The 51,772-nt window shown below is 59.4% G+C and overlaps 2 protein-coding genes across 2 annotated transcripts; both read right to left on the minus strand.

The window, feature by feature from the left end:
• Nucleotides 1-4,168: 4,168 nt before the first annotated feature.
• LOC125628453 (immunoglobulin superfamily member 1) lies at nucleotides 4,169-21,464 on the minus strand. Its single transcript, XM_075122315.1, has 17 exons — nucleotides 21,309-21,464; nucleotides 20,651-20,686; nucleotides 19,356-19,646; nucleotides 17,805-18,095; nucleotides 17,259-17,369; nucleotides 16,656-16,683; nucleotides 16,276-16,325; nucleotides 15,717-15,754; nucleotides 15,350-15,495; nucleotides 13,929-13,993; nucleotides 12,309-12,344; nucleotides 11,785-12,069; nucleotides 6,881-7,162; nucleotides 6,413-6,499; nucleotides 6,130-6,244; nucleotides 5,269-5,611; nucleotides 4,169-4,198 (listed from the first exon to the last, which is right to left on the minus strand). Exons 1-17 carry the CDS (start codon nucleotides 21,337-21,339, stop codon nucleotides 4,169-4,171), a joined length of 2,265 nt encoding a protein of 754 aa, XP_074978416.1. The 5' UTR covers nucleotides 21,340-21,464.
• A 1,503-nt stretch (nucleotides 21,465-22,967) lies between these two features.
• On the minus strand, nucleotides 22,968-51,502 carry LOC142069837 (immunoglobulin superfamily member 1-like). Its single transcript, XM_075122316.1, has 7 exons — nucleotides 51,400-51,502; nucleotides 49,759-49,878; nucleotides 41,544-41,579; nucleotides 40,466-40,756; nucleotides 39,433-39,717; nucleotides 23,797-23,834; nucleotides 22,968-23,123 (listed from the first exon to the last, which is right to left on the minus strand). The coding sequence occupies exons 1-7, from the start codon at nucleotides 51,500-51,502 to the stop codon at nucleotides 22,968-22,970; spliced, it is 1,029 nt and encodes a 342-aa protein (XP_074978417.1).
• Between the last annotated feature and the right edge of the window lie 270 nt (nucleotides 51,503-51,772).

Consider the following 51,772-nt stretch of genomic DNA (forward strand, 5'->3'; position numbering starts at 1 on the left):
CTGGCCCCAGGAGACTCCACACAGACATATAGGTTGGCGTCAGGAGTGGGAGCCTGTCCACCTCCCCACCCATCTGGCTGACGGAGTCTGTGGCCTTGGGACCCAGCAAGGGAGCTAGACACCGGGGCTTTTCCGCAGGGTCCCCCTGGTTCAAATCTCCAGCCGGCTCAAAGGCAGTGAGGTGGCATCCACATCCCCCCCCCCCCTTAACCAGGGGCAGCAATTTCGTCTCAAGGTTCCCTGCGGAACTGGCCCCCCGGGGTCTATCCCCACTCACCCCTGGGAGGTCCCCTAGGCCTCTCCGCTCCCCCACCGCCAGTTCATGCTGCTGCTGCTTCTGCAGCTCTTTCTCGGACACTCGCTGTCTCTCACAGTCCTCTTGCTCTCTCGGACTCAGCTCCAATCCCGTCCATCTCCGATCCCCCGATGGGGAACCCGATCGTGAAGACCCTCGTCTGGTTGGGGACAGGAGTCTTGGGGGTGCCTGGCTCCCACTCCAGCTGCTCCCAGATCCTGCTATAGCCCCATTTGGGGTCAGAAATCTGTCCCTTAGAGCGGTCATCCTCCTCCAGCTGCACGATTAACTGTGCCTTGGTGAACTTTCCAATGCTCAACCCTCTCTTTCTGCACAGGGTTACAATGTCCTTCTTAAGGAGACAGTGACAGGCCGTCACTCTGCTCTTCCCAACTTGTTGTGGACTCACAGGCCTGTGTGCTCTCAGCTCCCCACGGTCTCCAGGGAGAACCCCTCGTGTGCCAGCCCTTCTCGAGGTCACCACCTCTTTGCCAGGGTCGAGCTGCAGACTCCTCCGCCTCTGGGACTGCTCGCTGCAATCCCCCAGGGGACCCTGTTACTGCAAAAGTCCTTCTCTCTCCCAGGGCCAAGCTGCAGGCTCCTCCGCCCCTGAGACTGCTCACCGCAGTTCCCAGGGGGACCCCATTACTGCACAGTCCTTCACGGTGGTCACACACTCCCAGGGGTTAACCACCCCCCGAAACCGCTCCTCTCTGAGCCTTCAGCACGCCTGGTCCTCATCAATCCCCCTTCGTTTTACTGCTCCCCAGTCACTTACTGCAGGAAGCGCCATCCATGGGGAGCAGTACATCCCACCCCTGACACCAGTTGTCACGGAGTCCCTGGGCGATGCTCTGGAACTGCTCCCCACGCAGCCAGGCAGGACTCTGGGGCAGTCGCCTTTCTGTGAGCAGCCTGTCTTCAGGACACACAGCTCACCCGGCTTCCACCTTCCTGGGTCTGACCTCGGAGCATTCAGCATCCTCTGCCTCCCCGTGCGCTTCCCCCAGCGAGTCCGCCCAGGCGGGGTCCTGGGGAAGCCAGAAGGTCCTGCCCCCCAACTCCGCAGTCAGACGTGACTCTCAGCCAGCCAGTAAAACAGAGGTTTATTAGACGACAGGAACATGGTCTAACACAGAGCTTGTAGGTGCAGAGAACAGGACCCCTCAGCTGGGTCCACTTTGGGGGGCAGTGAGCCAGACAACCCCGTCTGCCCTTCACTCCATATCCCAGGCAGCCCCAATCTGAAACTCCCTCCAGCCCCTCTCCCTCTGGGCTTTGTCCCTTTCCTGGGCCAGGAGGTCACCGGATTCCTTTGTTCTCCAACCCTTTAGCTCTCACCTTGCAGGGGGAAGGGCCCAGGCCATCAGTTGCCAGGAAACAGGGTGTCGGCCATTCTCTGTGTCCAGACCCCTGCACACACCTGCCCTCTAGGGCTCTGCAATGATCATACACCCTTATCCCACCCCCTAGATACTTAAGAACTGCCTAGGGGAAACTGAGGCACCCCACACTATTCAGAGGAAACATTAAGAACAGTCCTGCTTCATCACACACACACCCCAGTTCAGCTGGCATTTCATTGGCTGCGTGCACGGTCACAGGGCAAGCGGCGGGAGGGGGTGGGAGCGTGCACCAGGCCCGAGCAAAACCTTGTGCACAAGAGAGAATGTGTGCAAAAGCCGGGGGGAGGAGGCTGCGCAGAGTGTCCCTCCCAGCTCTGCCAGTGCCCCTCACTCCCGACCCGCAGACCCCTGCCAGCCCAGCTCTGACCCCGTCACCAGCCCTGTCGGTGCCCCTCACTCCCTACCCGCAGCCCTCTGTTAGCCCAGCCCTGGGCTCCCCTGTTGAGTGTGCGGACGTGCGAGTGGGCGCACGTGGGTGCCTAGCTCTGCAGGGCCCTGGCCCGACATCCGGGTGCCGAGGCCGGGGAAGGGGGGAGAAGCAGCCAAGCAGCTGTGGGTTGGCTGGGTGCAGGGTGGGACACTGCCCGTCTAATCCGAGGCCCCTCATGTGTGTTTCCGTGACACAGACACGCCCGGGGCCCAGGGCTCAGCTCCGGGGCTCTGCTCCGAGCTGCACTTTCAAACCGCCCGCAGGATTTGCATGAGGTGTTGCAGAATGAATCACTTTCCTCTGCCAGGCTGAGCCCTGGACACCCCAGAACAGGGGCAGGGAGGGAGAGCTCCCCGAAATACATGCACCCCGAGCCAGCCAGTCCCTGCCCTGGGGCTGGGTGGGAGCCGGCGCCCCCTATCGGGGACAGGCCCCGCGCCCCATTCCCTGCCCCCCTGAGCCAGCCAGTCCCTGCCCTGGGGCCGGGTGGGAGCCGGTGCCCTAGAGGGGACAGGCCCCGTGCCCCATTCCCTGCCCCTCTGAGCCAGCCAGTCCCTGCCCTGGGGCCGGGTGGGAGCCGGCGCCCCCTATCGGGGACAGGCCCCGCGCCCCATTCCCTGCCCCCCTGAGCCAGCCAGTCCCTGCCCTGGGGCTGGGTGGGAGCCGGCGCCCCCTATCGGGGACAGGCCCCGCGCCCCATTCCCTGCCCCCCTGAGCCAGCCAGTCCCTGCCCTGGGGCCGGGTGGGAGCTGGTGCCCTAGAGGGGACAGGCCCCGTGCCCCATTCCCTGCCCCTCTGAGCCAGCCAGTCCCTGCCCTGGGGCCGGGTGGGAGCCGGCGCCCCCTATCGGGGACAGGCCCCGCGCCCCATTCCCCGCCCCCCTGAGCCCGCCAGTCCCTGCCCTGGGGCCGGGTGGGAGCCGGCGCCCTAGAGGGGACAGGCCCCGTGCCCCATTCCCTGCCCCTCTGAGCCAGCCAGTCCCTGCCCTGGGGCCGGGTGGGAGCCGGCGCCCCCTATCGGGGACAGGCCCCGCGCCCCATTCCCCGCCCCCCTGAGCCCGCCAGTCCCTGCCCTGGGGCAGGGTGGGAGCCGGCGCCCTAGAGGGGACAGACCCCGTGCCCCATTCCCTGCCCCCCTGAGGCCAGTCCCTGCCCTGGGGCCGGATGGGAGCCAGAAAGGCCCCGGATCCCATTCCCCAGAGGCTCCTTCAGCCCCCAGGGTGGGGGTCGGTGATAGTTCCTCCCACGCACTCTGGGGTGGGGGCGGGGGAAGGAGTTGTGGGGAGCAGAGACAGGGCTGCAGAGGGGCAGGTTGCAAGTCCCGCAGCAGGAAGGGGGGCGCTGCACCCAGGTCTGGGGTGGCGCACCCAGCTGGCTGCAAGGGGCTGAGGCTGAGCAGTGCACAAGCCGGCTGCCAGCTACAGGCAAGGCCCTGGGACATGTTCAGACTTGAACTGATCATGACCCTGACATCCCACAGGCCTGGCCCCACCCACCTGCTCCAGAGCTGGGGATGGAACCCAGGAGTCCTGGCTCCCAGCCCCCCCCTGCCCTCTACCCGCTAGACCCCACTCCCCTCCCAGAGCCGGGGACAGAACCCCGGCGTCCTGGACCCCACCCCAACCCCACTGTAACCACTAGACCCCACTCCCCCCAGAGCCGGGGATAGAACCCAGGCGTCCTGGACCCCACCCCACCCCCGCTGTAACCACTAGACCCCACTCCCCCCAGAGCCGGGGATAGAATCCCGGCGTCCTGGACCCCACCCCACCCCCGCTCTAACCACTAGACCCCACTCCCCCCAGAGCCAGGGATAGAACCCAGGTGTCCTGGCTCCCTGGGACTCCACCCAGCATCCTCTTTGATGGAGACCCCACATCCACTGGGGGCTGCACCTTCCTCCCACCCCCGCAGGTCTGGCAGGGCTGGTGCTTACCCCTGGTCACGCCTGAGCAACCCAGAACCACCAGCCACAACAGCGTCGTGGGCCCCATGGTCCCCCAGCGCGGTGGGGCCCGGTGGCGGATTTCGGGGGGGCTCAGGGGGTTTTCTGCTCTGCTTGCAAGAGCTGGGAATCAATGCGAGGGGTGACCTCTCGCAGCTAAGCACAGATTAGACTTACTTCCCCGTCCCGTGATGATTTACATCACATACGCAGGCTGGAAATTGCATCACTTTCCCCCCCGCCCCCGGGGCGGGGGGCCAAGTCCAGGCCTGCCTAGAGGAGCAGGCGGGGCCCGGCTCGGCTCCCGGCACTTACAAAACATAAACCACGGTTCAGGAAAAGGGGAAACTGAGGCACAGGGGCGAGCTATTTATCCACTCCAAGAGCTGGGAATAGAACCCAGAAGTCCTGACTTGCCCCTCCCCCAACCACTAGCCCCACTCCTCTTCCAGAGCTGGGGAGAGAACCCAGGAGTCCGGCAGAAGTGCTCCCTCGTCCGTCAGTTCTGTTTATTAGTGAGGCTGAAGAGGTGAGAGACAGAGTCCAGGGACGGCGCAGGATCGTTGCTGGTCGGCCAAGCAGGGGGTTTAACGGAGGCTGCTCGGTATTAACGTCCCCTCCTGTCGAGAGACCCCGGGGCAGCCGCTCTGGGCTGGAGGGAAGTACTGGAGCTAGGTGGGCCCGTGGGTCTGACTTGTGGGGCAGGGGTGGGGGTGGGGAGTGGGGCGGGGATACCAGGCTGGATGGGCCCATGGATCTGATCTGGGGGGGCGGGGATACGGGTGTGGATGGGCCCATGGATCTGATCTAGAGGGGCAGGGATGGGGGTGGGGAGTTGGGCAGGGATACTGGTGTGGATGGGCTCATGGATCTGATCGGGGGGGCGGGGACGGGGGTGGGGAGTGGGGTGGGGATACCGGTGTGGATGGGCCCGTGGATCTGATCTGGGGGGGTGGGGACGGGGGTGGGGAGTGGGGCGGGGATACCAGTGTGGATGCACCCATGGATCTGATCTGGGGGGGCGGGGATGGGGGTGGGGAGTGGGGCGGGGATACCAGTGTGGATGAGCCCATGGATCTGATCTGGGGGGGCGGGGACGGGGGTGGGGAGTGGGGCGGGGATACTGGTGTGGATGGGCCCATGGATCTGATCTGAGGGGGCAGGGGCGGGGGTGGGGAGTGGGGTGGGGATACCAGTGTGGATGGGCCCATGGATCTGATCTGAGGGGGCAGGGGCGGGGGTGGGGGTGGGGAGTGGGGTGGGGATACCAGTGTGGATGGGCCCATGGATCTGATCTGAGGGGGCAGGGGCGGGGGTGGGGGTGGGGAGTGGGGTGTGGATACCAGGCTGGATGGGCCCGTGGGTCCGATAGCCCCCACCCGTCCCCCCTGGTGTGTGTGTCCTGCTGTCCCTGTCCCCAGTGACCGGGCAGGAATTTGGGGGGGCTGCAGGTCCAACACAAGCGTCTCCGTCTGTCCCTTGGGCTGCCGGCTCTGCTCCCTGCTGGGCCGTGGGGGGGTCAGCGGGTGGGGGGTCCTGGGGACGAAGCCCAGAAGTCTCCTCAGCAACAGGGGTCTTTAGCCACCACCCCCATCACCCCAACCCCCCAGGGCCCTGCCTGCCCCCACCCCCCTCCGTCGACTCCCCCAGGTTGCCCACCAGACACCCCCCCATTCCAGCCCCTCCCCTCCGGGTGGGGGTGTGTGGGAGGCCTGGCCCCATGGCCTGGGGTGCCCCGCAGGACACCGGGGTTCAATCCCAGTCTCTTGCTCTCCGGAGCCTGGCACTGGGTCTCTGGAGCCCGCCCAGGTCTGGCTCCTGGTTCCCTCGGGTGGGAGCCACGCGCCGGCTGGGCCCGATCCTGGTTTGACCCCGGTACCAGCCTCCCCAGGGGAGATGGCCCTATCCAGGGCTCAAGGGCGACCCCCTCTGGTCAAAGGTCTTCAAGGCACCGTCTGGAGGATCAGTGGGGTCACCTCCCCCACCCCCAGGGACACAGCAGTGAGGTGAGGGGAGCCTCCCATGTGCAAGGTCACCTCGTCTCGAGTCCTCACCTCTTCCAGCTGTACGCGGCTTCGGCCAGAATCAGCACCAGGGCCAGCAGGACCCCGACGGCCAGGGACAGACGGACAATGGCAAACGGGGTATAATCCTGACTTGGGGGGGCCCCTAGAGGGAGGACAGGGGCAGGAGGTGAATGCACCATGCTGGGCAGGGGGGGCTGTGTCCCCCCACCTCCCTATGGGAGAGATGAGCCGTCCCCCCCCAATAACGTCTCTCCTCCCACCCAAATCTATAGAGAGCCAGTTTGATCTGCCAGCCCAGAGACCCCCGTACCTGGCCGCGTGCTACCCGGGCGGGTGGGAGCCGGCGCCACTCCAGGCTGAGTCAGGTCGGATCCCCCTGTGGGGCCAGAACCAGCATCTGTCAGGGGTGAGGCGGGTTAGGGGGAGAAACAGCAAACCCCCCCCCCCCCGCCCGTCACTGTCATTCTCAGTGCGGGAGAGTCCGGGGGAGGGATTTTAGTGCCTGGCAATGGTGCCAGCTGGGCATCCCCTGGTGTGGATGCCTTGTGCATCCCCAGAGCTGGGGCGTCCCCCTACGGCTCTGCAGCTCTCCCGGGGGCAGGGATCCCCCCACCCTCCGCCCCGAACCTCCAGCAGCTGGGAACCCCCCAGTGACGCTGCTGGGACGCCGGGCTCAGGGCAGGGCCTGGCTCTGAGCGTCCCCTCGGTGCAGAGCCCCCCCTTCCCCCCGAGGGTCGGGCTGGGGGTGGGAACGGAGATGCCGAACCGGGCCCCTCACCTGCTACCACCAGCTCCACGGGGTCGCTGTGGGGGGAGCTGACGGGCGGCTCCCCCAGGCTCTCGTAGCTGCAGGTGTAGGTGCCCCCGTCCTCCCGCCGGACGTTGGGGATGTGGAATTCGGCTCTCAAGCCGGCCGGCTCCGTGTGCCACCGTGCGACCCCCGCCCGGTACATCTTGAACCGCATGCCCAGCCGGGGCCCGTGGCAGGAGATGGAGACGTCCGTCCCCGGCGCGATCTCCCCGCTGGGGCTGAGGGAGATGGAGGGTTTGGAGAAGTGCACTGGGTTCAGGGAACGAGAGAGAATCGGCATCAGACCCCACGTTTGCGGGGACCCTATAGCCTCGTCCCAGCCCACCTGACCTGCCATCGTCGGGGCGACGTCCTTGCAGAGCCCTAGAGGGCAGGTGTGTGCAAGGGGCTGGACACAGAGAAGGGCCGACACCCTGTTTCCTGGCAACTGATGGCCTGGGCCCTTCCCCCCTGCCAGGTGAGAGCTAAAGGGTTGGAGAACAAAGGAATCAGGTGCCCTCCTGGCCCGGGAAAGGGACAAAGCCCAGAGGATGGGGGGCTGGAGGGGGAGGCAGTTTGGGGCTGGCTGGGACATGGAGTGAAGGGCAGACGGGGTTGTCTGATTCACTGCCCCCCAAAATGGACCCAGCTGAGGGGTCCTGTTCTCTGCACCTACAAGCTCTGTGTTAGACCATGTTCCTGTCGTCTAATAAACCTTCTGTGTTACTGGCTGGCTGAGAGTCACGTCTGACTGCGGAGTCGGGGGGGCAGGACCCTCTGGCCCCCCCAGGACCCCACCTGGGCGGACTCGCTGGGGGAAGCGCCCGGAGGGGCAGGCGAGGCTGGAGGCTCCGGGGTCAGCCCCAGGAAGGTGGAGCCGGGGGAGCTGTGTGTCCTGCAGACAGGCTGCTCCCGGAGAGGAGAGTTCCCCAGAGTCCAGCCTGGCTGTGTGGGGAGCAGATCCAGAGCATCGCCCGGGGACTCCGTGACAGCTCCGTCCCTAGCTATTCTGGGGCCCTATGCAGCCCCCCGGGGGGGGGGGGGTCTGGCAGGCCTCTGCGGGGCGGAGCTGGGGGGCTGCACTTCCAGCCGCCGGTGAGTGCAGGCCCGGACCTGCTGCGGAGCTCAGGAGAGTGGGGGTGGAGCAGGGGTGGGGGCGGGGCTGGGGCAGAGCAGGGGTGGAGCAGGGGCGGGGCTTTGGGGAAGGGGTGGGGTGGGGGCGGGGCTGGGGCAGAGCAGGGGTGGAGCAGGGGCGGGGCTTTGGGGAAGGGGTGGAGTGGGAGCAGGGCAGGGGCGGAGCAGGGGAAGGGGCAGGGGCGGGGCTTTGGGGCCGGGGGAGTGGGGGCAGGGCTGGGGCGGAGCAGGGGCAGGGAAGAGGCAGGGACTGAGCTTTGGGGGTGGGGCGGGGCAGGAAGAGGCGGGGTGGGCGGAGCAGGCTGGGGCTTTGGGGAAGGGGTGGAGTGGGGCGCTGCGGGGGGGAGCACAGCAGGGACGGGGGCCCTGGGGAAGAGGCGAGGCCGGGCCCGGAGCACCAGGCCCCTGCGCAAGGCACCAGGAAATGTGGTGCCCACATTTCCTGGGGCCCCGCAGCTGCGCGCTTTGCGTGTGGGCAGCGAGGGCCCCAGCGAGAGGCTTCCCCTCAGGCCGCCCACTTCCCTGGGTCTTGTCTCGCAGGCGGGACGCCCGAGGCGCAGACAACGTGGCGTTTATTGGGGTTACTTTCCAAGCCAGCTTATTCTGAAGCCCTTCACACCCGTCGGGCTGATCTCAATTCGCTGAGAGAGTCTGTTCCCCCGCGCCCCCTCCCCGGCTCCCACGCCGCAGAGCGTTTACCCCGCGCCCCCCTCCCCGGCTCCCACGCCGCAGAGCGTTTACCCCGCGCCCCCCTCCCCGGCTCCCACGCCGCAGAGCGTTTACCCCGCGCCCCCCTCCCCGGCTCCCACGCCGCAGAGCGTTTACCCCATGCCCCCCTTCCTGGCTCCCACGCCGCAGAACATTTCCCCCGCGCTCCCTCCCTGGCTCCCACGCCACAGAGCGTTTACCCCGCACCCCCTCCCTGGCTCCCACGCCGCAGAGCCTTTACTCCGCGCCCCCTCCCCGGCTCCCACGCCGCAGAGCGTTTACCCCGCGCCCCCTCCCCGGCTCCCACGCCGCAGAGCGTTTACCCCGTGCCCCCTCCCTGGCTCCCATGCCGCAGAGCGTTTACCCCGCGCTCCCTCCCTGGCTCCCACACCGCAGAGCGTTTACCCCGCGCCCCCTCCCCGGCTCCCACGCCGCAGAGCGTTTACCCCGTGCCCCCTCCCTGGCTCCCATGCCGCAGAGCGTTTACCCCGCGCTCCCTCCCTGGCTCCCACGCCGCAGAGCGTTTACCCCGCGCCCCCCTCCCCGGCTCCCACGCCGCAGAGCGTTTACCCCATGCCCCCCTTCCTGGCTCCCACGCCGCAGAACGTTTACCCCGCGCTCCCTCCCCGGCTCCCACACCGCAGAGAGTTTCCCCCGCGCCCCCCTCGCCAGCTCCCACGCCGCAGAGCGTTTACCCCGTGCCCCCCTTCCTGGCTCCCACGCCGCAGAGCGTTTACCCCGCGCCCCCTCCCTGGCTCCCACGCCGCAGAGCGTTTACCCCGCGCTCCCTCCCTGGCTCCCACGCCGCAGAGCGTTTACCCCGCGCTCCCTCCCTGGCTCCCACGCCGCAGAGCGTTTACGCCGTGCCCCCTCCCCGGCTCCCACGCCGCAGAGCGTTTACCCCGTGCCCCCTCCCTGGCTCCCACGCCGCAGAGCGTTTACCCCGCGCTCCCTCCCTGGCTCCCACGCCGCAGAGCGTTTACCCCGCGCCCCCTCCCCGGCTCCTACGCCGCAGAGCGTTTACGCCGTGCCCCCTCCCCGGCTCCCACGCCGCAGAGCGTTTACCCCGTGCCCCCTCCCTGGCTCCCACGCCGCAGAGCGTTTACCCCGCGCCCCCTCCCCGGCTCCCACGCCGCAGAGCGTTTACGCCGTGCCCCCTCCCCGGCGCCCACGCCGCAGAGCGTTTACCCCGCGCTCCCTCCCTGGCTCCCACGCCGCGGAGCGTTTACCCCGCGCCCCCTCCCTGGCTCCCACGCCGCAGAGCGTTTACCCCGCTCTCCCTCCCTGGCTCCCACGCCGCAGAGCCTTTACTCCGCGCCCCCTTCCTGGCTCCCACGCCGCAGAGCCTTGCCGGTGTCCCTGCTCCCCCTTTCCTGTTCCCATCCCCGACCCCCATCAAACATGATTCCATGTTTGACCCCAGTTGATATCGTAATATTCTCAGCTGCACCTTAATTCACCTTGTACTGAAATTTAACTAACCAATCCTAACATTGTAACATAGTCCTCTAACCAATTAGATCCCACAGCCCTAATCAACTGACACCTATTAAAATTAATTACCTAGCAGACAGAAACCATTAGAGAACCAGACAGATGAACAATAGGAAAGTGTTTCAGAGGTTTTCTCTCCCCCTACCCCACTCTCCTGCTGGTAATAGCTCATCTTAAGTGCTCACTCTCCTTACAATGTGTATGGTAAACATCCATTTTTGCATGGTCTGTGTGTATATAAATCTCCTCACTGTATTTTTCACTTTATGCATCCGATGAAATGAGCTGTAGCTCACGAAAGCTCATGCTCAAATAAATTGGTTAGTCTCTAAGGTGCCACAAGTCCTCCTTTTCTAATAGGAAAGCCGGGGCCATGAAGATAAAACAGTACAGGAAAGAGGATTTCACAACCCCAGCCATTGAGAAGTGATTTCTGGCCAGACAGGATGCTGGCAAACTAACAGGTTTCAGAGCGGCAGCCGTGTTCGTCTGTATCCGCAGAAGGAACCGGAGGACTTGGGGCACCTCAGAGACTAACAAATTTATTAGAGCATAAGCTTTCATGGGCTACAATTGCATCCGATGAAGTGGGCTGTAGCTCACGAAAGCTTACGCTCCACTAAATTTGTTAGTCTCTAAGGTGCCCCAAGTCCTCCGGTTCTTTTAAAGTTTTCTTTAACCGTCTTTATCCGGTGGTGACGGGCACTATGAGGGCAGGCTCGTCTTCCTGACAGCCCAATGGCATCTTATTTCAGTGTGACGGGTTTGGGATGTGAGGAGGTGACCGCTCGCTTCCCGGCTTATGGCTGCCCCTGCTGCCTAGCCAGAGGCCTCAGCCCAAGATCCAGGCCTCAGGCAGTCCTAGTGAGAGACGATCCATACACAGGCAGACCGTGATTTTGATTCTTTGTTTTATATCTATACCTAGCTAACTGATCAAAAATACACCTAAATTCTGAAAGTATCGGCCTGAATATCTATATCCTAACACCCGTGTCCATTAATTTGGAATAAACTAGGGAAATAAAATAATTTTAAAAATTGTATGTTCGCACGCGATATATTTTGCAATGAAAGAAAGAAATACGTTTTACATGAACGGTTTCATACGTTTTTGAAATCCAACGTGTGTCTCCTTAATTAAAACCAGTTTGACAACATTCGGAAAGGAAATGAACGGTTTTTGAAAGACAGTTTTCGCAAGGCTTTCCTAAACTCTGAAACCGAATAAATAATTCGACTAAAAGCGGCGATAAAACCTTCTTGTTACAAACGAGCGCACGCTGTATTTGAAAATATCACGCCACAAGTGTAATATGGGAAGTGGGGTCAAATGGGTTAGAGCAGAGGGGGCTGGGAGCCAGGATTCCTGGTTCTCTCCCCAGCTCTGGAAGGGGAGTGGGGTCCAGTAGTTAAAGCAGGGGGGCTCGGCGCCCGGACTCCTGGGTTCTCTCCCCAGCTCTGGAAGGGGAGTGGGGTCTAGTGGTTAGAGCGGGGGGGGCACTGACCCAGGACTCCTGCGTTCTGGTACTAGGCTATAGCAGACACCCCCTCACCTGCTACCACCAGCTCCACGGGGTCGCTGCGGGGGGAGCTGACGGGCGGCTCCCCCAGGCTCTCGTAGCTGCAGGTGTAGGTGCCCCCGTCCTCCCGCCGGACGTTGGGGATGTGGAATTCGGCTGTCAAGCCGGCCGGCTCCATGTGCCACCGCGCGACCCCCGCCCGGTACATCTTGAACCGCATGCCCTGCCGGGGCCCGTGGCAGGAGATGGAGACGTCCGTCCCCGGCGCGATCTCCCCGCTGGGGCTGAGGGAGATGGAGGGCTTGGAGTAGGGGGATTCTGCAGAGGGATGGACACAGGCTGTGAGGCAGAGCGCCCCCTGGAGGGGACAGGTCCCATTCCCCACCCCCCTGAGCCAGTCAGCCCCGGCCCTGGGGCCCACTGCCTGACCATCATCCCCTAACCTCCAATCTACCCCTCCATCCTGTTGCCCCTTTCTTCTGAGACAGGGTGTCCCACCCCTCATCATATCTCCCAGACCCCTCCTTGGACAAAGCTAGTTTCTGCAGGCGACTCACGAGCAGCAGCAAATGGGAGGCGGGTCCAGATGACACCTGTAATGAGAAGTGGGTGTTTGATGCGGGGGACGGGAGACGCGGGGGGGACGACGATGAGATCACATCCTACCCACCCCCGTGTGACATCATCGGGGCCAGAGTCATGTGCCAGCCCATGGGAGTTCGCAGCCATTGCTGGCCAGAGTTTGCAGCCAGCCTGCATCAGAGGTGGGTCGCTACCATGGGTGTTAACTCTGAACCCTAATGATGATGCACCAAATGCTGCAGCTGGCAGCTATTTCCCTGGGGAAAGCAAGAGTTTTAACCCTTGCTCCACTGTGCACCTGCAGCCTGAGGGGGATGCAGAATCTGGGAATCTGGCCCCGGATGCCGGGGTCCGTGCACGAGCTAGGGCTCTCGCTGGGGAATTTGCACCCCACTAACTGAGGAATCAGGGGTCCGGCTGTTGACTGAGGGTTGCTGTGCCTAGCCCACAATCCACAGGGCTTTGGGTGTGGGCCGGAGAGGGGACGGGGGCCACCGTGGGAAGAGTTGCCCAGCTGGCGGGGGGGAGGCGGTGCTGGGAGGCAGATTCCAACCTGGGGGCATAGACTAGGTTGTTGCGGGGGAAGCGGGGGCAGGACACTGCTTGTGCAATGGGGAGCCACCGCCGGTCTCATGCTGCCAACTTCCCCAAGCACTGGGGGAAGGGACAGTCCAGCAGGCCCCCCCATGTCTGCCCTACCCAGGCACTGTCCTATGGGGGCAGCTAACACAAGGGGCTGGTGGTTGGGGCAGGGTGTGAAGGAGGACAGGGTCTGGTTGTGGGGGGCAGGGTGTGTGTTGGGGGCTGTGGGGGGAGGACTGGGGCTGGTTGTGGGGGGCAGGGTGTGTGTTGGGGGCTGTGGGGGGAGGACTGGGGCTGGTTGTGGGGGGCAGGGTGTGTGTTGGGGCTGTGGGGGGGGACGACTGGGGCTGATTGTGGGGGGCAGGGTGTGTGTTGGGAGCTGTGGGGGGAGGACCGGGGCTGGTTGGGGGGGGCAGGGTGTGTGTTGGGGGCTGTGGGGAGAGGACCGGGGCTGATTGGGGGGGCAGGGTGTGTGTTGGGGGCTGTGTGGGGGGAGGACAGGGGCTGGTTGTGGGGGGCAGGGTGTGTGTTGGGGGTTGTGGGAGGAGGACAGGCGCTGGTTGTGGGGGGCAGGGTGTGTGTTGGGGCTGTGTGGGGGGAGGACAGGGGCTGGTTGGGGGGGCAGGGTGTTTGTTGGGGCTGTGTGGGGGGAGGACAGGGGCTGGTTGTGGGGGGCAGGGTGTGTGTTGGGGGCTGTGGGGGGAGGACCGGGGCTGATTGTGGGGAGCAGGGTGTGTGTTGGGGCTGTGTGGGGGGAGGACAGGGACTGGTTGTGGGGGCAAGGTGTGTGTTGGGAGGCTGTGTGGGGGGGGAGGACCGGGGCTGGTTGTGGGGGGGCAGGCTGTGTGTGGGTTAGGGGACTCTCCCTGGCTCCCCACTCGCCATGGGGACCTACCAAGGACTCAGGGAGGCTGAGCCAGCCCTGTCCCACCGCCTTGGGGAGGGGAGAAGAGCCCCGAGGGGGGCGCAGGGAGGGGAGAAGAGCCCCGAGGGGGGCACAGGGACCCACTCACCCAGAGCGAGGAGCAGGGCAGGAGAGGGGCCCATGGTGCTGGGGCCCCAGAGGAGCAAGCGACACCTGGGGAGCGACGCACGGTGCAACTGACTCTGGGGAGGAAGTGCCCGGCTCAGTGTCTCAACAGGAAAAATTTTTCCTGGGGCCTCCCACCACCCACAGTCTGGGTTTCACAAGAGCCTCCGGGCGAAGACCGCATGGCAGGGACTGGCTGGCTCAAGGGGGTGGGGGAAGGGGGCACGGGGCGTTTCCCCTCTCGGGGGTGTCAGCTCTGATCTGGCCCCCGGGCAGGGATTAGCAGGATCAGGGGGGCTCTTTAAGCAGGAGTTAAGGGAAACTGAGGCAACTGGGAGACAGACGATTTCGGAGCGCCCAGGGGCAGGCGGTCATGGGTCAGACGCGTCGCTCCAGGCCGATCTGTGGGTCCAGAGGCTGAAGGGGCCAAGATCTCAGGAGTGGGGGGCATCTCATGCAGGGGCTAGAATCTCAGGGTAGGGGGAGCATCTCATGCAGGGGCCAGCATGGGGGAGCTGAGGGGACTTTATCCTCCGCACACGGTTGAATGGCAGCAAAGCCTCGTTCAGTGAAAAACAGCCCCCACCCCCCCGGGCCCCCTGCAGGGGGGATGCAGAACTGCTCTGCTCTGTGTCCTAGCAGCCGCACTGCTTCCCACAAGTGGTGATTCCCACGTCACCCAAGGGGCCCTTCCGGGGAAGTCGCAAGGGGGGGGGATTAGCTGTGGGGCTCTCCATGTGCCCACGTTATCTGGCCCGAGGAGTCCCGAGGAGGGGAACATCGGGGTCACAGGGTGATGCCCCCCAAATCTCTCGTACAGGCTTCCCCTTTCCCCCCACCCGGCTCACGGCGATGGATCCCCCAGCACAGTGGGGAAGGGACGACCCCATGGAGGGGATGTAAACAGCCGGCGCCCCTCTGCAGCTTTGTCCAGAGTCAGGCCGCGAACCACGGCGTCCTGGCCAATTGACGCCCTTCCCCAGAATGGCTGCAACCCAGCGCGGGGTGACGGGTCCAGGTATAACCAGCCCCCGCGCCCCCCCATCTCCCCCAGGTGTTACACACATTCCCGACACAGGGGGGCTGTGGGGTGCCCAGGTTGGGCTGGTTTGTGGTTCTGTCTTTATTACAAATCTGGAAATTAACAGGATGCAAAATACCATAAAATCTGTCTCAATGTGTCCCCTCCCCCTCCCAGTGCTGAGCCCCCCACACTTGCCCCCCACACGTGGGTCTGGGTGGGGCAGGGGGACAGCAGCTCAGTGGGATGGGGCCGCAGCAGGGGGAGGGCAGGGTCCCCCCTAAATCTTCCCTAGAAGCAGAGTTCTCGGGGCAGGTGCTGCAGGGGGGGTGAGTCTGTTGTCCCCTGGGGGCCGGCGCCCCATGGCTGCGGGGGGCTCTCACTGCAGGGCCCCCTGGCTCACGTTGATCGCGGCGTACATGCTGGGCTGGGCGGGCTCGGGGGCTGGGGCCAGAGCCCCCCGCTTGGCCTGCAGTGCCTGGCCGTCCAGCTCGGCGTAGGTGACTTCGTCAGCGCCGGGGTCGGGCTCCTGGGACACACAAAGCACAGGGTACACACACAAACAGACACACACACCCCCCATGGGGATCCCGTAAGCCCACCCCCCTTCCAGCAGCCCAACCCCCACCCCAAACCACCGAGTGTGCCAGGAAAGGTGTATGTGTGGGGGGGGGGCTGTGAGGGGGCTGCTGGGGCCCATGTGGGGCAAGGTTGGGGGTCAGGCCCCATGGGGGAACAGGGGACACTTACCAGGGTCTGCGGCTCTTTCCCCTTGTTGATAGAGGCGTCTGCAGAACAGAGACACCCGCTGAGCTGCACCCCCGGACGGCCCAGAGCAGGACCCCACACCCAGCTCCGACCCCCCCCACCCAGCCAGGGGGCTCAGAGACCGGCACAGCCACCCTCTCCCCCCAACCCACAGCATGGGCCATGGTCATTAGCCCCGAGTGACAGAGAGGAAAACTGAGTCACAAAAATGTCGAGGGGGTTACAGCGGGGGCTGGGAGTCAGAAGGCCTGGGTTCTCGCCCTGGCTCAGGAGGAGAGTGGGGTCTAGACTAGTGGTTAGAGCAGGGGGCTGGGAGCCAGGAGTGGACGGGGAACTAGAGCGGGAAGGGAGGGTGGCCCCAGGGAGATCCTGGGAGTCCAACACTCTCATCTGACACCGGCTACCTCTGGGACCCCCTCCTTAGTCCCGCCCAGCAGCAGCTGTAAATCAGACCCTGCCCCATACGGGTGGAGCCCCCACAAAACCCTCTCCTCCCCGGGGTCCTGCCCCACCCTGGTACCCCCTTGGGTGTGTTACTCACAGACGGGGCCTTGCTGAGCCGATGTCTTTAATGCCCCCATAGGGCTGGTGCTAAAAGAGAAAATCCCCTTGTAAACGTCATATCCCCCCACCCGCGGGGAGATTCCTCAACACATCCAGACAGCGCCCCCAGGCTGCCTCACACTGAACCCAATTCCCTGAGCCGCCCTTGCCCCAACCACCAGACCCCACCCCCCCCCCGCCCTAACCACTAGACTCCACTCCCCTCCCAGAGGCAGATACAGAACCCAGGATTTCTGGTCACCGCCCACTCCCGGCTCTAACCACTAGCCCCACTCCCCTCCCTGAGCCGAGGAGAGAACCCAGGAGTCCTGTGACCCAGGCAAGTGGATCTGGAGCGGGAGGGGCTGGAGTTCCTACCTGCTGGGTCTCGGTGCGGCTCCTTTTCCTGCCGAGGGACACAAACAAGAAACCTCCATGAGCCGATCGGGATCCCCCGGTCTCAGCGCCTGGCCACTCACCCCCCACAGGGCAGCAGGGATGGAGGGTCTGGGGGGGTCCCCTCTGCTGCTGGGGCTGAGCCTGGATCCCTGCTGGGCTGAGCCGGACCAGCAGGGGGCAGCGTAACACTGTAGCATGTGCCGGGGGGAGGGGCAGATTAACTCGCGGGGCGGGGGGGGGGGGGGGGGGGGGGAAGGGGGCCTTTCCTGTTCCCAATCCTCCCTTGTTAGTGACTCGTGATAACGAACCTGATCCAGGCCAGTCGGCTCCTCTGTCACCCGAGGTACCGGAGAGGCATGGTGCCGGCAGCTCGTTATACAGGGACCCCACGCCCGGCGCTGAGATGCGGCCACCTCTGGGGTGGGACAGCTGCGGTGTACAGAGGTTACACACGCAACAGCGCCCTCTGCTGCGCCCCCCTGCTCCTGGGCTTTCCCGGCACAGTCCCCCATCCAAGCCGTGACCCCATCCCGCCCTGCTTAGAGGCAGGCTTAACCCTTCCCTCGCTGGCGGGGCACTTACTGGCTCGGGTTTTTCTGAAGCAGACGAAGGCCACGAGGAGGAGGAGGAGGAGGAGGACAGCGGCTGCCGCGCTCACCCCGGGGATGATGTGCGAAGTCAGCAACGCTGGTCCTGCGGGAATAGAACCAGGGTCCGTCAGGGCTGGGGGAGGGGCTGAAATAGTGCCTCAGTGGTCGCCCCACCCCCACCCCGCAACTCAGCATCGATCGTCAGGGTCATTCTGGGTGCGGAGAGGGAGATTGTTTGTGGCTGGGGCCGGTGCCGGCTGGGCAGCCCCTGAGCCCCAACTCCTCTGTGCGTCCCCAGAGCAGGGGCAGCCCGGGGAACCATCCCCTGGCAAAAGCCCCCCTGATCTGCAGCTCCCCCTGGGAGCAGGGATCCCCCCTCCCTCAGCCTTGAACCTCCAGCAGCTGCTCCCCAGCCACATGTCCCCACCTCAGCCCAGGGCAGAGCCTGGCTCCGAGCGTGTCCCATCAGTGCGGAGTCCCCCCGAGGATCCGGCTGGGGGTGGGGCTGGGAGCGGGGACACTGAGCCGGGCCCCTCACCTGCTACCACCAGCTGCACGGGGTGGCTGGGCTGCGAGGAGACGAAGGGCTCTGACCGGGGCTGGTAGCTGCAGCCGTAGCTCCCTCCGTGCTGCCGGCCCACGGTGGGGATGTGGAACTCGGCCCCGTCCCCAGCAGGGTCCATGTGTCGCGGCGGGTTCAGGTCTCCAGCCTTGTGCAGGAAGAACCTCACGTCCCGGGGCTGCCCCCGACACCGGATGGTGACGTCTGCCCCTGGGGCGGTGACCCCAGTGGGGCTCAGAGAGATGGAGGGTCTGGGTAAGCTGGGATCTGCGCACAGGAGACAGGCTGTGAGAGTCAAGCCCACCCAGGGCGCCGGGTGCACACGCGAGCGGCTAGTCCTGCCCGGCCACGGCTCCATTGATATTTTCAGCTCCATCAGAGCTAGCCCGGCTGCCGCCCGCCGGCTCCCGCTGCAGGGCAGACACCCCACAACAGCCCACAGCTCTGGGGTGACCCCAGGTGACGGCTCCCTGCCTCCGGCCCGGCCACAATCAGGGCCACGCTCGTCTGGGCAGGGGACAGAACTTCCTCCGGGGCCGGACCCAGGCTGCAGGACGAGCTTCCCCAGCACCCAGGGACCCCCCAAACCTCCCCACCTCTGGCTCCAAGGCCAGGCGCCCTCCTCCGGCTGGCCTGCTCCCTTGTTGACCCGGGACAGCGCGGACATTGACCCCCTGAAACCGACCCTCCGCGGTGGGCACAGACCTGCCCCGGGGAGGGGACGAGAGAGAACGACCCGCCCGTGACAGCCGGGGCCCCGTCGCTTAACCCTCGACTGGCAGGCGCCCCAACACCGCAGTGACCAGGGCAGCGTCAGACCATGTGCAGGGTAGGAGGCTGCTCCCCCCTGGCTGGGAACCCCCCAGTGACTCCGTCTCCGCTCCCCGGCCGGGCGTCCCCTCTGCTGGGCCCAGGGCTCAGGGCAGAGCCTGGCTCTGAGTGGTTCATTGGCGTGGAGCCCCCCCGAGTATCCAGCTGGGTGTGGGGCTGACAGCGGGGACACTGAGCCGGGCCCCTCACCTGCTACCACCAGCTCCACGGGGTCGCTGGGCTCCACCCAGGTCTTCGGATCCGAGTCGGGGGGATAATAGCAGGTGTAGCTGCCTCCCTCTGCCTGGCTTACTTTGGGGATGGGAAATGTGACCCCTGCCCTCACCCCGGCCCCCTCCCCGCTGGGGCTCAGGGTGATGGAGAGTTTGGGGGAGCTGAGATCTGGAGTGGGAGGGAGACGGGGCGTGAGACAGACCCCGGCACGGCCACTGCACCCCATCCCCAGCATGGAGCGTCAGCGACGGGGCAGAGACAGGGTCAGGGTCTCCCCTGGGGTCCAGGCCACCAAGGCACCAGCCCAAGATCTCCTCCCTCCCTCCCTCCCTCCCCATCTTTGCGTGGCTGAGATCTCCTCCCCAACCCAACCTTCACTGGCTGGAAGTCCCATCTGCTGGGCACCAGGGCTCGCTGAGACCCCCCCCCGGGGTTTGGCTGGGGGTGGGGCTGGGAGCCGAGGTGCTGGGCTGGGCCCCTCACCGGTTACGATGATCTGCACAGGGTCGCTGGGCTCCGAGTAGGCAGCTGATCCCGTTGTGTGGCTATAACGACAGGTGTAGCTGCCCCCGTGTTCCCGTCTGGCGCTGGGGATGGGAAATTCAGCCTCAGAGCCAGCAGGGTCCGTGTAATTCACATATTTCTCCTTTCCAGCCTTGTAGAGGAGGATCCTCATGCCCAGGCGCTGATGCCGACACCGGATGGTGACGTTTCCCCCCACGGGGATCACCCCACCGGAGCTGACGGAGATGGACGGTTTGGGGTAGGACCCCTCTGGATTCACAAACAAACAGGCAGTGAGTGGGGGGACACAAACCGCGTCTGTCTGACACAGCAGGGGGGAAGGAGATTTCCAGTCTCGGATTCCTTCAGTTCTCCAGGGTCAATTCAGCCCTGCCCCCGCTGCAGTCAGGAGTGACTCCGGATTGACCCCGGGGGCTGAGATCAGAATCACCCTCCTGTTTCTCTAACTTTGTAGCCCAGCGGCAGCTCTGCTGGGGTTGGGCTGAACATGGATTATTCTTTAAAATATTCTAAAAACCACGTTTCCTCCAATTGTCCGGCAATGTGCTGTACACCGGGGGAGAGGAGGGGGGGGTGCTGGGATCATGGGACACATTTGGGTCCTTTGAGCAAGAGGCTCCCAGAACAGGCCCCCCAAAAAAGCATGTGTTTGCAAAATCCCCCGGTTGTTCTAACATTTTCCGGCCCATCCCTGGGGCCCAAACTCCGGCTCTGCTCCGGCCCAAACCTCTCTCAGCCGCTGGGGATTTAGCTCTGCTCCGCCCGGTGCTGGGGGCCAATTTGGGGACGGGATATTTCCAACGGGATGTTCCGAACGCCGGGTCGGGCTGAGCCTGACCCACGAGCAAAGCAGTGACAGGTGCGTGTGCAGCAAGCCAAGGGTGAGACACAACGGTGCCTTGCTCCAGTCCCTCTGCGTGTCCCCTTCTTACAGCCCTGCTCCGAGTGACCCGTTCCCCAGGGCTACGGCCAGCTCCCTGGGCACAGTTCGGGGGCGCTGTGGGGTGGCTGGTGCCTTCACTCTGTATTTTCCTGGGGGGCAGAGCTTTGAGTGCAGGCAAATTCTCCCTGTGTGGTGCCCATCCCTGTTAATGAGAGGGGCGAGGTCTCAGTCCCCACCTCTGGGTGTGGGAGGGAGCACAGGTCAGACAGGATCATCCCTTTGGCGGATCTGCGCCCCTCAACCCCCATCCACGTCCCTCATCATTAATGTGGAAATTCCCCCAGCTGCCCCATTCCCCAAAGATACTCACCTCCCGACACCCCACGCTGGCCGACCAGCCAGCAGCCTGGAAAGGAGACGGGCCATTAGGGACCAGATCCTAGAGTGACTGGATCCTACACCCTGGACTCAGATCCCCACATGGGCACACGCCAGGGTCTCGGATCCCCCTTCCCCCATGGGGAACTGTGATGCAGCAGGGAGGGGGGAGTGTTGCCCTGGGAATGTGGTAGGGGAGTTTCACTGGGGATGGGAGACCTGAGAGCCTGTCACCTGAGCCAGGAGGGGGAGGGGGAGGTAACTCCTCTGCCCGGGAATGTGGACAGAGGCTGCAGGAGGGAGCCTGCTGGGGCGGGGTTTGGTTTCAGTTTGGGGCTGGGTGGGGGAACGCAGGGAACCCCAGGGCTGGGGTCTGAGCTCCCTGCTCCCCCAGAAGGACTGGACTGAGGGGTCCTGGTTGTACCCACAAGCTCTGTTTTGGACTGTGTTCCTGTTCTCCAATAAACCTTCCGCTTTATTGGCTGGCTGAGAGTCACAGTGAATCCCAGGAAGAGGGGTACAGGCCCCGGACTCCCCCACACTCCGTGACAGGAACATACCCTGGTCTCAGATTCACCCACCCGTAGCCACACGCCCTGGTCTCAGATACCCCCCCATAGGCACACACCCTGGGTGTGTCTGATACTCACCGAGGAAGAGGACGGTGAGAGCAGATGCCATGATGGGGCAGTGGGGGGCCGCTCAGCTCTCCCACCAACACCCCACTGCTGAGCTCCACTGAGCCTGAGACCCGAGTGCGAGCGGAATGAGGAACTGCGCCGGGGGCTGCAGCCCCAGGAAGCCCGTGATGTGCTTGGCCCCTTTCTTCCCATCAGATGGTTCCTCTGCAATCTCCAGCCCAAATCTACCATGGTCAGAGCAAAGCCAGCTCCCTGCAACACCCACCAAACCACATCCCCTCCTGCAGCTGCCTGGTCCCCCCCGCACCCCACATCACCTCCCTGCCCCACGGAGCTGCCCAGTCCGGGGACCAGCTGGGAACAGGGGAATCTCAAGTGGTGCCCAGGCTGCCCTGACCTTTTCCAACAGGCCCGTCTAGCCTCCCTGGAGCCGCAGATCAGAGCAGAGGAGGGATCCCCCCCACACACACACAGTGCCCCCCACGGAGTGACCCTCTCCCGTGGAGCAGGGCAGAGGTTCCTTCCTGACCAGGCTGGGGCCAGTGCCTGCCCTGGAGCATGAGGGTGGAGGGACCTGCCCATCCTCCCTTCCAGGTAGTGGCGCTGCAGACGGGACAGAGGGCTGGGAGTCTGGGGGGTGGTTTTGGGCCCCTGTGAGGTGGGGAGGGACGGATACATTTAGATCCTAAGTTGCTGAAGCAGCAGCTGAAAAATCCATGAAAAGGGGAAGTGTGTCCAGAGCCGGCGCTCACTTTCTGTTTCTGTTACTGCCACTGCCAGTGAAACTCAGCATAAACTTGATTCCCTGGCAGCGACCCTGTAATATACCCCGGCTCTGGGAGGGGACTGGGGTCTAGTGGTTAGAGCAGGAAGGTCCCAGCACTCCCCCCCAAACAATCCCATCTCCCCTAGGTGTGACATACACTCCCGGCGCAGGGAGAGGGGGGCTGTGGCTACCTGGGGGGGCTGGTTTGTGGTTCAGTGTTTATTACAAATCTGGAGACTAACAGGATGCAAAATCACATAAAAGCTGCCTCAATGTGTCCCCTCCCCATCCCGGTGCTGAGCCCTCCCCCAGGTCCCCAAATGTTGTTCTGGGAGGGGAAGGGGGACAGCAGCTCAATGGGATGGGGCTGCAGCGGGGGGAGGGCAGCCTGGGGCATCCCCCCTGTCACGGAGTGTGGGGGAGTCCAGGCCCTGCACCCCTCTTCCTGGGATTCACTGAGACTCTCAGCCAGCCAGTAAAACAGAAGGTTTATTGGACAACAGGAACACAGTCCAAAACAGAGCTTGTGGGTACACCCAGGACCCCTCAGTCGAGTCCTTCTGGGGGAGCAGGGAGCTTAGACCCCAGCCCTGGGGTTCCCTGCGTTCCTCCACCCAGCCCCAAACTGAAACTAAACCCCCCCAGCAGGCTCCCTGCTGCAGCCTCTGTCCACATTCCTGGGCAGAGGTGTTACCTCCCCGCCCCCTCCTGGCTCAGGTGACAGGGTCTCAGGTCTCCCATCCCCAGGGCACATTCCCAGGTCAACACTCCCCCCTCCCTGCTGCGTCACATCCTCACACCCCCTAAATCTTCCCTAGAAGCAGAGTTCTCTGGGGCTGTGGCTGTGGGAGGGTAAGTCTGTCACCCCCTGGGGGCTGGCGCCCCATGGCTACGGGGGGCTCTCACTGCGGGGCCCCCCAGCTCACATTGATCGTGGGGTACATGCTGGGCTGGGCAGGCTCGTGGGGAAGGGCCGGGCTCCCCGGCTTGGCCTGCAGCACCTGGCCGTCCAGCTCCGCGTAAGTGAGTCCATCGGCACCGGGGTCGGGCTCCTGGGGCTGGGAGGGGAGAGAGTCACTGGGGTGTGTGTGAGTGTGTGTGAATCCACCAACACCCCAACACACCCACCCCTGCAATCATAGAAGATCAGGGTTGGAAGAGGCCTCAGGAGGTTCTAGTCCAACCCCCTGCTCAAAGCAGGACCAACTAAATCATCCCAGCCGGGGCGCTGTCAAGCCGGGCCTTAAAAACCTCCAAGGAAGGAGATTCCACCACCTCCCTAGGGAACCCCTTCCAGTGCCTCACCACCCTCCTAGTGACATAGTTTTTGCTAATATCCAACCCGGACCTCCCCCACTGCAACCTGAGACCATCGCTCCTTGTTCTGTCATCTGCCCCCTCTGAGAACAGCCCAGCTCCATCCTCTTTGGACCCCCCTTCAGGGAGTTGAAGGCTGCTATCAAATCCCGCCTCGCTCTTTTCTTCTGCAGACTAAATAACTCCAGTTCCCTCAGCCTCTCCTCGTAAGTCATGGGTTCCAGTCCCCTGATCATTTGCGTTGCCCTCCGCTGGACTCTGTAATCCCAGCTGGCGATCCCACAAGCCTAACCCCCTCCCAGCAGCCCCACCCCAAATCACTGAGTGTGCCAGGTAAAGTGGGTGGGGTTCAATGTGAGGGGGCTTCCTGGGCCTCTGTGGGTCAGGCCCCATGGGGGAACAGGGGACACTTACCAGGGTCTGCGGCTGTTTCCCTTCGTTGATGGAGGTGTCTGTGGAACAGAGACACCCGCTGAGCTGCACCCCTGGCCGGCCCAGAGGAGAAGCCCACACCCAGCTCCAACCCCCCCACATCCATCCAGGGGGCTCAGAGCCCGGCACAGCCACCCCTCCCCTGCCCCACAGCATGGGCCAGGGTCATTAGCCCCATGTTACAGGGAGGGAAGAAAACTGAGGCACAGAGATGGCAGCAGAGTCTACGCAGTTACAGCGGGGGAGCGGGGCTGGGAGCCAGGACTCCACCCAGGCTCTGGGAGGGGAGAGGGGTCTAGTGGTTAGAGCAGGGGGCTGGGAGTCAGGAGTGGATGGGGATTCCCTGCAGGTCACTGGCTGGGAAGGTCCAATGGAGAAGTGAAGGAGAGACACACAAAGCCCCAGGCCTGGGAAGGGAGAACAGGGGGCACACAGAGGAAGACACTGAATTAGTGGGGGAGGCGAGTGTCCCCCAGGGAGCAGATGGGGAGGGAGGCAAGAAGCTCAGCTGACACCAGCTACATCTGGGACCTTCTCCTTAGTCCTGCCCAGCAGCAGCTGTCAATCAGGCCCTGTGCCATCTGGGTGGAGCCCCCACAAGCTCCACCCCTCTCCAGGGATCCTGCCCAGAGGTGAAAGTAGGCCGGTCCGGTCCGGTCCGGTCCAGAGTACCGGTAAAAAAACATGCAGCAGTCTACTGGCAAATAAGTGGAGCATTCAGTACCGGCTGACTTTCACCCCTTCTGGCTGCAGAACAAAAAGTTCAGACTAAAAGCTAATAAAAGCTTGGAAAGGGAAACCTCACTGTCCCATTTGTTTGTTGTTTCTCTCCTCTCCTCCTCCAGCCAGGCTGCCAAGGGGGCTAGGCTCCCCGTTCCCCCGACCCCCGCACTCAGCAGGGTCTGCAGGGGCTCCCCTCTAGCTTGTAGCCAGGAGCCTGGGGAGTGGCTGAAGGAGAAGCCTCCCCAGGATGCCTGCTGTCTGCATAGGAACAGTTTAAATTTAGCTGTTCACTCTGTGGTTTGAACCTCTGAATGAGGGGCTATTTCTGGCTTTCTTGTTCATTTCCCTCAGGGTTGTTGGGGCGGGGGGTACCAAAGCCTGGGCAGTTCTTTTCTGCCCCCTGGATGAGGCGATCTTCAATAATATAATACACAAAAAATACAATCAAAATCAGGAACCATTTCCAAGTTCAAATCTATCCCATTCCCTCCCCAGCAGAGGATCATGGTTTGTGATGTCCAAACTGCTTGCAGATCCTCTTTGAAATGTTACTGTTTACAAACAAACAAACATGGAGCACATGGTGGGAAGATGAGTTCTGATGATAGGGGTTTATTTTGGGCAAAGCAATTTTGGTAAAACAACTAAAGATTCACAGGGAATGCAAATAGCCCCATAGACAAAACCACAAAGGGACTGGAGGGGAAAACTGGATATTCAGGGAAATTATTGTGCCTCCTTTGAAAGAAATAGTAGTTTTCATTCCACCCTCTTTCTATATTGAATTAAACACCTGAAATGTCCTGAGGACACAGGGGCTCAGATCTCTTTTTGTTTTGTGGGTGTCCCTGTCCTGCAGAGTGCGGAGGCTGAAACGGACAAAACTTTCTCTAAGTATCTTGTATATTTCATGGCGGCTATTCTACTTCTCCTTCATTCACCCCGGTCTTCCCCTACTAATAGCCACCCACTGGTGTGGCCCCCTGCACACTTTTATGTGCCTGGGAGGGAGATTAAACAATCCTTGATATCTGACTTGCTAGGAAATGGGAGCGTCTAGGGAAAGCGGGGCACTTGTGGGCATGGCGCAGTGGCTGGCTGGCTGGCTGTGGTTTTTGCCTTGGTTACTTACTCCTTGGCAGACCCAGCCCAGCGGCATCTGCTGGCTCTCTGCAGGCCGCAGCCCGCAGGGGCTGGTTGCTGGGGTCGCTGCTGGTCAGCGACAGGCTGCAGCTGCATGGCTTGTGACACATTCATACACATACAGACTGTAGGCATCGCTGTCCTTGTGCAAGCAAGCAGCCACCCATTGCAGCGGCCAGGCACAGTCTCCAGGCGTGCAGCCCGTGGGGAGGGCGCCAGTGCCCTTTTGAGGGGTGGGGGGACAGGGGAGACAGTGTTTCTGCAGCTAACACCTCAGGATCTTCTGCAAGAGGCAAGGTCTGGCTGGGTAGTGCCAGGGCACCTGTGGACACCCAGCTTTTGGGTTGCTGCTTAGTGGTGTCCACCGGAAAACTTCCAGCCTCAGCAACTGCTCCTCTGTCAGGTTGCAGGAGGGAGCCATCTGGGAGGCAGGGGAGGAGACAAAGGTCGGGCGGGCATGCAGCGATAGGGGGCGGCAGGTGGGGGCTGCAGCTCCAAGGGGAACCGTTACCCACAGCAAAGCCGCCCCAGTCCCTGGCTCAGTCCTGGCACGTGGAAGGTGTGATTTGGCTAGCCAATGGGGGCAAGAAAGGGGCATCCCTGGGAAGGACTAGATGGAGCAAAGCATCCTTGTAGAAACTCTCACATTGGGCCATACAGCTGATCTCGCTGCTCTCCCTGTTGTCGTGCCATGCCTCGAGATGAACGTGCTGCACGGCTGCCCTTTCCAAACCAGAATTTCACATATGGCCTGGGATTCCCCTGAGTATAAGGAGGTCCCGCCCATGAAATGAATAGCAAGTCCGCCACATGACAAGTGGTAAGTACAGTCCGTTTCACTGTAATGATGTTGTTCATCGCACTGAATCCTCTTTCGCAGTCAGCGTTGCTTGCAGCGAGGGTGTCCGCTGCAAGGACGAGTTTTTTAAGTTTACCAGGAATATTTTTTCCTCCAGAAGCCTTGAATTCAACAAATCCCATGTGTGTTTCTTGTTGATTGAGCCTCAGTTGATCAGCCAATGCTCTTATTTCCTTTTCTCCAAAGTGGGGATTCTCTGGATTCTCTTGCCATTTTTCAGGATTCAAAATTGACAAATTGTTAATTAAGTCCTTATAATTGGAAGCCCTTTCTTCACGTGTGCTTCGATCTTTGTTTGAGGCAGTTGTGAAGAGTTTTGTCCTCATCTTGTCAATGACTGCTTGAATGAATTGAGACGAGTTGATTCTGGGGCTTTTTCCAGCGCCGTTTAATTTGCTGTTTTTGAACATCATGGATTGTTCAGCCTTCTGAGCTTAGAATCATAGAATATCAGGGTTGTAAGGGACCTCAGGAGGTATCTAGTCCAACCCCCTGCTTTTCAAAGCAGGACCAATCCCCAATTTTTGCTCCAGATCACTAAATGGCCCCCTCAAGGATTGAACTCACAATCCTGGGTTTAGCAGGCCAATGCTCAAACCACTGAGCTAGCCCTCCCCAAACAGCTTCTTCAGAGTCAATTCCTGGGTCTGTTTTTAGGCTTTCGATTCTCTTGATGTATATTTGTATTAGGTTGTCTGCTTTTGGAATGGTCATGTCTCGTTCTTGTAACATCTCGGACAAGTTCTTCAGTTCCGTCAGCACATACAGCATTAACGAAAGGTTTCTGATGAAATGTACAGAACACAGCTTTGAGTCCAGTCCTTGAAATTTAACATGTTCGCTTCCGACTCTTGACAGGTCTTGTGAGGCCGTCTCAAAGTGTTTTGCCAAAGCAGGGTATGTTTGCCAGCCACCTTAAATTGAATATTTTGCCGATTTTTTTAAGTACAATGTGTAATTCTTTGGCATGAGCACTCAGTTCACAAGAGTTTTTTGGTGATTGATTGTACAAGTAATATAATGCATCCAAAAAGGCCTTAAAGTCATTTGTACCTCACTTTTTCCATTTCCTCACTTTTACGTTTAATCTTGCCTGTTTGGGTCTGCTGAACGTGTATCTTCTTAGGTGGCATTTCCCCCCCCCCCCCCCCCCCACTTACTGTCCTCCCGCTGTTAATAGCGCGCCGGACAAGACTTGAACAATAAGAAGCAAGCCCGCGCAATTGCCATGTGACGGTATGGCACTCAAAAGCTAACCTTGGAACGTCCACATGAATGTCTTCTTGTGAAAACAAAATCCTCTTGTCTTCCTTGACAGATCTAAATCTACTCTTATACCAGGTATGTTCTAAGTGTATCTGGGGCAAAAAATGGGGATTGGTCCTGCTTTGAGCAGGGGTTTGGACTAGATGATCTCCTGAGATCCCTTCCAACCCGGATATTCTGTGATTACCTGATTATATTGACAGAATAGGAGAAAGTGTTAATATCTGTCCAGAAGGGATGGATCTCTCAGGAAAGATAGGTCGTCAGTGTAGGAATCGGACCAACAGCCCACAGGGGCCAGATGCCATTAAGCAGAAGTTCCTGAGGTGTTAGCTGCAAAGATGCAGGGGGCCACACCAATGGGTGGCTATTAGGAGGGGAAGACCGGGGTGAATGAAGGAGAAGTAGAATAGCCGCCATGAAATATACAAGATACTTAGAGAAAGTTTTGTCCGTTTCAGCCTCCGCACTCTGCAGGACAGGGACACCCACAAAACAAAAAGAGATCTGAGCCCCTGTGTCCTCAGGACATTTCAGGTGTTTAATTCAATATAGAAAGAGAGTGGAATGAAAACTACTATTTCTTTCAAAGGAGGCACAATAATTTCCCTGAATATCCAGTTTTCCCCTCCAGTCCCTTTGTGGTTTTGTCCATGGGGTCTTGCTGAGCAAGGGCCTTCAATGCCCCCAAAGTGCTGGCACCAAAAGAGAGAAAATCCCCTTGTAAATGTCATATCCCCCAATGTGCAGGGAGATTCTCCAGCACACCCAGAGAGCCCCCCATCCTCCTTCATGCTGTACCCTAACCCCCCTGCTCTAACCACAAGACCCCACTCCCCTCCCCGAGCTGGGACAGAACCCAGGAGCCAGGCAGGTCGATCCAGAAGGGGAGAGGCCGGAGTTCCTACCTGCTGGGTCTGGGTGCGGCTCCTTTTCCTGCCGAGGGACACAAACCAGAATCCCCCATGAGCCGATCGGGATCCCCTGGTCCCAGCGCCAGGCCACTCACCCCCCACAGGGCAGCAGGGGTGGGGGAGCCTGGGGGGTCCCCTCTGCTGCTGGGGCTGAGCCTGGATCCCTGCTGGGGGGGCCCGGACCAGCAAAGGGCAGCGCAACACCATAGCATGCGCCGGGGGTGGGGCAGATTAACTCGGGGGGCTTTTCCTGTCCCCAATCCTCCCTCGTTAGTGACTCGTTATAACACACCTGATCCACAGGCCGATCAGCTTCCCTGGCATCCTAGTTACCCGAGAAGCACGGTGCCGGCGGCTCGTTATACAGGGACCCCTCGCCTGGTACTGAGATGCGGCCACCTCTGGGGTAGGACAGCTGTGTGTACAGGGAATTCTATGGGGAGGGTGTCAGGGGGCTCCACGGCATCAAGTGAGGTCAGAGGAAGCAAGATTTGGGGGATTTGTAGAGCTAGGGGCTGCTGGGCTGCAGGGTGGGGGGTCGGTAGGGGGCACTCTCCCCATCAGTCAGGGCTGGCCCCACTAGCGCAGCGTTAGGGGGCGCTGTCTGATCCAGTCTGGCCGTCATTTCCAGCCCCCCCTCCCCCAACAGTGCCATGGCACCAGCCAGGCCTGGCCACACCGCCTCAGACCAACGGGCCCATCTAGCATGGTATCCCGCCTCCCATACTGGTTGCTCCTGGCTGCTTCGCGGGGAGCTCCAGGGCACCGCCATGGCCACTGATGGGCCCAGCTGCCCCCAGAGGAAGCCTCCGGCTGCCCCGTTTGAGGAGGGTTCGTGTCTGAAGCACGAAGCTTCACTCCCCTCCCAAATCCGTCGGTGGGGGACATTCACTGCATTGATGGTCAGGGTCATTTCCAGGGAGCGAGGGATGGATTTTTGTGGCTGGGGATGGTGCCAATTTGGCAGCCCCTGGGCCCCGACTCCTCTGTGTGTCCCCTGAGTGTGGACAGCCCAGGGGAGCATCCCCCTGGGAAAAGCCCCCTGCTCTGCAGCTCCCCCTGGGGGCAGGGATCCCCCCTCCCTCTGCTCTGAATCACCAGCATCTGCTGCTGCCCCCAGGCTGGGGAACACACAAACACCCCCAGTGACTGTCCCTGCTCCCCGGCCGGGCTTCCCTGTGACAGAGTGGGAATTTGCTGTAAAAACGAGGAGTCCGGTGGCACCTTAAAGACTAACAGATTTATTTGGGCATAAGCTTTTGTGGGTAAGAAACCCCACTTCTTCAGATGCAGGGAGTGACAATTACAATTGCTTTTGTAGTCAGCCAGCCACTCCCAGCCCCTATTCAAGCCCAAATTGATGGTGTTAAATTTGAAAATGAATTGCAGCTCTGCGGTTTCTCTTTGAAGTCTGTTTTTGAAGGTTTTTTGCTGAAGGATGGCTACTTTGAAATCTGTGATTGCGTGTCCAGGGAGAATCATAGAATCATAGAATATCAGGGTTGGAAGGGACCCCGGAAGGTCATCTAGTCCAACCCCCTGCTCAAAGCAGGACCAATTCCCAGTTAAATCATCCCAGCCAGGGCTTTGTCAAGCCTGACCTTAAAAACCTCTAAGGAAGGAGATTCTACCACCTCCCTAGGTAACGCATTCCAGTGTTTCACCACCCTCTTAGTGAAAAAGTTTTTCCTAATATCCAATTTAAACCTCCCCCACTGCAACTTGAGACCATTACTCCTCGTTCTGTCATCTGCTACCATTGAGAACAGTCTGGAGCCATCCTCTTTGGAACCCCCTTTCAGGTAGTTGAAAGCAGCTATCAAATCCCCCCTCATTCTTCTCTTCTGCAGACTAAACAATCCCAGCTCCCTCAGCCTCTCCTCATAAGTCATGTGTTCCAGACCCCTAATCATTTTTGTTGCCCTTCGCTGGACTCTCTCCAATTTATCCACATCCTTCTTGAAGTGTGGGGCCCAAAACTGGACACAGTACTCCAGATGAGGCCTCACCAATGTCGAATAGAGGGGAACGATCACGTCCCTCGATCTGCTCGCTATGCCCCTACTTATACATCCCAAAATGCCATTGGCCTTCTTGGCAACAAGGGCACACTGCTGACTCATATCCAGCTTCTCGTCCACTGTCACCCCTAGGTCCTTTTCCGCAGAACTGCTGCCTAGCCATTCGGTCCCTAGTCTGTAGCTGTGCATTGGGTTCTTCCGTCCTAAGTGCAGGACCCTGCACTTATCCTTATTGAACCTCATCAGATTTCTTTTGGCCCAATCCTCCAATTTGTCTAGGTCTTTCTGTATCCTATCCCTCCCCTCCAGCGTATCTACCACTCCTCCCAGTTTAGTATCATCCGCAAATTTGCTGAGAGTGCAATCCACACCATCCTCCAGATCATTTATGAAGATATTGAACAAAACCGGCCCCAGGACCGACCCTTGGGGTACTCCACTTGATACCGGCTGCCAACTAGATATGGAGCCATTGATCACTACCCGTTGAGCCCGACAATCTAGCCAGCTTTCTACCCACCTTGTAGTGCATTCATCCAGCCCATACTTCCTTAACTTGCTGACAAGAATACTGTGGGAGACCGTGTCAAAAGCTTTGCTAAAGTCAAGAAACAATACATCCACTGCCTTCCCTTCATCCACAGAACCAGTAATCTCATCATAAAAGGTGATTAGATTAGTCAGGCATGACCTTCCCTTGGTGAATCCATGCTGGCTGTTCCTGATCACTTTCCTCTCATGCAAGTGCTTCAGGATTGATTCTTTGAGGACCTGCTCCATGATTTTTCCAGGGACTGAAGTGAGACTGACTGGCCTGTAGTTCCCAGGATCGTCCTTCTTCCCTTTTTTAAAGATTGGCACTACATTAGCCTTTTTCCAGTCATCCGGGACTTCCCCGGTTCGCCACGAGTTTTCAAAGATAATGGCCAATGGCTCCGCAATCACAGCCGCCAATTCCTTCAGCACTCTCGGATGCAACTCGTCCGGCCCCATGGACTTGTGCACGTCCAGCTTTTCTAAATAGTCCCTAACCACCTCTATCTCCACAGAGGGCTGGCCATCTCTTCCCCATTTTGTGATGCCCAGCATAGCAGTCTGGGAGCTGACCTTGTTCGTGAAAACAGAGGCAAAAAAAGCATTGAGTACATTAGCTTTTTCCACATCCTCTGTCACTAGTTTGCCTCCCTCATTCAGTAAGGGGCCCACACATTCCTTGGCTTTCTTCTTGTTGCCAACATACCTGAAGAAACCCTTCTTGTTACTCTTGACATCTCTGGCTAGCTGCAGCTCCAGGTGCGATTTGGCCCTCCTGATAACATTCCTACATGCCCGAGCAATATTTTTATACTCTTCCCTGGTCATATGTCCAACCTTCCACTTCTTGTAAGCTTCTTTTTTATGTTTAAGATCCGCTAAGATTTCACCATTAAGCCAAGCTGGTCGCCTGCCATATTTACTATTCTTTCGACTCATCGGGATGGTTTGTCCCTGTGACCTCAACAGGGATTCCTTGAAATACAGGAAGGGTTCTCCTACCGGCTTTTGTATGTTACCATTCCTGATGTCCGATTTGTGTCTATTTAGCCTTTTGCATAGAGACTGTCCAGTTTGGCCAATGTACATGGCCGAGGGGCATTGCTGGCAGATGATGGCCTGTATCACATTGGTAGACGTGCAGGTGAACGAGCCCCTGATGTGTGGCTGATGTGGTTGGTGTCGCTAATGTAGATATGGGGACAGAGTAGGCAACAAGGTTTGCTACAGGGCTTGGTGTCACGGAGAGTGGGGGAGTCCAGGCCCTGCACCCCTCTTCCTGGGATTCACGGAGACTCTCAGCCAGCCAGTAAAACGGAAGGTTTATTGGACAACAGGAACACAGTCCAAAACAGAGCTTGTGGGTACAACCAGGACCCCTCAGTCAAGTCCTTCTGGGGGAGCAGGGAGCTTAGACCCCAGCCCTGGGGTTCCCTGCGTTCCACCACCCAGCCCCAAACTGAAACTCCCTCCAGCCCCTCCTCCTCTGGACTTTGCCCCTTTCCCGGGCCAGGAGGTCACCGGATTCCTTTGTTCTCTAACCCTAACCCTTTAGTTCTCACCTGGCAGGGGGGAAGGCCCAGGCCATCAGTTGCCAGGAAACAGGGTGTCGGCCATTCTCTGTTTCCAGACCCCTGCACACACCTGCCCTCTAGGGCTCTGCAATGATCACACACCCTTACCCCACCACCTAGAAACTTAAGAACTGCCTAGGGGAAACTGAGGCACCCCCACACTATTCAGAGGAACCATTAAGAACAGTCCTACTTCGTCACATCTCTCCCTCCTTCGAGATCGAACTGAGCGGGGTCACTTTAGCCAGTGACCTGGGGAAGTTCGAAGCCACCAACATTCCATGGATGCCCCAGCACCTCTCCCCTTCCTTGGTAGGAGTTACACAGGCCCTTCCAGTTTTACACCCTCCCTTAGGTCGGGGGTGGTCGATAGCACTCACAGGCCGCATGTGGGAAGGTTTATGCGGCCCGTGCCCTTTGGCCACCCCCAAAACCCCAGGGGGTCAAACTGGGATCGGGTTTTCTCCCCAACAAGCTGGCCAAACAGCCACTTGGTTATAGGACTGTTTAACTTTCTTAACAGCTTTCACTTCATCTGAGACCTTCCCAAAGCTATCCACACTGGATCTTTCAACAGGAAAGTCAGTGGATCCATTCACAACAGAAAATTTCTGGCTGTTAGGAACTGAAACTTTCTTGATTAAATCACTTTCACACCCTTCAGTTGTCGTAAACTGCTTGCAAAGACTCCATGAGGATTCCCTTCCCTAGGGCTTTTCTATGCAACAATTCACCCCTCCCAGAAATTCTGCTCTTACCCTCTTCACCTAGGGCTTGCTCTAGAGGAACACTTTCCTGAGCAACAACAGACTCTTTCTGGGTCTCCCTTACATCCAAAATTACCTCTGGCCCATCCGGCGGATTCCTAAACAATCCCCTTTCAGGCAAACTGACAGACTTCCTAGATAAAAGGTCAGAAGCCTTCTCCTCCCTTTGCCACACACTAGCAACAGGCAAAATACAAGCACCAGAATTGTCTGGTCTCTGGGATTTTACATAGACACTAACTGGATGCGACCTAGTTACAGGGCCATTCTCCGAAGCAGACACAAACTTAGGACCCTTCCCTTCCTGGGCTTTAGCTGAGTCCAGAACCAGCTCTGAGACAACTGCACGACCCTCAACCATCACAGGCTGAAAGGCCCCTTCTGTTTGCTCCACAGACAAAGAAGAGCCAGACACACTTTCTCCTTTCCCAGACACACAGCTTGGGATCTCATTCCCCTTGTCCCAGCACACAAGGCTGGTCACAGACAACTGCTTGGAGATCAGGGTAGCTCCCTCCATAGGCAAGTCAATACCCCTGACAGACACAGGCACATTTCCTTCACTGTCCCAATTCTCCACCCAGCTAACAGGTAAGGTCCAGGGACACTCATCTTCCACTCTCCTCGCCTTCCCACCCTGCTGACTGGACAAAGCCATCAGCTCACAAGGCTGCCTAGGCTCATCCAGACTTTCCTTACCAAGCACCTTGCCGCTCCCCACAGATCCCCTCTCCTGCCTGTGTCTCCCCCCACTCAGCTGGGGTCTCAGCTCCCACTGTGCTCAGCGCTGCCCTTGCTGTCCCAGTGGGGGTGGGCAGCGAGCTTGTCACGGAGTCCCTGGGCGATGCTCTGGAACTGCTCCCCATGAAGCCAGTCAGGACTCTGGGGCAGTTGCCTTTCTGTGAGCAGCCTGTCTTCAGGACACACAGCTCACACAGCTTCCACCTTCCTGGGTCTGACCTCGGAGCATTCAGCCTCCTCTGCCCCTCCGTGCGCTTCCCCCCAGCGAGTCCGCTCAGGCGGGGCTCCTGGGGAAGCCATAGGGTCCTGCACCCCAACTTCGCAGTCAGACGTGACTCTCAGCCAGCCAGTAAAACAGAAGGTTTATTAGACGACAGGAACATGGTCTAAAACAGAGCTTGCAGGTGCAGAGAACGGGACCCCTCAGCTGGGTCCATTTTGGGGGGCAGTGAGCCAGACAACCACGTCTGCACTTCACTCCATGTCCCAGCCAGCCCCAAACTGAAACTCCCTCCAGCCCCTCCCCCTCTGGGCTTTGTTCCTTTCCGGGGCCAGGTGGTCACCTGATTCCTTTGTTCTCCAACCCTTCAGCTTTCACCTTGCAGGGGGGGAAGGGCCCAGGCCATCAGTTGCCAGGAAACAGGGTGTCGGCCATTCTCTGTGTCCAGACCCCTGCACACCCCTGCCCCCTAGGGCTCTGCAATGATCATACACCCTTACCCCACCACCTAGATACTTAAGAACTGCATAGGGGAAACTGAGGCACACCCACACTGTTCAGAGGAACCATTAAGAACAGTCCTCCTTCGTCACAGCTTAGACATGCTAGTTTTGTTTTATTTTACTTGGCAACTTACTTTGTTCTGTCTGTTATTACTTGGAACCACTTAAATCCTACTTTTTATACATAATAAAATCACTTTTGTTTATTAATTAACCCAGAATAAGTGATTAATACCTGGGGGAGCATTTAGGAGTTTACCCTGTATAAGCTTTATAAAGAGTAAAACAAATTTATTTGGGGTATGGATCCCATTGGGAGTGGGTATCTGGGTGCTGGAGACAGGAGCACTTCTTAAGCTGTTTTCAGTTAAGTCTGCAGCTTTGGGGGCATGGTTCAGACCCTGGGTCTGTGTTTGCAGCAGGCTTGAGTGTCTGGCTTAACAAGGCAGGGTTCTGGAGGCCCAACTGGCAGAGAAAAAGGGCTCAGAGGTACTTTCAGCACATCACGGGACAGTCCCAAGGGGAAGCCGTCACACCACTGTCAGGTTGGGAGCTGTTTCAGGGGAGGGAATCTCTGAGGCAGGAGTGTTTGGGAGCCGAGGGGTTTGTGCCGGCATTTCAGCACCCCACAGGGAAGCCACTTGTCCCCCGGGGAGATTCTCTTCCCTGCACAGCCAGATCCAGGCTCCTGGGTGCGCAGAGAGATGGCAGGTTAGAGGGGCCCGTGTTGGCCTGGGCCCAGCCCCTGGGGGGAGCAAGGAGCACAGAAGGGGGGGGTCATCTCACCTAGGGTGCCCCCCTCGGGCGGCTGTAATAGGCCTCTGCTAGGATCAACCACAGGACGAGCAGGACCAAGGCACCCAGCCCCAGGCGGGCAAAGTTGGTGTAGGAGAAATACGGGGGGGCTGATGCAGGGGGAAGGGAAGAGTCACTTGGTGGCTCGGACGGGGAGTTCAGCAGCTGGCTCTGCCCCAGGAGTGGAGCCCCCAACCCCCTGTCCAGCAGATCCGGCTCAGCCCCCCTCTTGGGGTTTCCCAGACACTGTGGCTCTGGGGCCTCCCTGGGGCTGGACCCCCACAGGGGAGGCTGTGTCCTACTGCCCCAGGGGGGCTAAGCCTCAGCTTCCCCAGTGAAGGGGACTCCCAGGTGGACCAACTGCCCCCTGAAACACCGGGCACTCCAGCCCCGGGCCAGGGGATGGGGACAATCAGAGCCTCAGGGTCTTAGCCCCCAACAACAGGGAACCACCCCAGCTCCCTCTCCCCATAGGACCCCTCTGTCCACCCCCACAGGTACCTCTGCCCCAGCCTGTCTGCTGCGCAGTGAGCCCATCCCCGGCGTATCTTGGCTGCTGCCAAACACAGCCAGGCAGTGCATGGGGGGAGGCTGGAACATCACCCGCTGCCCCCCACAGTTGGGCAGTGGCCAGGGCCCTGGGGACCAGGGCGCAGCCAGAGGCAGAACATCTATTCGGGGGAAGGTCAGGGGGTCCCCTGACACCCCAGTGGGAGGAGGAGAATTCTGGAGAGGGAATTCTGGATAATGCTCACTCCTATTGCCAGGGGGATGTCATGTGGCCCAAGAAGGGGGGGTTATTGCCCCAGGACTCTGGAACCCAGCTGGGCCCAATTTCACAGCCCAGCCCCCCCAGATCCTGCCCCTTCCCTGGGATCCCCCAGCAAATTCCAAGCAGCAACCTGCAGGGCAGGAGGCATGGGGGCGGGGGGGGAGCTGGAGGACTGGTGGTGAGTGAGGGGCAGGGGGCACTCACCCAGCCCCGGTCTCCCCAGCCCGGGCAGATCCAGGGGTCCTGGACAGAGATTCTCTCCCAGATCCCAGAGTCCCCCTGACCCAGAATCCCGGCCCTGCAAGCTGCGCTCCCAGCCCCACAGATACCGAGCCGCAGCTCCCTCGTACTTGGGATCCTCATATGCCCGTGTCTGGCCCTGCCTCATTCCCTGAGTCCAGCCTGCCCTGAACACAGAGCGACTCACAAGCTTGTCTCTGGCGTCCGGCTCCGCAGAGCACATGCTCCACACAGGAAGGGAGTCAGCCCCCTGGGAGGCAGGAAGGGGTCTTTATCCCCATTCTACACAGAGGGAAACTGAGTCACAGACAGATTCACTTTCCTTAGTGAGCTCCCAGGGGCGGGGACTGTCTTTTCACTCTATGTTTATGCCGCGCCTGGCAAAATGGGGCCCTGATCATGGGGGGGGGGGGCCCTACATGCGCCCCTAACACAAGGGATCCAGCACTATTGAGGCCAGCATTTGCAGAAATCTCCACTAACTGTGGGCGTCCCGGTTTGTGGGCGCTCGGCCTGAGATCCCCCAAGATTGAGTCGTCCCCCCCCCAAGGAAGGACACTTTTGAAAACTGTGATGTGCTCCCATCACACAGAGTCTGTGGCTGTGCCAGGAGCTGGGCCAGATCTCCTGGGTCCCAGCCCAGAGCCGTGTCCACCAAGCCCCCGCTTCTCCTGCAGCCCCTGCCTCATTCAGCCCCGGCTGGGGCCTGGAGAACAGAGGGGAGGGGATCACAGGATTAAATAGCGACTCACGGTTCCTACGCACAAGGAGCAGCGTTAAAGTCGCCTCCCTGCCCCCAGCCTCCAAAAAGCTGGACGTGCACAAGTCCATGGGGACGGACGAGTTGCATCCGAGAGTGCTGAAGGAACTGGCGGCTGTGATTGCAGAGCCATTGGCCATTATCTTTGAAAACTCGTGGCGAACCGGGGAAGTCCCGGATGACTGGAAAAAGGCTAATGTAGTGCCAATCTTTAAAAAAGGGAAGAAGGACGATCCTGGGAACTACAGGCCAGTCAGCCTCACTTCAGTCCCTGGAAAAATCATGGAGCAGGTCCTCAAAGAATCAATCCTGAAGCACTTGCATGAGAGGAAAGTGATCAGGAACAGCCAGCATGGATTCACCAAGGGAAGGTCATGCCTGACTAATCTAATCGCCTTCTATGATGAGATTACTGGTTCTGTGGATGAAGGGAAAGCAGTGGATGTATTGTTTCTTGACTTTAGCAAAGCTTTTGACACGGTCTCCCACAGTATTCTTGTCAGCAAGTTAAGGAAGTATGGGCTGGATGAATGCACTACAAGGTGGGAAGAAAGCTGGCTAGATTGTCGGGCTCAACGGGTAGTGATCAATGGCTCCATGTCTAGTTGGCAGCCGGTATCAAGTGGAGTGCCCCAAGGGTCGGTCCTGGGGCCGGTTTTGTTCAATATCTTCATAAATGATCTGGAGGATGGTGTGGATTGCACTCTCAGCAAATTTGCGGATGATACTAAACTGGGAGGAGTGGTAGATACGCTGGAGGGGAGGGATAGGATACAGAAGGACCTAGACAAATTGGAGGATTGGGCCAAAAGAAATCTGATGAGGTTCAATAAGGATAAGTGCAGGGTCCTGCACTTAGGACGGAAGAACCCAATGCACAGCTACAGACTAGGGACCGAATGGCTAGGCAGCAGTTCTGCGGAAAAGGACCTAGGGGTGACAGTGGACGAGAAGCTGGATATGAGTCAGCAGTGTGCCCTTGTTGCCAAGAAGGCCAATGTCATTTTGGGATGTATAAGTAGGGGCATAGCGAGCAGATCGAGGGACGTGATCGTTCCCCTCTATTCGACATTGGTGAGGCCTCATCTGGAGTACTGTGTCCAGTTTTGGGCCCCACACTTCAAGAAGGATGTGGATAAATTGGAGAGAGTCCAGCGAAGGGCAACAAAAATGATTAGGGGTCTGGAACACATGAGTTATGAGGAGAGGCTGAGGAAGCTGGGATTGTTTAGCCTGCAGAAGAGAAGAATGAGGGGGGATTTGATAGCTGTTTTCAACTACCTGAAAGGGGGTTCCAAAGAGGATGGCTCTAGACTGTTCTCAATGGTAGCAGATGACAGAACGAGGAGTAATGGTCTCAAGCTGCAGTGGGGGAGGTTTAGATTGGATATTAGGAAAAACTTTTTCACTATGAGGGTGGTGAAACACTGGAATGCATTACCTAGGGAGGTGGTAGAATCTCCTTCCTTGGAGGTTTTTAAGGTCAGGCTTGACAAAGCCCTGGCTGGGATGATTTAACTGGGAATTGGTCCTGCTTTGAGCAGGGGGTTGGACTAGATGACCTTCTGGGGTCCCTTCCAACCCTTATATTCTATGATTCTATGATGCTATGATTCTATGGGGAACCCCCCAGTGACTCCGTCCCCGCTCCCCGGCTGGGCGTCCCCACTGCGGGGTCAGGGCTCAGGGCACAGCCTGGGTCTGAGGGTCCCATTGGCACCGAGCCCCCGTGAGGGTCTGGCTGGGGGTGGGGCTGGGAACGGGGACGCCGAGCCGGGCCCCTCACCTCTCACCGCCAGCTCCACGGGGTCGCTGGGGGACGACGCGGCGGATGACCCCGATCTGCTGTGATAGGAGCAGCTGTATCTCCCGCCGTGCTCCCGGCTCACGTTGCTGATGAAAAACACAGCCCCAGACCCGCTCGAATCCACAGCTGGGAAACGGCGTCCCTCTTTGTTCAGCACGAACCGCACGCCCTGGCGCTGCCCCCAACACCAGACGGACACGGCTCCCCCCAGGGAGACCCCCCCGCTGGGGCTCAGGGAGATGCTGGGTTTGGGGTAGCTGGGCTCTGCAGGGGGAAGCAGACAGGCCGTGAGACGCAGGCCCCGTCACCCAGTCCTGGGGCCCGTCCTCACCACGCGGCCTCCGTGGGGGGTCAGACCCGGCAGCCCTGGGGACGGGCTCCTGGATGCCTTTCCACAGGGGCCCAGAGTTTCCTCTGAGCCCTGGGCTAACAGCATGAGACACGGAGCAACCCCAGCCCCTGGGGGCCAGAGCTCTGCTCCCTAGCGGGTGACAGGCCAGTCCAGTCTCTAGGGTCCATTCACACCCTGGCTTCTCTGCTGGGAGGGCTGGGAGCCAGGACTCCTGGGTTCTCTCCCCAGCTCTAGGAGGGGAATGGGGTCTAGTCAGTGAGAGCAGGGCGGATGGGGGCCAGGACTCCTGGGTTCTATGCTCAGTACCACCACTGACTTGTAGGGGACTGTGCAAGTCTCTACTATCCACTGAGGTTTATAACCTTCAGCTCCGCCCATCACCCCGTAACTGATGTGTTACCTGGAAAAAGCCCCCCTGCTCTGCAGCTCCCCCTGGAGGCAGGGATCCCCTCTTCCTCTGCCCCAGATCTCCAGTGGCTGCTTCTCCTCCCTGGCTGGGAACCTGCCAGTGACTCCATCCCCGGCTCCCCACGTCCGCTCTGCTGGGCCCAGGGCTCAGGGCAGAGCCTGGCTCTGAGTGTCCCATTGGTGCAGAGACCCCGAGGGTCTGGCTGGGTTTGGGGCTGGGAGCCGGGCCGCTGAGCCGGGCCCCTCCCTCACCTCCTACAATGATCTCAACGGGGTCGCTGGGATATGAGCAGCGATTCTGATCCGTTATGGAGCAATAGTCACAGGTGTAGGTCCCTCCATCTTCCCAGCCGACACTGGGGATGGGAAATTCAGCCACGGTCCCATCAGGCACCGTCTGCAGCTGCCGGTCAGGGTGTCCAGCTTTACGCAGAAAGAACTCCCAGCCCGGGTACGAACCCTCACAGCGGATGGTGACGCTTCCCCCGAGCGCCACCACCCGGCTGGGGCTCACCCAGACAGTGGGTTTGAGAAATTCACGCCCTGCTTTCAAGAAGAGACAGGAGTCAAACAGGAGAGACACCCCATCCCCTCCTCCCCCCGGCCCCAATTCAGTCCATCCATCATTCAGCCTCTTTAGGAGTCTGCCCCTACCCGGGTTGGCACTGCCTGCCCATGGGGCTCGGGGGCAGGGGGTTCACCCATACGTAGCTCAGGACCCGGCTGCATGAGAGATCACCCGCCACTCCAGCCCCACCCGAGGCCAGCCAGGGAGCCTGACCTGTGGGCCGCCTGGAACTCTGCCCCCAACCCCGGGGTTGGAAATACAGTCTGTGACCATCAGGAGTCACACAAGACCCACCTTTCCCCAGGCCTTGGGAAGGGGGGGGGGCTGGGCTGTGAGTGCAGGGGAGGGAGCTGTGGGGGGTGGATCTGGGGGCAGGGGTGGATCTGGGGGGTTCTCCCCCACGACTGCACTGACCATGAATGTTTTGGTTCCCCTGAGGGGATCTAGAGTCCACGGACGGGCGCTGTTAGTGTTTGTATGAGCTGAAATAAATCCACGTGTTGTCCCCCACAGCCTGTGGGGGCAGGACATTGAACCAGGGGATGGTTCCCGTCTGCTTCGTTAGACCCCGGGAGCCAGATTCTGCTTCTAGTGACTCCATGGGGTTGGAGGCGGGGAGCACAGAAGAACAGGGCTGGGTCTGAGCTGACAGGGGGAGTTTGGGTTGAGTTTTGGGGAAGGGCTCAGTTCTTCTTTTCCCCACCTCATGCATCCCCTCTCCCGTCCCTGGTGTTATCGTCTTCCCCACAGACCAAAACTCACCTCCCCGCACCTCGCTGTGCCCAGCCAGCCAGCAGCCTGGAAAGCAAAGTGGAGTTAGGGGTCACATCCCAGAGAAAGTGGATCCTATACGTTGGTCCCAGATCCCCCACATGGGTATACGCCCTCGTCTCAGATTCCCGCCCCCCCATAGACACACGCCCTGGTCTCAGATCCCCACCATGGGCACACACTCTGGCTGTCTCCGATACTCACCGAGGAGGAGGAGAGTGAGAGCAGATGTCATAATGGGGCAGTGGGGGGCCCTTCAGGGCTGCCTCTTACACCCCGGTGTCCAGCTCCACTGAGCCTGAGGCCCGAGTGCGAGCGGAATGAGGAACTGCACGGGGGCTGCAGCTCCAGGAAGCCCATGATGCGCTTGGCCCCTTTCTTCCCATCAGATGGTTTCTCTGCAATTCCAGGCCAAATCTACCACGGTCAGAGCAAAGCCAGCTCCCTGCAACGCCCAGCAAACCACATCCCCTCCTACAGATGCCCGGTCCCGCCCCCCCATCACCTCCCAGCCCCACATGGGAACTGCCCCATATGGGAGCTGCCCCATCCGGGGACAAGCTGGGAAAGGAGCAATCTCAAGAGGTCAAGAGGTGCCCAGGCTCAGGCTGCCCTGACCATTTCCAACAGGCCCATCTAGCCTCCCTGGAGCAGCAGCTCAGAGCAGAGGAGGGATCCCCCCGACACACACACAGTGCCCCCCCCCCCGCCATGGAGTGACTCTCTCCCATGGAGCGGGGCAGAGGTTCCTTCCTGACCCGGCTGGGCCCAGCGCCTGCCCTGGAGCATGAGGGTGGAGGGCCCTGGCCAACTTCCTTCCCAGGTTGTGTCGCTGCAGATGCTATTCTTAGCCAAGCGGTGTGAGACAGAGACAGAGATGGGACAGAGGGGCCGTGGGTTCAGGCCCTGGGGAGGGAGGGATAACTTTAGATCCCAAATTGCTAAAGAAGCCACTGAAAAATCCATGAAAAGGGGAAGTGTGTCCAGAGCCAGCGCTCACTTTCTGTTTCTATTACTGCCAGTGAAACTCAGCATAAACCCGACTTCCCGGCAGCGACCCTGTAATATACCCCAGTTCTGGGAGGGCACTGGGGTATAGTGGTTAGAGCAGGAGGGGCCCACTGCCGCGTCCGTCCGTCCCCCCCCGAGCAATCCCATCTCCCCTAGGTGTGAAACACTCCCAGCGCAGGGAGAAGGGGCTGGGGGCTACCTGGGGGGGGGCTGGTTTGTGGTTCCGTGTTTATTACAAATCTGGAAATTAACAGGGTGCAAAATAATATAAAAGCTACCTCAATGTGTCCCCTCCCACTCCTGGTGCTGAGCTCCTCCTGGCCCCCCACATGTGGGCCTAGGCAGGGCAAGGGGACAGCAGCTAGATGGGAAGGGGCTGCAGTGGGGGGAGGGCAGCGTCCCCCCTGAATCTTCCCTAGAGGCAGAGTTCTCTGGGGCTGGCACTGCAGGGGGGTGAGTCTGTCGCCCCCTGGGGGCTGGCGCCCCATGGCTGCGGGGGGCTCTCACTGTGGGGCCCCCGGCTCATGGCGTACACGTGGGGCTGGGTGGGCTCGGGGGCTGGGGACGGACCCCCCGCTTGGCTTGCAGCACCTGTCCGTCCAGCTCGGCGTAGGTGAGTCCCTGGACACTGGGGTCGGGCTCCTGGGGCTGGGAGGGGAGTCACTGAGGTATTCGTGTGTGTGCACCAACCCCCCCCCCCCGTCATAAATATAAAGGGAAGGGTAAACCCCTTTGAAATCCCTCCTGGTCAGAGGAAATCTCCTCTCACCTGTAAAGGGTTAAGAAGCTAAAGGTACCTGACCAAAATGACCAATGAGGAGACAAGTGTGACGAAGTGGGACTGTTCTTAATGTTTCCTCTGAATAGTGTGGGGGTGCCTCAGTTTCCCCTAGGCAGTTCTTAAGTATCTAGGGGGTGGAGTAAGGGTGTATGATCATTGCAGAGCCCTAGAGGGCAGGTGTGTGCAGGGGTCTGGACACAGAGAATGGCCGACACCCTGTTTCCTGGCAACTGATGGCCTGGGCCCTTCCCCCCTGCAAGGTGAGAGCTGAAGGGTTGGAGAACAAAGGAATCAGGTGACCTCCTGGCCCGGGAAAGGAACAAAGCCCAGAGGAGGAGGGGCTGGAGGGGTTTTCAGTTTGGGGCTGGCTGGGACATGGAGTGAAGTGCAGACGTGGTTGTCTGGCTCACGGCCCCCCAAAATGGACCCAGCTGAGGGGTCCCGTTCTCTGCACCTGCAAGCTCTGTTTTAGACCATGTTCCTGTCGTCTAATAAACCTTCTGTTTTACTGGCTGGCTGAGAGTCACGTCTGACTGCGAAGTTGGGGTGCAGGACCCTCTGGCTTCCACAGGAGCCCCGCCTGAGCGGACTCGCTGTGGGAAGCGCACGGAGGGGCAGAGGATGCTGAATGCTCCGAGGTCAGACCCAGGAAGGTGGAAGCTGTGTGAGCTGTGTGTCCTGAAGACAGGCTGCTCACAGAAAAGCGACTGCCCCAGAGTCCTGACTGGCTTCATGGGGAGCAGTTCCAGAGCATCGCCCAGGGACTCCGTGACAACTGGTGGCAGCGGTGGGATGTACTGCACCCCGTGGATGGCGCTTCCTGCAGTAAGTGACTGGGGAGCAGTAACACGAAGGGGGATTGCCGAGGACCAGGCCTGCTGAAGGCTCAGAGAGGAGCGGTTTCGGGGGGCGGTTAACCTCTGGGAGTGTGTGACCAGCGAGAAGGACTGTGCAGTAATGGGGTTCCCCTGGGGACTGCAGTGAGCAGTCTCAGGGGCGGAGGAGTCTGCAGCTCGACCCTGGCAAAGAGGTGGTGACCTCGAGAAGGGCTGGCACACTAGGGGTTCTCCCTGGAAACCGTGGGGAGCTGAGAACACACGGGCCTGTGAGTCCACAACAACTTGGGAGGAGCGGAGTGACGGCCTGTCACCGTCTCCTTAGGAAGGACATTGTAACCCTGTGCAAAAAGAGAGGGTTGAGCATTGGAAAGTTCACCAAAGCAGAGTTAATCGTGCAGCTGGAGGAGGATGACTGCTCTAAGGAACAGATTCCTGACCCCAACTGGGGCTATAGCAGGATCTGGGAGCAGCTGGAGTGGGAGCCAGGCATCGCCAAGACTCCTGTCCCCGACCAGACGAGGGTCTTCACGATCGGGTTCCCCATCGGGGGATCGAGACGGACGGGATTGGAGCTGAGTCTGAGAGAGCAAGAGGACTGTGAGAGACAGCGAGAGCCCGAGAAAGAGCTGCAGAAGCAGCAGCAGCATGAACTGGCGGTGGTGGGGCGGAGAGGCCTAGGGGACCTCCCCGGGGTGAGTGGGGATAGATCCCGGGGGGCCAGTTCCGCAGGGAACCTCGAGACTAAATTGCTGCCCCTGGTTAAGGAGGGGGGGGGTGTGGATGCCCACCTCACTGCCTTTGAGCAGGCTGGCGATTTGAACCAAGGGGACCCTGCGGAAAAGCCCCGGTGTCTAGCTCCCTTGCTGGGTCCCAAGGCCACAGACTCCGTCAGCCAGATGGTTGGGGATGTGGACAGGCTCCCACTCCTGACCCCAACCTATATGTCTGTGTGGAGTTTCCTGGGGCCAGGCCCCCCGGACCTCCAGTGGGAGCAGAAGGTGATGGTCAATGGGGAGACATTCTTGGGGTGGCCAAAGGGCATGGGCTGCATAAACCTTCCCACATGCGGCCTGCGAGTGCTATCGACCACCCCTGACCTAAGGGAGGGTGTGAAACTGGAAGGGCCTGGTGTAACTCCTACCAAGGAATGGGAGAGATGCTGGGGCATCCATGGGAACGTTGGTGGCTTCGAACTTCCCCAGGTCATCGGCTAAAGTGACCCCGCTCAGTTTGATCTCGAAGGGGGGAGAGATGTGACGAAGTGGGACTGTTCTTAATGTTTCCTCTGAATAGTGTGGGGGTGCCTCAGATTCCCCTAGGCAGTTCTTAAGTATCTAGGGGGTGGAGTAAGGGTGTATGATCATTGCAGAGCCCTAGAGGGCAGGTGTGTGCAGGAGTCTGGACACAGAGAATGGCCGACACCCTGTTTCCTGGCAACTGAGGGCCTGGGCCCTTCCCCCCTGCAAGGTGAGAGCTGAAGGGCTGGAGAACAAAGGAATCAGGTGACCACCTGGCCCGGGAAAGGAACAAAGCCCAGAGGAGGAGGGGCTGGAGGGAGTGTCAGTTTGGGGCTGGCTGGGACATGGAGTGAAGTGCAGACGTGGTTGTCTGGCTCACGGCCCCCCAAAATGGACCCAGCTGAGGGGTCCCGTTCTCTGCACCTGCAAGCTCTGTTTTAGACCATGTTCCTGTCGTCTAATAAACCTTCTGTTTTACTGGCTGGCTGAGAGTCACGTCTGACTGCGAAGTTGGGGTGCAGGACCCTCTGGCTTCCCCAGGAGCCCCGCCTGAGCGGACTCGCTGTGGGAAGCGCACGGAGAGGCAGAGGATGCTGAATGCTCCGAGGTCAGACCCAGGAAGGTGGAGCCGGGTGAGCTGTGTGTCCTGAAGACAGGCTGCTCACAGAAAGGCGACTGCCCCAGAGTCCTGACTGGCTTCATGGGGAGCAGTTCCAGAGCATCGCCCAGGGACTCCGTGACAACAAGATACTTTCAAAAGCTGGGAGGAGGGAGAGAAACAAAGGGTCTGTGTGTCTGTCTATATGCTGTTTCTGCCGGGGATAGACCAGGAATGGAGTCTTAGAACTTTTAGTAAGTAATCTAGCTAGGTATGTGTTAGATTATGATTTCTTTAAATGGCTGAGAAAAGAATTGTGCTGAATAGAATAACTATTTCTGTCTGTGTATCTTTTTTGTAACTTAAGGTTTTGCCTAGAGGGGTTCTCTATGTTTTTGAATCTAATTACCCTGTAAGATATCTACCATCCTGATTTTACAGGGGGGATTTCTTTATTTCCATTTACTTCTATTTTTATTAAAAGTCGTCTTGTAAGAAAACTGAATGCTTTTTCATTGTTCTCAGATCCAAGGGTTTGGGTCTGTGGTCACCTATGCAAATTGGTGAGGCTTTTTATCCAACATTTCCCAGGAAAGGGGGGGTGCAAGTGTTGGGAGGATTGTTCATTGTTCTTAAGATCCAAGGGTCTGGGTCTGTAGTCACCTAGGCAAATTGGTGAGGCTTTTTACCAAACCTTGTCCAGGAAGTGGGGTGCAAGGTTTTGGGAAGTATTTTGGGGGGAAAGACGCGTCCAAACAGCTCTTCCCCAGTAACCAGTATTAGTTTGGTGGTGGTAGCGGCCAATCCAAGGACAAAGGGTGGAATATTTTGTACCTTGGGGAAGTTTTAACCTAAGCTGGTAAAAGTAAGCTTAGGAGGTTTTTCATGCAGGTCCCCACATCTGTACCCGAGAGTTCAGAGTGGGGGAGGAACCTTGACACCCCCCAACACACACACACTCACTGCAATCCCAGCTGATGATCCCATAAGCCCACCCCCCTCCCAGCAGCCCAACCCCAAAGGGGGGGGGGAGGTTTCGATGTGAGGGGGTTCCTGGGGTCCATGTGGGTCAAAGTTGGGGGTCAGGGGAACAGGAGACACTTAACCGGGGTCTGCGTCCGTTTCCCTTCGTGGATGGACAGAGACACCCGCTGAGCTGCACCCCCGGCCGGCCCGGAGCAGGACCCCACACCCAGCTCTGACCCCTCTGTCCAGCCAGGGGGCTCAGAGATGGGCACAGCCACCCCTCCCCCACCCCACAGCAACGGAGACACAGAGATGGCAGCAGAGTCTAGGGGCTAGGGCGGGGGAGGGGGGATGGGAGTCAGGACTCCTGGGTTCTCACCCTGGCTCTGGGAGGGGAGTGAGGTCTAGTGAGCCAGGAGTGGGTGGGGATTTCCTGCAGGTCACTGGCTGGGAAGGTCTGATGGAGAAGTGAAGGGGAGACACACAAAGCCCCGGGCCTGGGAAGGGAGAATGGGGGGCACACAGAGGGAGTCCCTGAACTAGAGGGGGAGGGGAGGCGAGTGTCCCCCAGGGAGCAGATGGGGAGGGAGGCAAGAAGCTCAGCTGACACCAGCTACCTCTGGGACCTTCTCCTTAGTCCTGCCCAGCAGCAGCTGTCAATCAGGCCCTGCTCCATGTGGGTGGAGCCCCCACAAGCTCCACCCCTCCCCAGGGATCCTGCCCCACCCTGGTACCCCCTTGGGTGTGTTACTTGTAGATGGGGTCTTGCTGAGCCGCGGCCTTCAACACCCACAAAGGGCTGGTGTCAAAAGAGAGAAAATCCCCTTGTAAATGTCATATCTCCCAACCCGCAGGGAGATTCCCCAACAAACCCAGAGAGCCCCCCATCCTCCCTCATGCTGTACCCTAACACCCCTGCTCTAACCACTAGACCCCACTCCCCTCCCCAAGCCGAGGAGTGAACCCAGGAGCCCTGTGACCCAGGCAGGTCGATCGGGAGTGGGGAGGAGCCGGGGTTCCTACCTGCTCGGTCTCCGTGTGGCTCCTTTCCCTGCAGAGGAATACTGTGACACTCTGTACTTCGGGGGGACACCCAGCACCCCCATGTTCATCTTTCTAACATGACGGTGTGGGATCCAATGCAACGTTTGTCACGCCGGGTGTCTCCGGAAGGCTCATGACGCACGGAGCATGGCTGGTGCAGTGATGTTAGAGTAATTGTTACAGGGATGTTACAGTGAGGTTATGGGTTAGAATTTCATGGATATAGTTCTGAGGCTGAAAAGGCATCATCATGGCTGAAAGCAAGCCCAGGCAAAAACTTCTCCAGATGGCAGTTCACACCTCATCAGGGCACGTGTGGGACAAACCCAGCCCAGCCTCACAGGAACAGAGGACGTTGGCCGAGGCAGCAACAAAAGAATCTGTTAGACCCTCGAGGGAGTCACCCCCCCTTCCTTTGGTCAGTTTGGGATGCGATGAGGTAATAATGCTCACCTGACTCTGAAGGGGGGGGGCAAAACCTGGAGGAAAGAAAGCACATGGTAAAAGGGAGAGACATTTTGCCATGCTCTCTCTCTCTTCCACCTACATCTATAGACACCACCACTACCAAGTGACTGAAGTGCTGATCAAAGGGGAGAGCCTGGCTGAAGAGCAACCAGCCAGCCTGTGGTGAGAAGCATCTAAGTTTGTTAGGACGTTGAAAGTGTTAAGATCAGCGTAGGATGCATTTTGCTTTTATTTCATTTGACCAAATCTGACTTGTGCTTTGATTTATAATCACTTAAATCTACCTTCGTAGTTAAGAAACCTGTTTGTTTATTCTACCAGAAGCAGTGCGTTTGGTTTGCAGTTTGTCAGAGGCTCCCCTTGGGAGAACTAGCCGGGTACATATCAATTTCTATGTTAAATTGATGAACTCATATAAGCTTGCAGTGTCCTGTGGGCATGACTGGACACTGGTTGCATCTGGGACCGTAGATATTGGCTAGTGTCATTCGCTTGCAAGTAGCTGGGAGCAGCTTACATGCCAGAAGCTGTGTGTGAACAGCCCAGGAGTGGGGGTTCTCAGAGCAGAGCAGGGTAAGGCTGGCTCCCAGAGTCAAGGATTCGGGTGACCTAGCTGATCACTGGTCCTGAGAACACCGGAGAGGAATGTCACAGACACAAACCAGAATCCCCCATGAGCTGATCGGGAACCCCTGGTACCAGCGCCCGGCCATCACGCCCTACAGGGCAGCAGGGATGAGGATACCTGGGGGTGTCCCCTCTGCGGCTCGTGCTGAGCCTGGATCCCTGCTGGGCTGGGCTGGGCTGGACCAGCAGGGGGCAGCGCAACACCATAGCATGCACCAGGCAGGGGGCAGATTAACTCAGGAAGCTTTGCTTGTCCGCAGTCCTCCCTCGTTAGTGAGTCGTTATAACGAACCTGATCCACAGGCCGGTGGCTCCCTTGGCATCCAAGGTACCTGAGAAGCATGGAGCCGGCGGCTCGTTATACAGGGACCCCTTGCCCAGTACTGAGATGCAGCCACCTCTGGGGTGGGGTGCGGGGGCTTGTTATATGGGGACCCCGCACCCAGCTCTGTCATGTGGCTATCTCTGGGATGGATCAGCTGTGTTTGTACAGGGATTACTCACACAGGGCCCCCTGCTGAGCCCCCACCCAGTTCGTTGGCTTTCCCAGCAAAGTCCCCCATCCAAGCCGTGACCCCATCCCACCCTGCTTAGCGTCAGGTTTAACCCTTCCCTCACTGGGCAGAGCACTTACTGGCTCGGGTTTCTCTGAAGAAGACGAAGGCCACGAGGAAGAGGAGGCCGGCGGCTGCCACGTGCGCCCCGGTGACGATGGGGCTGGTCAGACCTGGAGCTGCCGGCGATTCCGATCCACCTGGGAAAGAGCAGCAGGCCATGAGTGCCGGGAGCGGCTGGTCTGTTCCCACCCCCAACCCCTCCCACCCCAGGCAGCACCCAAGGGGCTGGGACTCCGCAGGGCAGAGGCAGCAGAAAATTCTATGGGGAGGATGTCGGGGGGCTCCAGGGCACCAAGTGGGGTGAGAGCAAGGAAGATTTGGGGGATTTGTAGAGCTAGGGGGCGCTGGGCTGCAGGGTGGGGGGTCGGTAGGGGGCACTCTCCCTACCAGTCAGGGCTGGCCCGACTAGCGCAGCGCTATGGGGCACTGTCTGATGCAGCCTGGCCGTCATTTCCAGCCACCCCTCCCCCAACAGGCCTGGCCGCACCGCCTCAGACCAACGGGCCCATCTAGCATGGTATCCCGCCTCCCATACTGGTTGCTCCTGGCTGCTTTGCAGGGAGCTCCAGGGTACTGCTGTGACCACTGATGGGCCCAGCTGGCCCCAGAGGAAGCCTCCGGCTGCTCCTTTCGAGGCGGGTTCGTGTGTGAAGCAGGAGTCTTCGCTCCCCTCCCAGATCCATCGGTGCGGGAGATTCATTGGATTGATCATCAGGGTCATTTCCAGGGGGGAGGGGATGGATTTTCGTGGCTGGAGATGGTGCCAACTTGGCAGCCCCTGGGCCCCGACTCCTCTGTGTGTCCCCTGAGTGCGGGCAGCCCGGGGGAGCATCCCCCTGGGAAAAGACCCCTGCTCTGCAGATCCCCCTGGGGGCAGGGATCCCCCCTCCCTCTGCTCTGAATCTCCAGCGGCTGCTGCTGCCCCCAGGCTGGGGAACACACAAACACCCCACAGTGACTCTGTCCCTGCTCCCCGGCCGGGCTTCCCTGTGACAGAGTGGGAATTTGCTGTAAATAGTTTGTACAAATACCATGTTTGCCTCAGTTTCTCCTCTATGTTGGATGGTTGTGACATTACGAGTGTAATATTAATATCTCATTGAAAGGTGACACAGGGCCAGAAAGAGTTAATTAATTCACAAACTGACATGACCCACGGCCGAACTTTAGAGACTGGTTCGGAAGAGATGTAAAGGAATAGAGTTTTGAAATGCCAGCCTGCATTGTTAGAGATGGAAGGGGAGATGTTTGCTCAGGTCTTGTGATGTGAGCAAACGAGTCTTGTCTATGGCTATCGCTTTGATGCAAAGATCAAAAAAGGAATATTAACATTTAGGAAGACACTTGAGTGAAACAATATTATTGTCTATATGTCTCTTTGAAGGTTGTGGTAACCTGTATCTGAACTGCTTAATGGATTCCCTCTGCTAATTACCCTATGTTAATTGCCAAGACATTTGGGAGAAGGAAACTTAAGCCTATTGTTTTCTCAGGCCAAGAGGCTGCTGGAAATGTATAAAAACCCCCGGGGACACGATCCTTCTTCATCACAGATCTCCTTTGGGTTTCAAGAAGGGGAAACCCTAAGCCAGTGGTCCCCAGCGTTTCTGTGGGAATAGCATATTCCTATTCCCAGAAGGCTGTGGCGGGTGCCAGACACCCCGCCGCGGAAATGCGTTTCGGCGGGCGGCTCTCCTCGGTGGCGGCATTTCGGCGGCGCGGTGTCCTGCGGGAGTGCACAATTGCCCCGGGGGGCGCCATTTCACCCGCTGGCCCTGCCTTGGGGAATTGAGAACTGAGAGCCCCTGTCACTGACTGGAGTCACCCTGAATATGGACATTGGCCTATAACCTATGGACGATTTCTAAAAGGACTTTTGGCAACTATAAACTCACCGTCTTTGCTATGTATCTGGACCTCAAGAAATTGAACTCAAATCTGTCTGTATATTGATCTTTCAACCAACGCTCTCTCTTTTCTTTTTTAATAAATTTTAGTTTAGTTAATAAGAATTGGCTATAAGTGTGTATT

This window comes from Caretta caretta, chromosome 23 (genome assembly GCF_965140235.1).
Source record: "Caretta caretta isolate rCarCar2 chromosome 23, rCarCar1.hap1, whole genome shotgun sequence".
Classification (NCBI taxonomy): domain Eukaryota; kingdom Metazoa; phylum Chordata; order Testudines; family Cheloniidae; genus Caretta; species Caretta caretta.

Excerpts from the sequence above, each read along its gene's own strand:
- LOC125628453 (XM_075122315.1), bottom strand. The coding sequence starts at position 21,339 with ATGGCATCTGCTCTCACCGTCCTCTTCCTCG. Across the intron at positions 12,345-13,928 it reads TGCCCTGCTCCTCGCTCTGG|GTGTCATCTGGACCCGCCTC; the intron begins GTGAGTGGGTCC and ends TTCTCATTACAG. Across the intron at positions 12,070-12,308 it reads CCTCCCATTTGCTGCTGCTC|AATCCCCCTACTCCAAGCCC; the intron begins GTGAGTCGCCTG and ends ATCCCTCTGCAG.
- LOC142069837 (XM_075122316.1), bottom strand. The coding sequence starts at position 51,502 with ATGGCGCCCCCCGGGGCAATTGTGCACTCCCGCAGGACACCGCGCCGC. Across the intron at positions 41,580-49,758 it reads CTTCAGAGAAACCCGAGCCA|GCTGCTGGCTGGCTGGGCAC; the intron begins GTAAGTGCTCTG and ends TTTGCTTTCCAG. Across the intron at positions 23,835-39,432 it reads CGTGGAGCTGGCGGTGAGAG|ACACCTCCATCAACGAAGGG; the intron begins GTGAGGGGCCCG and ends TCTGTTCCACAG.